A 72,089-nucleotide genomic window follows, 5' to 3' on the forward strand; every position below is an offset into this window, starting at 1 on the left:
CTCTGCCTACCCCTAGTTTCGGCCCTGGTGACCCCTATTTGAAAGCTGGAGACAAAAGGAGAAGGTAAATAATGCAAAAACTATAAAAAAGAAAAAATGAAGGAGTTCAACTTAAAACTAAACTATGAAAAAAAAGGAAAGCAGTTGAAAAAAGTCTTTATTTACGCTTGACAATCAACAACTGAACTGAAAAAAGTCTCTGGCAGGTGAACAACCCCTTTAAGTAACATAGTACAATGCCACTCCTACAATTCCAAGGACAGCAGAGCTGGAGAAGGAATTTGAGGACTGCGGAAAAACAGGAACTTCTCAGTTTCGAGTGATAAAAACAAATAGCACTTCATGCATATCACCTGTTAAATATTAACATAAGAAAAGGCATTACCCTTCTGAACCCTCTAGGCCTCAGTTTATAAAGGTGTGCAGGTAAAAAACACTGTACTGCCCAGGCATTATCCTGACAAAAATATAAACTTTTTCTCTAGCGATCACTCCAGGGACCAGGGAGGGAGGTCACAAGCCGCACCAAAGGCTTCACACAGGGAGTGGGTCTGGGCCCAATGGGTTTTTTTCCCAGTGTCCCGCTGACCCAGTCTGATCCTGCTTCCAAAATTTATGCGAGCTGACTGCAATAGAGTAGCATATAGTCACAATAGGATTCTTTTATCCTTTCAGCAATGATCCAGTATTTCAAACCTGTAACAGGGATCACCATCTTGGAAAGTGTCTACGACACTCACGTGTTAGTGGGCTCTGAGCAGCTGCTGAGAAGCTAAGCTTAGATGTCATCAGAAATTATCAAGCAGAAAATGAGGTTAGCCTGTAATATAAGATGATAAGCTACAGGACTGATTATTAAATTTGGATGTTATTTGCATTGGTTTCTGTGTTGCCATGTAGTAATTAATAGAGATGTCGCGAACTGTTCGCCGGCGAACTTGTTCGCGCGAACATCGGGTGTTCGCGCTCGCCGGAAGTTCGCGAACGTCGCGCGACGTTCGCCATTTTGGGTTCGCCATTGTTGGCGCTTTTTTTTGCCCTCTCACCCCAGACCAGCAGGTACATGGCAGCCAATCAGGAAGCTCTCCCCTGGACCACTCCCCTTCCCTATAAAAACCGAAGCCCTGCAGCGTTTTTTCACTCTGCCTGTGTGTGCTGAAGAGATAGTGTAGGGAGAGAGCTGCTGCCTGTTAGTGATTTCAGGGACAGTTGAAAGTTTGCTGGCTAGTAATCGTTTTGATACTGCTCTGTTATTGGAGGGACAGAAGTCTGCAGGGGTTTGAGGGACATTTAAGCTTAGGTAGCTTTGCTGGCTAGTAATCTACCTTCTACTGCAGTGCTCTGTATGTAGCTGCAGTGGGCAGCTGTCCTGCTTCTGATCTCATCTGCTGACTGCTGCAATAACAGTAGTCCTTGTAAGGACTGCTTTTATTTATTTTTTTGTTGTTTTACTACTACTACTACTACTACTACTATAAGAGCCCAGTGCTATTAGTCTAGCAGTGTTGGGGAGTGGGACTGGTGTGCTAATCTGCTGCTCCTAGTAGTTCAGCAGCACCAACTTTAATTTTTTTTTTTAATATTCATTTTTTTTTTATTTTACTTTTTTTTATTTTACTACCGCTGTAGTAGTGTATAAGTTGACCTTTTAGGCATTATTTGCCCTGTAGGCATTATTTGCACACTGTTTTCTTCAACCCGCCATCGAGCTGTGTGACCTTGTTCACATTCTGTCTAAATATCCATAATATTACCGTCTCCAGAAAAAACACCGGAGTCACTTTTTTCAAGCAGCCATAATATATTTTACGTAATCCGTATCCACCGCTGTAGTAGTGTATACGTTGGCCTTGTAGGCATTATTTGCACACTGTTTTCTTCAACCCGCCATCGAGCTGTGTGACCTTGTTCCCATTCTGTCTAAATATCCATAATATTACCGTCTCCAGAAAAAACACCGGAGTCACTTTTTCAAGCAGCATTCATATATTTTACGTAATCCGTATCCACCGCTGTAGTAGTGTATACGTTGGCCTTGTAGGCATTATTTGCACAGTGTTTTCTTCAACCCGCCATCGAGCTGTGTGAGCTTGTTCACATTTTGTCTAAATATTGATAATATTATCGTCTCTAGAAAAACCACTTGAGTTACTTTTTTTCAAGCAGCATTCATATATTTTACGTAATCCGTATCCACCGCTGTAGTAGTGTATACGTTGACCTTGTAGGCATTATTTGCACACTGTTTTCTTCAACCCGCCATCGAGCTGTGTGACCTTGTTCACATTTTGTCTAAATATTGATAATATTATCGTCTCTAGAAAAACCACTTGAGTTACTTTTTTTCAAGCAGCATTCATATATTTTACGTAATCCGTATCCACCGCTGTAGTAGTGTATACGTTGACCTTGTAGGCATTATTTGCACACTGTTTTCTTCAACCCGCCATCGAGCTGTGTGACCTTGTTCCCATTCTGTCTAAATATCCATAATATTACCGTCTCCAGAAAAAACACCGGAGTCACTTTTTTCAAGCAGCATTCATATATTTTACGTAATCCGTATCCACCGCTGTAGTAGTGTATACGTTGGCCTTGTAGGCATTATTTGCACACTGTTTTCTTCAACCCGCCATCGAGCTGTGTGACCTTGTTCCCATTCTGTCTAAATATCCATAATATTACCGTCTCCAGAAAAAACACCGGAGTCACTTTTTTCAAGCAGCATTCATATATTTTACGTAATCCGTATCCACCGCTGTAGTAGTGTATACGTTGGCCTTGTAGGCATTATTTGCACAGTGTTTTCTTCAACCCGCCATCTAGCTGTGTGTATTATCGTTTCCAGAAAAACCAACTGAGTTTTTGTTGTTGTTGTTGTTTTTTTAAAAATAATGCCAGGCAAAGGCAGGCCGCCACGCAGAGGCCGTGCTAGGGGCCGTGCTGCTATGCAATCCTGTGGCCCTAGCAAATTGCCCAGTTTTAAAAAGCCAATGACCCTGAACTCCCAAAATGCTGAAGAGGTAGTTGACTGGCTTACACAGCACACCCCATCCTCTACCGTTTCTAACTTTACCACAACATCCTCCTCATCCTCCACTGCTATGGCCACCCCACGTAACACTTCCTCCACCACCGGTGCCCCTTCTTCACTGGGGTCAGAGGAGTTATTTTCCAATGAGTTTCTTGAACTGAGTAATGCGCAACCATTATTGCCAGAAGAAGATGAAGGAGATGAGGACCTTACACCAGATTTAATTCTGGCAGAGAACACGATAGAGATGGACATAATGAGTGATGAGGAGGAGGTCCCCGCTGCTGCTTCCTTCTGTGATGTGTCAGAAGAAATTGATGCATCTGAGGAGAATGATGATGAGGAGATTGATGTTTTGTGGGTGCCTAGTAGAAGAGAGCAAGAGGAGGGTAGTTCAGATGGAGAGACGGAGAGTCAGAGAGGCAGTAGGAGAATAAGACTTAGAAGAAGCAGGGAGGACAGCCCGCAGGGATCAGCAGGGCAACAACATGTATCGGCACCTGTGTTCAGCCGGCCAACGCACCCGCCATTGCCGCCAATACCGCCAACTCCGCCAACTTCTACTGTTACCGCCAGATCGCACACTTCCAAAAAGTCAGCAGTGTGGGATTTTTTTAATGTGTGTGCCTCTGACAAAAGCATTGTAATTTGCAATGAGTGCAGTCAGAAACTGAGCCTTGGTAAGCCCAACAGCCACATAGGTACAACTTCTATGCGAAGGCACATGAGCGGCAAGCACAAAGCACTTTGGGAGCAACACCTCAAAGGCAACAGGCAAACTAAAAGCCACACTCCTTCTGGTCCAGCATCTTACTGCTCTACCTCTGCTCTCCTTGACCCGTCTGAACCACCCTCCACTCCGCCTTCCACCTTGACCACCTGTTCCCATTCCCAGTCATCTGACTCAACGTATATGGCAAAAAATGACTATTTTCAGCATTTATATGGCATATTTTTTCTGGCAACTGTGCTTCAGTGGCTGCGACCAAAAAAACTGGGCAAACAATGCCTACAAGGTCAACGTATGGCAAAAAATGACTATTTTCAGCATTTATATGGCATATTTTTTCTGGCAACTGTGCTTCAGTGGCTGCGACCAAAAAAATGCATATTTTCTGCATTTATATGGCATAATTTTTCTGGCCTCTGTGCTTCAGTGGCTGCAACCAAAAAAATTTATATTTTCAGCATTTATATGGCATAATTTTTCTGTCAACTGTGCTTCAGTGGCTGCGACCAAAAAAATGCATGTTTTCTGCATTTATATGGCATAATTTTTCTGGCCTCTGTGCTTCAGTGGCTGCAACCAAAAAAGTTTATATTTTCAGCATTTATATGGCATAATTTTTCTGTCAACTGTGCTTCAGTGGCTGCGACCAAAAAAATGCATATTTTCTGCATTTATATGGCATAATTTTTCTGGCCTCTGTGCTTCAGTGGCTGCAACCAAAAAAATTTATATTTTCAGCATTTATATGGCATAATTTTTCTGGCAACTGTGCTTCAGTGGCTGCGTCCAAAAAAACTGGGCAAACAATGTCTACAAGGTCAACGTATGGCGAAAAATGACTATTTTCAGCATTTATATGGCATATTTTTTCTGGCAACTGTGCTTCAGTGGCTGCGTCCAAAAAAACTGGGCAAACAATGCCTACAAGGTCAACGTATGGCAGTTGTTTAAAGAGAACAGTAGATTACTAGCCAGCAAAGCTACCTAAGCTAAAATGTCCCTCAAATCCCTGCAGACTTCTGTCCCTCCAATACAGAGCAGTATCAAGCAGATTACTAGCCAGCAAACTTACTATCATCTGTCCCTGAAATCACTAACAGCTCTCCCCCTACACTATCTCTTCCAAGCACACACAGGCAGATTTTTCAGATACATTTTTGCCCTTGATCCCCCTCTGGCATGCCACTGTCCAGGTCGTTGCACCCTTTAAACAACTTTAAAATCATTTTTCTGGCCAGAAATGTCTTTTCTAGATGTTAAAGTTCGCCTTCCCATTGAAGTCTATGGGGTTCGCGAACCGTTCGCGAACCGCTCGCGTTTTTGCGCAAGTTCGCGAATATGTTCGCGAACTTTTTTTCCGACGTTCGCTACATCCCTAGTAATTAACTGTATTAATTACTAATCAGCCTTATATTGTGATATTCTATGTGTACTGTATATTGTGTGTGGGTCCCTAAGCTCAGTAAGTGAGAGCAGGACAGAGCATGTGCAGTGAATAAGCAGAAAAGAAGATGGGGAGCTACTGGGGCATCTTCAGAGACACAGATCTTTACTGCTAAAGGGCTGGGGTTGCCTTGGGCTGGTACAGAAGCCCAAAACATAATGTACACCATTTCTAGCCTTCTTTAGTTAAGCTTTAGCTCTCCATTAAGCTTATTTGTGTTACTGAGTAAATAATATTATAGATTCTGCCCCAGAATCGTTGAACTTTTGGGCACCGCCACCAGATATACATCATTATACAGCTTGTCCACATTGTTTGAACCAATCCTTACAAGGTTGAGGTTTATACCAGAACATAAGGACCTTATATAAAGGAAGTTTTATTTGTAATGTTAACATTAAGGTCCTGATTTTATGCTGTAATGTAGGGTAATGGGTCATGTGAATCAATGTGCATCAAGCAACAATCTGTATAAGTTTGAAATTAGGCCCCTTGAGTATGGATATTTTATACAAATTGCCTCAAAATGGTTGAGGTCATGAAGGAGTTGTTGATATAGAAGGAGGTAAGAGGGTTTCTGTTGAGACATGTCCTTATTTAGCATATTTTTGAAATTTCTTTTGGTGTATCTGGTCTAGTAGTACATGGTTTTTCAGAAAATGGATACTGTGTCCCTGTTTTTATATACTTCTTTAGTGGATGTCTACATTGTAGGTTTTTATATGTCTCATTTCTGGTGTTTGAACTGGTGTTTCTAATTTTTCTCCTGGAGTTAACCCATTGTGTTGAGTCATTTTCTTTCTAGCTGTTTAGACTCGGTTATGGTATAGAATTTTTTAATACTGCTGGTACCTGACAATATCTTATATAACTGAGTAGCATCCACATTTGTCAGGATTTCATGCAGTTCATTCTTTGTTGTTTGTCCTGGGCACAAACTGTTGTTCATACACAAAACCTGTGAGTACAAGTGCTGTCCATAAAACAAACAACAGATACTTGCTAAATTTCTAAACTGACAGCCTTGCCCTACTACAGTATATGTTAATGGAACTCTTCACATGTAGAGGGCAGTGTTGGCTGAAAGCATTGCTGTCTATTTATCGGGAAGGAACCAGAAGTGTCACCTATCAAATGGACGGCTGCAGCCCAAAACCCATCCACCATATAAATCTCAATCATTATTCATGCAGTGGACAGATGGACAGACTGGTACAATAGGTACCACTGTAGTGGTCTCCAACATCTTTCACTATGAGAGGATACTTAAATAAGATCGCCATCTTAAAATATATATTAATCTGTCAGGATGGGTCCATTAATATCTTGCAAGGCTAGATACTAAGGAACCAACTTCCAGTTGGAGACCTTTGATGAGGGCCAGTTATATTATTGAATACTAATTAGTTTTAGCACACCAATAATATTGTATAAGCCAATTGCCCTTTGTCAATGATACAGGTATGGGACCTGTTATCCGGAAACCCGTTATAAAGAAAGCTCCGAATTAGGGGGTTTATCCAAATAATCCAAATTTTAAAAAATGATTTCCTTTTTCAATGTAATAATAAAACAGTAGCTTGTACTTGATCCCAACTAAGATATAATTGATCCTTATTGGAAGCAAAAGTATTTTATAGTAGACTAAAGGTATGAAGATCCAAATTACGGAAAGATCCATTATCCAGAAGAACAGAAGAGCATTTCGGATAACAGTTCCCATACCTGTAGTACATTTCTAGTATTCAACGCAGCACCGCTGAAGAATTAAGTTAAAAAGCTTTTATTAGGAACATATGACTTTTGATCTGCGACAACTGCAACGTTTCTGGCATGCTCCCGGCCCTTTACCAAGCAGGAGCAGACTAGAAACGTCGCAATTGTCCCGGATCAATTGCCATATGTTCTCAATAAAAGCTTTTTAACTTTATTCTTCAGCGGTGCTGTGTTGAATACTAGAATTCTATAATCCAGTTATTGAGTGGACCACAAGTCATGGGCATCGGATTTTGGGAAAAAACTGTGGAGCTGGTAAGTGCTGACTGAACTACTGTATATTGTAATAATAATACATTTTGCATTTGTGTGCCTACATTAATGAATATGCATTCTATATTCTAGTACTTATGAACAGATTAAAGACATTATTAATAGCTTGCTGTATTATGGTACCTACAGGTAAAAATTGTATAAAATGAATTAGTTGCTTACTATTTTCTGGTATAAATGCAAATTTATTAAAGATCTTGTGGCAGACAGTCTAAATCCTTAACATGACAGAAGGCAGATGGATCAGTGGATTATGTCTGCTATTTCAGTGTGACGTCCAACCTGTGTATTGTGCCCTGTCTCTTGTTTGTAGGGTTAATTTACCACGTGCATTTGGGTGTAACCTTTGTTAGAGCACAGGAATGTTGTTAAACCTGTTTAGCCAGTTGCTATTTGACTCTACGTTCCTGTACGCCCGAAACCAACGCCTACTAATGTCAGCCTATACCCTAAAAACAGCACTTGAATATGCATGAGTGTTTTTTTTTTCTATACTATAAATGAGGGCGTGTCGACACTCCTTTTATCAAAGTTATTATTATGGGTTGCCATACATATTGCAGATGTATTAGCCTTTTTAATTTCATGAAGCTCAGTGAAAAACAGTGATTAATTTATTTTTACACAATTGAGGAAAACCCTACAATCTCACATGTGATTAGACATGGAGCTCTGGGCTGAAAAATAAAATACATTCAGAGGCAGAAGCAATGGTTCTTGGCCACCTCATCCTAAAGCCCACAGTCAACATTTTACAGCAGTACACACAGTCCTGCACATTGTATTTTTTTGCCTTCTTTAGGGGCATATTTCGGCATGTATTCTCTGGCAGTTCTAGACTTTCATGGGCTCGCTCTTATCTAAGTCAAATTTTCTTTTATTCTTAGTTATTACATGTGTTGTGTTATGTAAAGTTTATATTCTATTGTGAAGCCAACTAGGGATCAGCAAGTGTTAACCAGTTTTCACTCCTCTACTGTGCAGCATTATGGAATCTCATCACTGTGATGTGCAATTTCCTCAGTATTCACTAGGGGGCACCTCTTCCAACAGAAAAAGAAGAAAGACACCTGTGCGTTGCTGGTTTGACAATTATCACAGTGTACAGTCAGGAGACTGCTTCTAGTCTGTTCACCTGCCAATGAGCAAACACAGGAAGGAGCTGCCTATGTGTGACAAGCCCACAATCTACCTACAGTGCTTCAGTCATAGTCGGGACTACGTTACCCACAAGCCACTGATTTTCCGTAGGAGGAGTCAATATACTGGTTGTACGAGATCAAAGGTTGTTGAACAGGGAGGTTTAGAGTAAAAACAGGCTGATGCTGTTTATCGTACATTAGCCTGGGTTATACATTACACCAGCTAAAACCTGAAACTGTGGCAGTTTTCCATTTGTAATCACCCCTTACACAACAATCTAGCTCCTTAATTATTTACTAGCATCCATTACATTGCCGAAAACTTCAACCAGAAGTTACTTTATAGGAACATCATGAAAATCATTTTTTAATGCTGATAAATAGCTTATTTTTAAAAGTGTTTCATAAACGTGATGTATACAAATTGTTGGACTGATTGGAAGATATTTCGGGGCAGATTTATCAAGGGTCGAAGTGAAAAAATTCAAAATTCGAAGTAATTTTTTTGATACTTCGACCATCGAATAGGATACTACGACTTCGATTTCTAATTCTATTCGAAGTAAAATGGTTTGAATATTCGACCATTCGATAATCGAAGTACTGTCTCTTTAAAAAAAACTTTGACTTCAATACTTTGTCAAATTAAACCTACCGAAGTGCTATGTTAGCCTAGATAATTTTTCTACGTTTTTGGAAGTCGAAGTCAAATCTTTTGATCAATTGCTGAAATCCTTCGAATCGTTCGAACCAAAGGATTTAATCATCAATCGTACGATTTTACTTTGACCGCAAATGGCCAAATTCGATGTAAAAAAACTTTGACTTCGATTGAAGTATTCCAATTCAATGGTCGAATTTTAAAGCTTTTTCTACTTCGAAATTCGACCCTTGATAAATCTGTCCCTTAGTGTTATATGCCACTTCCCTCACCAGCACACTACAACCCCTCTTTCGATACTGACACCTGAAATTAAATCTTTTTTTTACATGTAGCATAACATTGTCTTGTAATTTTGCCATAAAAGTATTTGCCCAATGCTTTTACATTACCTATCTGATTCCCCATGCTTCTATGAGGTTGCTGCCATATTTGTGCAGCAATAATCTGTTAGCATTAGAATCTCTAACTCACAGGTTGGTAAGGGACAGTCAGGTTGGCAAAACAGTCAGGCTTAGGAACTTCAAGTGACAATTACTTACAAAAGCAGCTCTATCAGTGAAAAACAGTCAACATGACCTATAGGTAACTTTTATTGTACTTTAATATTTTAAAGATTAATTTTTTAGTGTCAGTATCACTTTAACTTATTACTGTTCCTCAAAGGTTTTTAATTCACTGGTGGTCAGTGCAGTTTGCCCCTGTCACGCTTCTCTGCATTGTCATTGCTTGAAATATAAGTTACCTGAGTTTTTAGTTTTTACAAAAGTAAAGTAAATTGCTTAAGTTTTTCCATACCTTTATATGTAACTTATGTAATTTGCGCAAAATTTGTGATGCATTCGAGCCGCCCTTCGGATAAAGATCTCACCAGTTTCCCCTCTCCCTCCCTAATGGTGGATCTGGCACTCAACATTATGCAGGATCCAGCACCGGGCCAAGCCAGCCAGGCGCCCTAGGCAACCTGGCCGGCCGCAGCGCCTTGTGTGTACTGACGTGCGTGTGCATTAGGTGGACAGGCACGGGAGCGTAAATAGACGAGCGCGCACTCCCTCACAGCCCGGAACAGCATCTTGAGATCGGAGCGGGGCAAACAGACTTTGCGCCCTAGGCACGTGCCTACTCTGCCTACCTCTAGTTCCGGCCCTGCCAGGATCTTTTAAAATGCATTAAAATCAATACATTTATTAAAGCAACCCCTATACAAAATGTAATGGTCATATACAGTGCTCCTAGCAAAAGAGATTGTTTTGATTTTAATTGGGATACTGTCAAGTTTCATTAGAACATCTTTGTTAGCAGCACTGTATGATCTTACAGACAGATAATAAAGAAGGGCTCATGTACAAGAGCATAAAATTGAAGAAGGAGAGCCCCGTTGATGACTTTGCAATGGGGAGGAGGAGGTATGTGGTAGTGAGGTGTGTGGTAGTGATATGTGGGTCTTAGGGCCGGAACTAGGGGTAGGCAGGGTAGGTGACTGCCTAGGGCGCAATCATGTGGGGGGCGCACATTTTAAGGGTATTTTTCTTTTTAAACACTGGTTTGCGTGGCCTTTAATAGTTTTCAATTTTATAAACTGCTTGTTTCAACCCCCACCTCCCCCTTGGCAGCTTCTAGCAGAGGTAAACAAATGATTAGGGGCAATATGATGGATTTTTGGCTGCTGCTGCTGCTAGCACAGGTACATATTTGGGGGCAATATGATGGATTTTTGGCTGCTGCTGGCATAGGTACAAAGGGGGGCACTATGTAGGGTTGCCACCTTTTCTGGATAAAAATACCGGCTTTTCTATATATTTATCTTTTTCCCCTATTAATAATATTGGGATCAACAATAATTTTTACCGGCCAGGTGGCAACCCTAGCACTATGATAGGTGCTGGCACAGGTACATGGGGCAACATGATCTGCTGGCACAGGTACAGGGTACAATATGAATGGTAAGGTGGGAAATGGTAATGCAGGACCACCGGGTGGGGGGCACTAATTCAAGCTCTTGCCTAGGGTGCCAAAATACCTTGGCCCGGCCCTGGTGGGTAGCCTTTTAACCAACCAGATCGCAACCTAACCTGCCTGCTCCAAACTGAACCCTAACCGACCTGCAGTGATCTTCTAAAGTTGTGCTAAATCGACTCACACATCACTAGTGTATTAGATGAAAAAGCAGGGCAGATGGAAGACAAATAAATCTGCTGCCCTTAGGGTGATTGGAGGAAAGCTGAGACATGACGTCCAGGATAATTTAAGGCCTTGGTGGGCCCTGGGCAAAGATCAATTTGGTGCACTGATTCATCCTGCAGTGACTCCCCCCACATGAGGCTTTGTAAAATATGGCAGCCATAAAAAGACAGGCTTTGGAAAAATGATATCTTAAGAAAAATAGAATTTCAGCTTCATGGTACTGATTAAGAAAACTGTATAAATAAATCAATATATAAATCAATTGAAAATTCTGTAATCAAGTTTATCTTAACGATTCATCTCTCTTAGCATCTGTCTCTCTTCATGTAGGAGTTGGGTGTCAGATTTTGATTTTTTTTAAAAGGTTTTCTTTATTGAGTTTTAACTTTTAGTAAGAGTAAAGAAGAAATGAAGAATAGAAAGAGAAGATAGAAAGACATTGATGAGCATTCCCCTGGTATCAGTACAGATATCATAATGGATAACATACACTTTATGAGTTATTAAGACCTTTTTTACACTGCCATGTCCGTTTGTGGGTCAGCCAGTCACCTGTCCCATATTTTCCCAAATTTGCCCGGGCCTTGTAATTGATTGACAGATTTAATATATCTTTTGGGGGCTCCCTTTCCTTGCAGACGCATTACAGCTCACTTAAATAACTCATTCCAGCACAAACAAAATCTAACAAAATAACTGTCATTGGCACAAACCCTGCATGTAGAGAGACAGGATTTCTGGTGATTTCAAGAGTGAGCTTTACTTCCAGGCAAAAGGACCCCTGTAAGGACTCCCAAGTCCTACATGACAAGCGTTGAGGGAAGGAGAGTGAATAGTGAATAGTAATTAGTAGATTTTTAATTGATTATATTTATAATATTTCTTATTTCAGTATTATGATCCATAGTGAAATTTTCATGTTCTCAATAGTTCCCCTTTAAATACAACAGTAATCAAAGCTGATTAGATTGACATAGTTAACACAGTGGCACAATGTGCCCTAGGCAGATGCCCATTTATTAAAGCAGCCCTGATGACGTCACATGGAGGCGTGCCCATGGATGGTGTCGCATGGTGAAGACCCTAGGATGACATCTAGGGGTGGAGTCGAGAATGAATGGGAAAGCTGGGACCTGCCAGGAAAAAGTAAGAGGAGATGCATAACTAAAATGGCAGGCAAGAGGGAGGAGGATAAATTGGGCAGGCGGGGCCTGTCAGCACAAAATAAGATCCCGTAACTGTTACAGCAGTGGGGGAGGTGCGATAATAAATATATTTTAGCAATACGTAATTTAGTTTTAATGTGTGTGGGAGGACACGGTACAACAATAGCAGTATTCATCTTTAACACGTGGAGAGCAGGTGCCCACGCCTGGCAAGGTGAAGCGGCTCGTTTGTTACGGCGTTCCTTTATACTAGTACCCACCATGGTACGTGTACAGACACAGCCGCACAGTCTGTTTGTTTATTAGAACAAGGCTCCAGCTGGCTCCCCACGGACACAATGGCGCTACCTGCCGGTTTGGCTTTGCAATTGTCAATTCTCGCAATAAAAACTACAGTCCCCAGCATGCACCACGACGGTGGCTGGGAGGTGGAGAGGATTGTGTGTTTGGACTGCCTGGAACAGCTGACAGCCTGTGTAAGGTGAATGGGCTCCATTACTCTTGGGAGAAGGGGGCCACAAGCAAATGGTTAAACGCTGGATTCGAGCAGGTGATGGGGAAGCCGCCTTGTGAGGAGGGATGGAGAGAGGATGATGGAGATCGAGCTGCTTTGACACAGGCTAGTAGAGCTCTGTGTAATACATGCAAACAACCTGTGTATATATACAAGCTGCATTCCCTGACATAGGAACTCTAACGCTATGAGAAATGAGCAGCCCAAAGGAAAGTGTGGCCAACCATACCTCTGGTGTGAATGGGAGAGGTGAGTGGGCTGCTTCAGTGGGTGTGTTATTTGTGGGCACAGGGGGGCTGACACACACCACAGTGCTAATGCCAATGCAAGCAGAAGGGAGCCACCTATATAAAACACTAAGCTTGTCCCTGACTATGGCTAGTGCTGTATTTTATACTCTTCTATTTCCATACATTTGCCAGACATTCAGCCTACATAATGCACTGGGCACCTCGAACATTCACCATTTCGTGAGTCTCACTGATATAATAGATCCCCAAATATTAGCTGAAAACTCAACATAATGTCTAACAGTTTACAATGATTCAGTAGACTGCTATATATTAACCAACAAAACTGACCCTAGTTAACCTGTCCCAAGGATATACTGTATTAGATCTTCATATGAAACCCAGACCTGTGTGAGCCTGTCCTCCACTGTATTAATTTAGCATATGCCTATGCCTTGGCCAGAAACTTAGCACACTGGAAGATTTTCCCAAATATCATGCACTCGTTAGATCCCATGTATAAGACAGAAACCAAGAGCCGAGGAGGCCTGTCTCTAATAAGAAACCCTTAACTTTGTGAGTCTGCACCGGATTATATACTGGTTAGTGTTAGAAATCCATCCCTATCTGCACTTGTCCGTGATGATGTTCCTGATAAGATTCTCATACATTAGCCAGAAACCAAGCACTTTGGGAGCCTTTCCCTTATGATGTACATAATCCATTTTCCACATATTAGCCAGATTCACAGCATTGTGGCAGTCTGTCAAGTTAGCAGATTGCTTTTGTGATTGCCTTCCAGAAGCCCACACTTAATAATAGTAATAATAGGCAAGTAGTAGATTCCCTGAAATAACAACAAAACCTGAGATGTAAGTAATACCCGTCCATTAGTCTGAAACCCATTGCTGCTGTTTCTGTCCCTGAAATATTTATAATCTCATTCCCATGTGTTGACCAGAATAATATTTCATTATATATGTGTATTTATGTCATATATAATCAGTTAGAAACCCTGCAGTGTGTGAGACCACTCTATATTATGCCCAGTCATTCAATTTCTATACCTGAACCAGAAAACCAACACAGGGAGAGCCGGGGCATCTTGGTGTTAGTTGATTCCCATGTATTGGCAGGAACTTGGCAGTTTGTAAACCTGTCCCAAATCGCATGGTTTTGTAGATTCCCCATAAGTAACCAAAAGCCTAGTTTTGTGCAAACCTGCCCAAGATTTTGTGCAGTCAGTAGATCCCATGTACACTGACCTGAAAATCAAATTGACAAAAACAGGTTCCCAAAAGCATGGATGCAGTTGCACATAGCAACCAATCAGCAATTACGTTTGATCACTCAGCTACCAATTAGAAAATTAAAACAAATATCTGATTTATTTGTATGGGCAATTACATAGTATTGGTGCAATACTAAATCACCCCCACTGAATGTGCTTGTTTCGGATCTGGTACGTTCAGTTGAGCACCCATATATTCACTATACTGTATATTACAGCCCTCGGAATTGGCAGTCTGTGTAGATCCTCATATGTTAACCAGAAACCTGATGCTATGGTAGACTGCCTCCACCAATCCACCAATTGAGTAGATCTCCCCTGCATTAAGCAGATACCTAGCAATGTGTGAATCTGTTCTTGATAATGTGCTCTCATTAGCCCCCCCCCATACATTAACCAGAAATCCAACACTGTGAGAGTCTGTATCTGACAAAGTGGTTCCAGTAGATCCCCTTACATTAGCAAGAAAGAGAGTACTGTAGGAGCCTGACTCCCGTAATGTACTGTCAAGGGACTCGCTTGCATTACATACAAACTCTGCATTGTTTGACTTCCTAATTATGTTGAGTCAGGACATCACCTTACATTAGGGCAAAGCCCATCACTGGCTGAGGCAGTCTTTGATATAAGTGATTAGTATAATCCTACATTAGGTAGAAACAAATACTCCCTGAGCCTTTCTCTGATACTATCGTAAAATCAAAATTTAATATAAGCTTCATCACACTGAAATAATAAACTTTCTCAATATAACCAATTAAAAATTCTGTACTGTTTCTGAAATTATCTCTGTTATCTGACTATCTCTCTCTCAGCATCTGTTCACTCTTCAGTCTTCATGCTGGAGTTGGGTGTCAGATTTTCATTGACAGATTTTCATTGCGTGTAGGGAAACAAGATTTCTGGTCATTTCAAAAGAGTGAGCCCTAATCTTCTAGGCAAAACAAGCCCCCCAAAGGCTGTAAGTGGAGGAGGGTGGAGAGTAACTTGATTATTTCAGAAATGGTCAGAATTTTTAATTAATTATATTTAAAAAATGTCTTATTTTAGAATTATAAAGTTTAAATTACATTTTCATTTTCCCCTTTAAGAAAGAAAATGAATCCAGCAGTACTGTTATAAGAATTGCAGCCAAAATTGTATTTATGTTGTCTTTTGTACTTGGGACAAAAAAACCTACAACAACAAAACAAAGAGCAAAATAACAACCCACAACAAAAATGTCTCTGCAAAGCCTTAGCCCTGCTTAAGGCTAAAAACAACACTGTCATGCTGGTCTGGGGATATGTATGACCTCGTAATGGTTTTATCATACAAGTTGTAAGCAATCCCTTAGACTGAAACTGTGACAGGTAGAGGGAGACAACTGTCATTAGAGTGTCACATACAAGCATCGTGTTTCTATATAGCAAACAAAGGTTTAAGCAAATTCTTAACCCTGTATGGGACAGAGCTTCCATCAGACAACAGCACTCTTGTTTATACACACATTTGTGTATCCATTGCGGTACAACTGAGTGCAAAACTAATACTATATCTAGATTTTTACTGTACGGCTGGTGTAAATGTATGGAGGAAAGCCACATTTCTTGTGCAAATTTGGTTGTGTAAAAGCCCAGACGGATTTAATAGGATACAAATGATTTCTTGTGCCGGTAATGCCTTTTAATCCACTAACAGATCTTGAAAGCAGTTTTTATTCTGGTTTGACCACGTATATTCAACAGCATTTATTTTCTATGTACAAAAGGTTTTACACAGACCCAAAGCAACCTTCACGCTTGTTTACATTTGTAAATAAATATAAATAATTTTTTTACCTGTATTTTTAAAAGCACTCAAACCAGCATAGTAAATATAACTTCTTGCCTAAACCAAAATGTCCTCTGCTGATAATTATAACAGAAGTCTAATATATGTTTTGTTTTTCTTTTGGCAGTTCCCTCCCACAGATATTTCTGACTGCTGAAGTACCTGCTCCTTTCACACAACGGAAGCCAGGAAAGTCACCTATCATAAAAGCATTCCTTCCAAGGGAGTATTTAAGCTTTCTGAAGGTCAATACACTGAAGAGTTTAGGCCTGGAAATAACTTGATCTGTACTATTTTTTTTAATGTGACATTTGAAACAAAACATTTTTTGTTACTTTAATGGAGGCAAAGGTTCTATTTGGAGAAGGCATAGGTAGGGACTAGTGATGGGGAAAATTGCCAGACAGGTTAAGATCCGTTCTATGGATGGGTGGACCTGGACGTTTTTAGAATCCTTCTCAACCATCTTTAATTACTCCTACAATACAGTACCTAAAATAACCATAATGTGACATTTTGTAGTACTACTTGTTCTTCTAAATTATAATGATGGATGGACTTCCGAAAAATGAGGCCTTTCTATGGCAGAGCTCAAAAGACAATAAAGAAAATGGGGTGTGGAGTGATGTGCAGAGTTATGGGGTCTCCAATCCATTATGGATGGCAGTTTTCGATTATGAAGCAACAGCAGAAGAGGAATTAACCTTACGGAGGGGAGACTTGGTTGAGATACTCTCAAAGGACTCTACTGTTTCTGGTGATGAGGGTTGGTGGACAGGAAAAATTAAAGACAAGGTGGGCATATTTCCAAGTAATTATGTGGTGAGTGACGATAAATACACTACCCTAACAGGAGCCCCAAAGCAATGCCCTCTCCCACTAGAAATCGAGTTTGAAGAGCTGAACCTGGATGAAATCATTGGGGTGGGAGGATTTGGGAAGGTCTATAAGGGATTATGGAGAGATGAAGAGGTTGCAGTTAAAGCTGTCCGTCATGACCCAGATGAAGATATCAACGTGACTGCTGAGAATGTGCGACAGGAAGCCAAGCTCTTCTGTATGTTGTGCCACCCCAACATCATAGCCCTGACAGGGGTGTGCCTAAAACCGCCTCATCTTTGTCTGGTTATGGAGTATGCCAGAGGTGGACCATTACACAGAGCCCTGGCTGGGAAGAAGGTTCCAGCTCATGTATTGGTAAACTGGGCAGTGCAGATAGCCAAAGGCATGACCTATCTCCACAATGAAGCCATTGTTCCTATTATACACAGGGATCTAAAATCCAGCAACAGTAAGTGTTAAACTGAGAACTTGTGTAACTATATATGTATGTGTATAGATGTTTTGTGTGTGTGTGTGTGTGTGTGTGTGTGTGTGTGTGTATATATATATATATATATATATATATATATATATATATATATATATATATATATATATATATATATACATATATACATATATATATATATATATATATATATATATATATATATGTGTATATGTATATGTGTATATATATATATATATATATATACACGCTCTCTCTCTCTCAGGCTAGCCTAGGCAAGTTTACTATAGCTACTAGATTCATGTCATTGCATAATAACCTTGTGTGTTTGTACAGCTCTTGTCTGAACTATTTATGCGATGTGTACATATAATAGAGTTACAGTGTAGGTGTGTGCAAAGGGGAAGTTAGCTCTTCCACTGGTTTTACATTTACAAATGGAATAGTGTGGCTTTAGGTGGGCCAATTCGGCTGCCATCCACACTGTACTTGTTTTTTATTCAGAACTTGCATACCTTACACATGCATTTTTTTACACATGTATCCTATGATTAAGGGGCACATTTATCAAGAGTCGGTTCAAATGATTTTTAGCGATCGATCAAAGGATTTTTATTTGATCAAAAAAATGTTAGAAAAGTGATGGGGAAGGTCTTCATAGGCTAACATTGAACCTCGGTAGGTTTAAAGTGGCGAAGTATGTAGTCTAAGTATTTTTTAAAGAGACAGTACTTTGACTATCGAATGGTCCAATAGTCGAACGATTTTTACTTTGAATCGTTCGAATCATTCGATTCGATCGAATTTAATCGAATTTGACCCATTCAATGGTCGAAGTACCCAAAAAAATACTTCGAAATTCGAATGTTTTTTCATTCGAATCATTTACTCGAGCTTAGTAAATCTGCCCCCTAGTGTTTGTAAAACATGAAATGTGTAAGGGTGCTTCTATGTGTACAAAATAAACTTCTTACATTTTTACATGACTGTTGGGAAGATTGATCTTTGAATGCCTGCCCTACTACCATACGGTTCTGATCACCTACACGTGTGGCTGCAGTGCGTAATAGCCATCTGTTAAATCAGTTAATACCTTTAGGGGCCTATGTAAAAAGTTGAGTGAAACATTACCGGTGATGTTGTTCATAGCAACCAATCTGATCTTTGATTTTGTTGAAATCTAATTGCTGATTGGTTGCTCTGGGCAATATCACCGGTGATGTTTCACTCCACTTTTTACAAAGCATGATAAATAGGCCACTTATAGAGTTCAGCCAGTGTATGGCCACCTTTAGAGTAAGGTCAACGAATCGCTGCGTGTGGTTAGCGCCGGCGATTTTTCATTTTAGCCAGCGCAAGAGTGAGGAAAGGAGTTCAGGGAGATTGGTCGCCGCAAAGACAAGGCGATTAGTTGCCAGGCGACTAAATCTCCCCGAAACGCCCAGTGTGACCTTACCCTAAATCTCCCGAAACGCCCAATGTGACCTTACCCTTAGGCTGTACTAACGTTCATCTGAGACGTGAAACCTAGTTGCTTTGGTACAATTCTATGGCAGTGCAATCTGAGCAGTATTGTAAGGCATGAGCTATTACAATAGATGTCTCCAGCACTGAACGCAACGTTAATGTAACTCTCCCAGCTGCTCGTTCCTCTTACTTTGCAATTAAGTATTTTTCTGACTATCTCCTCTAATTATCTGCAGTGCAAATCATCTAATGAGTATTGCACACAGGGTGTGATAGCAGCTCCTTGTATTCTATAGCCCAGATGTTAGCAGATGACCACAGTTGGAATGTGTGGGAGGTCATTAGCAAACAGTAAGTGAACCACCCTCATGATCCATCCGGATCTGTGCCTGCTGGCATTATGCTTGTGTGACCAAATTTCACACCCCTCATTGTTTGGCCCACAGTGGCAGTAACGGAACTAGGTGAGGCAGGCCCCAGTGCGGGCCATGAAGCCGCCCCCCCCCCCCCGTCAGTGCAAACTTACTTTGCGGCTGCAGCCGACTCCAGCCGGCAGCAGCGCACGATCTGCCAGGGGGGCCCTGCGGGGGTGCGGGCCCTGGCCCAGTTGCACCTTCTGCTCCCCCGGTAGATACGCCACTGCACAGTGGAACAGTCTGATCACAGACTGTGTGTGTGGAATGCTTATGAGTGTATCACATACATAGATGGGGTTTCTTCTTGACAAGAAAATATCATTACTTTTTTTTAAAACTTCCTCTTCCCTTCCATATTTTATAACTTCACCGCTGTCATTTTTTTATCTTTTGCTATCACCTGAGCTATTTTAACGTTTGGCTTTCCCCATGCCTTTCTTGTTTAATTTTCATACTATTTATCCTATCTTTATCTACCTTCCCTTTATCTCTTTTCAGTCATCTACTGTTATGTTCTCCCTATTACCTTTTCCAGGCCTGGACTGGGAGTCAAAATAGGCCCTGCCATTCCAAGTACACAGAGGCCCAAACAGCCCCCCCACCAGACCAAACAGCCCCCTACCAGCCCACTATATGGTATCTTTCTATTGAACTATACAGCAGCCCCTCTGGCATTTGCCAGAACCCACAGATTGCCAGTCCGGGCCTGACCTTTTCACTTATTGACATTTATTATTGACCTTTCTTCTTCTTTCTAAATGGCTTAAACATAGAACAGGTGATGGTAGATATACATATTAGAGAGTTTGACTTGGAATGTATTTACCTGCTAAAATGATTAATTATTATGTGTTAAGCCTTAGGCTAATGTCACATAAGGCGTTTTCTCTGCTGACGGGGCAAATGGTGGTCTGCTTTCATCTGCGATTTTCCGCCTGAAAATGCACACGTGCATTTAAGGCAAAAATCCATTCAGTGTGAGCACTGACAGGCACATGCTGGGTCTCTGTGTAGAGAACATGAGACAGATGCAAATAGATTGGCATTTTCTCAGCTGGTGGGAAAACACCTTGTGTGCCATTAGCTTTATACTTAAACTGGCCATAGACGCAAAGGTAAAGTAGTACCAAACGAAGATTTGCACGATCTGACAATATCAATGGGTGACTGTAACAAGTGGTGGAACTTCTGGGGATGCAATGGCACCAGGGTCCGCACCCCTTCAGGCCCGCCGGCAGTTCGCACGGGTCCGAATCTGCCGAAAAAATCTTCTCCAGAGGGGTTTACAGAACTGTCATTACTGTTTGTTAGATATGTCTTTCGTACAATTGCTGTCTGTCAATTAATTCCAGAAAATTTTTTTGGTCGTTTTTTGTAATAGAGAGGAAAACCTGCACGTCTATGGCCAGGTGTGCTTATGAACAGATAATGCCACACTATTTAGGTTGGTTAATGCAGTGCAGTATTGTATGTATTTCACTACAGTAAGTTTGAGCATCCAAAATCTTTTTTTTTTTTTTTTTTTTTTTTTTGCAATATCCATTTATTAAAAAATGCAGTAAATTGAAAGCAAGAGTCAAAAAAAGTGGCATAAATTGCACAGGTTGCAGGGGATGCAACTGCCCCCAAGTTTGCCCCCCCCCATGGGCACCAATGGTATCATGGTGGTCTGGCAAACATCAGTAGGGGATGGTGCCGATGGAAGGTAGTTCTAGGATGAAGGCCTCCTAATGGCATCTTATTCCGATACTGCCAAAAAATTGCTTTCAATGGCAAACGCATTTACAAATAAATGATGAATAACATATATATGAAATATGCAGAAACGGTATTTGGGTGGACATCCACTTGAACTTGTATATGTTAAAATGCAACTCAAGGCAGGGCTAAACATGATCTCATGTTAATAGTTTTAGAGCATACAATTGTTTTAACTAATTCTAAACCTAATGGCTGTATATTAAAACAAAGCCACTTTTGTGCCAATCAGTTTCCACAAAGTCTAATCATATGCTGGGAGTGCATCATAAAGGGGCCAGATTCTAGAAGTTCAAATATATGTTGAATATTTTATAGGTAATAGGCTAGACCTTATGGGTTATTTTCCTATCTTCAGGGCACAAGTACAATAGCACTAAGGAGCACAAGAGCACACACTCACGCTGATAATCACGTGCCGGTCAGTGTGCGCACACATGCATAGTGCTGGAGCAAGTTTTCTCTGCCAGCATATCAAAGAAACGGTGTCTTTAGCTTTATTCACTGTAATTTCATGGCTGGGCTGGGACAGCTGGGTGGTATATTTACTGTGGTTAAACAGTTGCATCCACTCATGGTTAAAGCTTACTGCTTTCCTCTAAATTATGCAGGGCTTGTGTCTGAAGTGATCCTAGTGAGGGGATGGAAGTTATGCTTCGGCACATTAGCTTGGGAGTAAGGTATTGAGTACATACTGCCTTTCCTCCGCTGCATTTGTCATCCTCTGGTAGGCTTAAAGTGGATGATAAATGTGTCCTATTTATGTTCAGTGGAGCATTTACAAGGATCTTGATTAGTAATGAAGAGAAAAACTTTCTGCAAATTACTGTTTTACCTCCCTCAACATCCCCATTGAAACCAAAACTTTTTCACCCACTTGAGGCCAGCCAGTGAATGGAATAACACACTGGAGTTAAATCAGTAGTGTGTACAAGTTCTAAGAAGGGTTTCTGGGCAAATGTTGCAGTTTATCCTTATGCTGAAAATAAATGTTGCTTGTATATTTGTAAAAGTGTTAAAGGGACAGTAACACCAAAAAGTGTTGTAAAGGAAAGCTAATATAATGTATTTGTGCCCCACACTGGCAAAACTGGTGTGTTTGCTTCAACTATAGTTGACATAAACAAGCTATTCAAGCACAGGACACATAGTAGATACCAGAAACGTTCTGAAGAATCCCATTGAATACTACAGAGCTTATCTGTTATCCGCTGTGTATCCTGTGCCCCTTCTCCTTTTTCAGTTCTGAGTGGCTGCCCTTGTAGCTACACAGCAGCTTGTTTATATAAACTATAGTTTTGTTTCTAAAGCAAACACACTAGTTTTACCAGTACATTACATTTACATTAAATCAAACAGTACAGTACATTATATATACATTACTTTAGAACACTTTTAATTTTTTGGTGTTACTGTTCCTTTACTCTACTAACCCCACATGCACAGAATTTATTTATTTATTGCATAGAATCAATTGTATTTGCTTCTTTGAAAAAAAGGTTTATTCAGTCAACATTTCTGTTCTGGACTAACTTGAGCAGGTTATCTCCAATGATAACGAAATTGTTCATCTGAAAGACAACATTTCATCTCTATTGCAGAGGTTAGCAATATGATTTTAAAATTCCTTTACTGAATCTGGAAACATTTGCCTCAAAATCAGACCAAGTTGCTGGTTAGTTTGTATGAGTTACTGCATCAAGACAAATTTGCACAGAGAAAGTAAATATGGCTGCTAAGCAGGTTCTATGTAGATGTTGGTTAGATGTCCACTTGTCCCTAGCTACAAATCCTCAAGCATTATCAACATTGGCAATGTTTTGAATGTTTTCGCAACTTGGCACTTGATTTGTGAAAATGGTTCGATAAATACATATATAAATATACACCTTTAGAGCAAAATTGTAGTGTAGATAGCAGTTTTATGCAATAACTCATAACAACCAATTGCACATTAGCATTGGTTATTTACATCTGTATTGGCAAAACTTGCAACTTTGTTAGTTAGCATGAATTGGGCTTACCGGGGTATCTCTGTTTCTGTTGTTTACGAGGTACACAATGTTTGGGGAAAGTCAGGTTCCATTAGAACAGAAAGCATGATAGATAAATGCTAATATTTTACATTGTGTAGGTCCTTGGGCTTTCCAGCAACCACATGGACAGTCTCTATTGTTATGCCTCTGTATGTTTGACCCATGCTTGTAGGCTTGTGCCTAAATGCCTTAGGAACCCAGCTGGACTACTGAATCAGTTTCTTTAAACTGCTACTAATACAGAAAAACTGTAACAAGTATTGTTCTGTAAAAGTCTGTTATGTTATTATACTTAAATTAACTTATTGGCCCAGTACCAGAAAAACACCAGATTTCTTGTCTGGCTAAAATGTTATGATGTTTGCTTAACTTTACCAAGCTTTTAGATTTGGCTTCTCTCATAGAGGATACTATTATGTTTTATGAGTTTTATGTAATAGGAGAGGTTATTTTAATCCCTGGTATGGCATAGGTGTAATATGCCACTTCCCAAGGGCTCCAACTCTGACTTTTGAGATAAAGTTCCTAAATACAGTTGTCCTACTGTGCGTGAATCTTCAATGCACTGTGCATGCTTGTTTGTTTTTTTCTTTTTTTTGCTGCCCTTGCATTAATTATGTGTTATTATTTGGGGAGGTGGCATATACACTAGCAGTAGCAAATTTTCTGTTATTGCAGGCACAGCCTTGCTGTGAGTGTCCTCCATTGTTTACAGTTTCTGCATTATGTATACTTCTCCCTAGAGCACAGTACCTTTGAATGAGAACTGCAGAGTGGTGATAAGACATTTTGTAAAACTGCTAATATCTCAGAAATCGTAAAAATCGTTTTACATGAGCTGTTGGTTGTACTTGTGGGACACTATTTGGCTAAGGATCATGCACAATTTAGTGATTTTCCTGGTATGATACAAATCAGATGTTTGAAATGACAAACTTCAAGTTACCTCTCATTATGAGGAGAGAGTTCCCTATCCTGTATAACACTGACTGATCTATAGAAACTAAACCCTTGGTTTGTGTTTGTGCCTTGTAAAGCATTTATGGTGCAATATAAATACATGCAATGCAATATACAATACAATGAATACAGCTAATACACATGGAGACACACATACAATGACAGAAAAAAACACACCCTTCTAAATGTATACATTTCCTCTGATCCACTGCAGTGCAGTATGACGTGCATATATTGATGTTGTATTTGATATTTAGTCATGTAACAAAGATCAGCGCAGGAACGAGGGGGAGGGAGAAACATGTGGCTAGGGTGTAACAGTGGTGGTGGGCACATACCTCTACTTCAACCTACCCCTAGTCCGGCCATATGTCCTCCCACCTCCTGCTCCTTACACTCACCCATTTCCCCCCAGACTGGCACTGCACACGTGCGTGGGGGGCAAGTTGGCCAACCAGGTTGCCTCGGGTGCCTGTCTGGTTTGGCCTGGCACTGACAGACAAATATGTGAAATTATGCAAATATTCTTTAAAATTCTCTGTGTATGTATTATATAACCCTAAAATCTCCTTCACCTCTAACGCCTTCTTTCTGTGTTCCTTTGAAATGGAAAATGTGGATGCAATTATTAGCATTAGGCCATATTATTGATTTAAATGGAAATGTTGAATTGTCCCTGACTTTGCCATCTTCTCATCTCACAGTCTTAATACTAGAGAAAGCAGAGAATGATGACTTGTTTAACAAGACACTGAAAATCACAGATTTTGGGCTGGCCAGGGAGTGGCAGAAGACAACGAAGATGAGCGCAGCTGGTACCTATGCTTGGATGGCCCCAGAAGTTATCCGCTTATCTCTCTTTTCTAAGAGCAGTGATGTGTGGAGGTAATTGTCACTTTGTATGGCTGCAAAGAGTTCATCTCTCGTAGCAAGATGCTCAGATGTCAGTTATGTGCTTTTGACATTATCAAGGGCTTTACAAAAAGCAGTTTTTATTTCAAGAATATTTTCACTGGGTAAAGTACTTTTTCCCTACTACTAGTCTCTTAATATACTACCAGCCAATTGTCTTTCCCCCTGTTTTACATTTCTCTACTTTATCTCATTCCCTTTCCCAGTCTATCTACAGCAGTGATCCCCAACCAGTAGCTCACGAGCAACAAGTTGCTCTCCAACCCCTTGGATGTTGCTCCCAGTGACCTCAAAGCAGGTGCTTATTTTTGAATTCCAGGCTTGGAGGCAAGATTTGGTTGCATAAAAAACAGGTGTACTGTCAAACAGAGCCCCCTGTAGGCTGCCAGTCCACATAGGGGCCACCAAATAGCCAATTACAACCCTTATTTGGCACCCCAGGAAGGTTGCTCCCCAATTCTTTTTATTTTTGAATGTGGCTCACGGGTAAAAAAGGTTGGGGACCCCTGATCTACAGTATTACACAATGGCAGTGTTCCTTTTCTGAACCGTGTACCAGTTTACCTCTTACTACTCCTTTATTCATCTGTGTCACTTTTCTGCTGCTGTTCCTTTGTGCTAGTCTTTTCCTGCTTTTCCTCTGTATCAGTCTCCATGTATGCACAGTGCTAGCCCATTCACTATATATACACTTTAATCTGCATTGTATCTCTTATCTTGCACTAGCCTGTAGTCCATTACTGTGATTGTCCTTTAAGGGATACTGTTATGGGAAAAAAAATTTTTTTCAAAATGAATCAGTTAATAATGCTGCTCCAGCAGAATTCTGCACTGAAATCCATTTCTCAAAAGAGCAAACAGATTTTTTTATATTCAATTTTGAAATATGACATGGGGCTAGACATATTGTCAATTTTCCAGCTGCCCCAAGTCATGCGACTTGTGCTCTGATAAACTTCAATCACTCTTTTTACTGCTGTACTGCAAGTTGGACTGATATCACCCCCCCAGCAGCCAAACAAAAGAACAATGGTAAGGTAACCAGATAACAGCTCCCTAACACAAGATAACAGCTGCCTGGTAGATCTAAGAACAACACTCAATAGTAAAAACCCATGTCCCACTGAGACACATTCAGTTACATTGAGAAGGAAAAACAGCAGCCTGCCAGAAAGCATTTCTCTCCTAAAGTGCAGGCACAAGTCACATGACCAGGGGCAGCTGGGAAATTGACAAAATGTCTAGCCCCATGTCAGATTTCAAAATTGAATATAAAAAAATCTGTTTGCTCTTTTGAGAAATGGATTTCAGTGCAGAATTCTGCTGGAGTAACACTATTAATTGATGCGTTTTGAAAAAAACATGTTTTCCGATGACCGGATACCTTTTTAGCTTATTTCTTCTCTGTGTCCTTTAAGTCAAATTGTTTTCATGTGACCCCCCCCCCTTAAATAGAATGGTGGCGTTTTAGGTGTTTGTGAGCAGTAGTAAAGTTATCTATATATGTTTCAGTTTTGGGGTTCTGCTCTGGGAGCTTCTAACAGGAGAGGTGCCATATCGGGAGATAGATGCTCTTGCTGTAGCATATGGTGTGGCCATGAACAAGCTTACCTTACCTATCCCATCGACTTGTCCTGAGCCTTTTGTACGGATCCTTGAAGGTAATCTTTAAAACTAAATGCAATACCTCTGTTTCAGAGCTCATACTAGGCTGAAGTGTGGAGCAAGAAGCTATTGATCTATTTTGTTTAGCCATGAACAGTAAATACTATAGTGCTTCATGTTATGGGAAACTTGTTAATGTGGCAAAATATTATTTTTGCTCTAGCATGTTGGGATCCGGACCCTCACAGCAGACCTACATTTTCTTGTATTCTGGAACAACTGACAACTATAGAACAGTCAGCCATGTTTCAAATGCCCTTGGAGTCCTTCCATTCTCTTCAGGAAGACTGGAGGCTGGAAATCCAGCAGATGTTTGATGAATTGAGGACCAAAGAAAAGGTAAATAGAGAAAAGGTTAATGCAGTCATTTGGTGGGAAGAGCCCATAAAGTATGTTGCCATAGCATTCACCAATTACATTTTTATTTGTGTTATGTAACATATGTTATTTTTGTGCCTATTGGAGAAATGTATTCTCCATTTTTAGTTTAAATTAACTTTTAGTATGTTATAGAATAGCCAATTCTTAGTAACTTTGCAATTGGTTTTTATTTTTTTATAGTTCTTGAGTTATTTGCCGCCTTCTTTTAACTATTTTGCTTTCCAATGGGGGGTTACTTACACTGGGTGCCAAAAAACTATTGCTCTTTGAGGCTCCAATTTTATTGGGTTTTTAATACTTTTTATTACTTATCTTTCCATTCTGCTCTCTCCTATTCATATTCCAGTCTATCATTCAAACTGCTGCCTTGTTACTAGTGTAATGTGTACCCTAGCAGCCAGATAGCTGATAAGATTTCAAGATGAATAGCTGCTGAACAAAAAGCTAAATAATGCAAAAACCGCAAATAATAAAAATGGAGACAAAATTGCAAATTGTCTCAGAATAGCACATCTACATCATGCTGAAAGTGAGTTTAAAGATGAACACAACCTTTAAAGGGATACTGTCATGGGAAAAAAATTTTTTTTCAAAATGAATCAGTTAATAGTGCTGCTCCAGCAGAATTCTGCTCTGAAATCCATTTCTCAAAAGAGCAAACAGATTTTTTTATATTCAATTTTGAAATCTGACATGGGGCTAGACATTTTGTCAATTTCCCAGCTGCCCCAAGTCATGTGACTTGTGCTCTGATAAATTTCAATCACTCTTTACTGCTGTACTGCAAGTTGGAGTGATATCTCCCCCCTCCCTTTTCCCCCCCAGCAGCCAAACAAAAGAACAATGGGAAGGTAACCAGATAACAGCTCCCTAACACAAGATAACAGCTGACTGGTAGATCTAAGAACAACACTCAATAGTAAAAACCCATGTCCCACTGAGACACATTCAGTTACATTGAGAAGGAAAAACAGCAGCCTGCCAGAAAGTATTTCTCTCCTGAAGTGCAGGCACAAGTCACATGACATGGGGCAGCTGGGTAATTGACAAAATGTCTAGCCCCATGTCAGATTTCAAAATTGAATATAAAAAAATCTGTTTGCTCTTTTGAGAAATGGATTTCAGTGCAGAATTCTGCTGGAGCAGCACTATTAACTGATTCATTTTGAAAATTTTTTTTTCCCCATGACAGTATCCCTTTAAGTACATCAATTTCTCAATGTAAATAATAGCACGGTGATAAAGCTCTTATGTCTGGAAACTATGCTCTTTATTGCAAGTATTTTATCATAAAAAGAGGACTAAATGACTATCATTACTATTCAGGGAAATTCAGTGGTTGTGACCACAGTGGCTTTTGTTTCTCCCTAGTACCCTATCAGCTTGTTGCTACTTTTACCATGAGAGTTCTTTAACCTGCGACTATCCAACTATTGCTGCACCACAACTTCTGTCATCCCTTGACAGACAATGGCTACCTGCACTACTTGGCAAAAGAACCCTAAATACCTTCTGTTACCGAATTTCCGAAATACACTTCTGTGTATGTGGATGTTTGAATATCTGACGATGAACATATTATCTGATGTGGAATGGCTTCTTGGTGGTTTTGGGGACCTTCAATGTTTCTACTAAGTACTGGAGATTCTCTGTTGAAATGACATCTTGAGCCATTCAAAAAAAAAATTAAATAAAAAAACTCTGACCCCTCCAAATCGAGTAGTCAGATTATTGGCCAGCCTGTCAGATTCTTAGGACTGTCCCCCCGACTGATGTCAGACAGGCATCAGGCGTGTTTGAAGAACCCGTCAGGTCCTCTCACTGTCACAGTATAATCAAACTAAAATCTGGATAAGCCCGGTTTGGCCCAGCTCTCGGTGGTCAAATTGGGCAGAGATCCACTCATTGGTGACCTTGCCAAATAAGCAGATGTATCAGCAGCTTTTTTTTGGCCGTGTGTTTTGCGTCATGGTCTTCAAAACTTTTCCATAATCTTCAGCTGAAGCAGAGTCTTGTGCAGTATTTCTTATCCAGTTTCTTATCCAAAATGCTCAGTATATGTTGAGTCATAGCAGTACCAAAGCATGATGCTTCCATCAACATATCTTACTTTTTTTGCAGTTATATTAATGTGTAACTAAATGTTTCATGCCTTAAATCAGTGATCCCCAACCAGTAGCTCGTAAGCAACATGTTGCTCAAGTGGCCTCAAAACAGATGATTATTTTTGAATTCCAGGCATGGAGACAAGTTTTGGCTGCATAAAAACCAGATGTACTGTCAAACAGAGCCTCAATGTAAGTCGACAATCCACATAGGGGCTACCAAATGGCCAATAACAGCACTTATAGGGTAGCCCAGGAACATTTTTCATGCTGGTGTTGCTCCCCAACTCCTTTCACTTCTGAATGTTGCTCACATGTTCTAAAGGTTGGGGATCCCTGCCTTAAATAAACACTGAATTTACATCACAATGCACTAGAAGCCACTAATAATGTATAGCTTTCAGTATACATACATATACACCTTTGTCCATTTCACAGTTAAGACTAGGCTTGACCATGAAAGGCCATATCTTCCTATTCACATCAGATATTTTACTGCTAGGTTTACTGATATTAGAGGTAAACTAGGAAACATATTTTAAAGATTTCACTTTTTTTTAATCCCATCCGAATTACAGACAGGCCATCTCCAACTGAGTTCATTTTAAGCAAATCTAAGTTTTAAAAATGATATTCTTTTTTATCCTTGTGATAATAAAACAGTAGCTTGTACTGCATGAATTCATATTGGTAGCAAAACAATCCGATTATATCCTGTTAAAGTTTAAATGTTTTTAGTTGATAAAGTATGGTAATTAAAATTGGAGTAATAACACTTTTCTGGAAAACCCAAGGTCAGATGTATTCCAGATATTATGCCCCATACTTGTATACGTTAACCCTATATGTCTTTTTTGTAAAAACTGGAATATTTCATTTTTATGTTGCGTTAACTTACATTTTAATTTGTTCTGCCCATTAATTATCCCTGTGTACATGTGCATGGGATGTAGGCTAATATCTAGAGTATAAGAGACATTATAACCCATTGTATACTATGCAATGTAATATATATATGTGCAGCTTCCCTTTTCTGCTAATCACAATTAATCTAGTGTTTCTCTAATAAGTGATAAACTCCTTGTGCAAAACAACAGAGAGAAAAAGGAAGGCTAGCTACTAATTAGGGTTAGGCCACACGAGGAGATTCGGGGAGATTTTGTCGCTTGGCGACTAATCGCCTCATCTTTTGCGCGACTATCTTCCCGAACTGCCTCGGTGTGGAGATAGTTGCGCAAAAGACGAGGCGATTAGTCGCCAGGCGACAAAATCTCCCCAAATCTCCTCGTGTGGCCTTACCCTTAGGGTGATTATCCTCAAGCTTGTAGCCAACATTCATTGGGTAGCTAACTTCCAGTTAGGTAGTAATGCAACAACAGAAAAACTTTTCAGTATCTTCCTTTCAAAGAATCTCATGGCTCTGAGCCATTTTATCATACTCATCAGCTATTTCCGCACAAGATTTATGCACATTTTGCCTTCATCTGTGTCTTGCGTATATATTTACCTTTATTTAGTCTCTAGCGAGTAGCTGCATTAACTTTATTTTCACATTGGTGTTTTGTGTAAGAGGTTTGTTACTTGCTGGTTTATCTCTAAAAAATATTTGGTTATATGTGTACAATGTTTTTTTTTTTTTTTGTTTTTTTTTTACTTTGCACTTCCCCTAGATCGTATGTTAATCCTGATTAAGACAATGTGACCCTAAAATACTTTTTTTTCCTTATAATTGTTGATTTCTTCTTTTTTGGAACTGACTGTGTATTTACCTGCCGTTGTACAGGAGCTGCGCAGCCGAGAGGAGGAGCTTGTGAGAGCAGCTGAGGAACAGAGGATTTTGGAGGATCTGCTGAAGAGGAGAGAGCAAGAGTTGGCTGAGAGGGAAATTGACATTGTTGAGCGAGAGCTGAACATAATTATGTATCAGATGTACCAAGAAAAGCCAAAGGTGAAAAAACGCAAGGGCAATTTCAAGAAAAGCCGCCTAAAACTTAAGGATGGCAACCGGATCAGCTTGCCTTCAGGTAGGGGGCCAGAGGCAGAATATGGTAATGAATGACTAGAGTGCAGGAAGAAGAATGTAGACCAAGCTACTGTTGCATTTTATCAGTGAAAGTATTTGCTCAAAGACAAATCCTGACCAGACATGAGATCTGAACAGTACCGGCCAGTTCTAGATTAATCATTGTGTCTATGTTGGTAGAACAACACAAATGTCTTGTGTAGTGAGCTTGGGCACATATCTGTTTTAATTAGAATGTCATTAAGGTCTCTTTAAGCTTTTATTTCTTTTTCTGCCCTCAGGTTTCGAACATAAGATTACAGTCCAGGCATCTCCAATGTTGGACAAATGTAAGGGGCAGGGGACAAGCAGCTATAGCCCACCTGGGAGTCCACTAATAATTCCGAGGCTGAGAGCCATTAGATGTGAGTTGCACTCTAAATACGATATCAGAATAAAGGCTTAACACCTTATCATCATCTTTTTTTTTTTTTTTTTTTTTTTTAAAGGTTGTTATTTTGCATTTTATAACAAACAAACAATAGAACGCGCATGGTTCCGTCATTATTGTAGTCATCACAGTACAGCATATGCATTTAACATTTTTTGAATCCCGTACGTTTGTATACATTTCAGTTCAGTTATGGTTCTGTATCTGTAACCCATAGACAGCTTGACCAGTGTGTATGTATAGCTATGCTCCTACTAGCTTGTCATCCCTGACATTAAGGCTCCTCTGTGGCTTCCAGCCAGTCTCGCCACACCAGGTCATATTTCTGGGGACAACCTCTTGCAGCATAAGTGAGTTGTATTAGGGGGAGTGTTGCTTTTAGCAAGTTTAGCCAGCCATTGAGTGTGGGGGATAGGGGTGACATCCAAATCAGGAGGATACATTTCCTGGCATAGAATATAATATATGCTGATTCTGATGGCTCTGTCCCACAGTCTCCCTACTCAGCATAGTCCTACCTCACACTGCCTGTCCAATCAGACCATAGAAGTCATTCAGAGGACACAGCACATGCTGGTACACCCTCATCAGACAGCCCCAAACGTGGTTCCAATGACTGGAAAAATTGAGTTGAGTTAATTTGCAACATGTTGTTACAGCAGTAGTTGTGCAATCTACTAATTGCCATTTTCTCAAAAAGCAGAATGGGACAACTGTATTTGGGAAATTATCTTGTGTGAAAGTTCATGAAAACAAATCCTGTGTGCCTTTATCAATTAAATGTATGTCATTCTCCAACAGTAACACCTGTTGATGGCAGTAAGACATGGGGGCGCAGTTCTGTACTAAAGAAAGAAGAGGTAACAACATCAAATAAGAAGAAAGGCAGGACTTGGGGACCTAGCTCGACACAGCAGAAAGAACGAGTAGGGGGAGAAGAAAGGTAAATTACAGTCCATTTGCTGTATTTTACAGTCCATTGAGCATTCATGTCAAATGTTGCCTTTGTAAAATGGCAAGACTTACTTAATTTCCAGTGACAGCTCAGAGTAGCATCATGACTTGCTTGCCCATAAGGCCACCTCAGTATATGTTCACAATGCTCCTCAGAACCAACTCTTAAGAATTTACTGGACTTATCTGCTGCTTATGGCCTACTCATGATAAATTGCAGGGTTTCTGTTGCCACACAAGGCAAAGATAACAAGGGGTGCCCTCCATGCCAATAAAACTAGACACGGCAGCATGTCTCCTCAACACCCCCTGTACTGGTTCAGTTTGTATCCCCAGGAATTCTTCATAATAGGATGGCCTGTCTCCTAAGCATGTCCCTATGATAGACTAACCTGTGTCTCCCAGCATCACTCTCTAAAAGGTCAGGTTAGGACTGTAAAGGTCCCTTTCTAATGTATTGATGTGTCTTCCAGTACCCTGTGTACTTGATCAGCATTTCTTCTTAGGCCAGCATCTTCTTGTAATGGGACAGGGCAGCCATAACTTATAAGCAACCTCCTCCAAAAACACATACCTAAAGTTGTACAGTGCCATTTTAGCCAAAATCAACAACAATGGGCAAATTATTTTCTATCGTTACCTCCTGCTCAGTGACAGTTCTGTGTAATTGCAGGAACATCAAAACTAATAACAGGGTTTGAAAACACACACAACAAAGCTTTTAGTCAATAAAAGTAATTTCTGTGTACTACTGTCACTCATTTCAACACCTTCCTCTGCAGGCTGAAGACTCTTGGAGAAGGCAATAAGCAGTGGTCAAGCAGTGCTCCCAACCTGGGCAAATCTCCTAAGCATACTCCCATCAGTGTGGGGTTTGCAAGCCTCACTGAAATGGGTAAGAGTCCTTTGAATGGTGTAAGGCAAATGGGTTAAATTTTTAATTTATTAAGTGAGATTGGATAGTTGTAGTGCATTAGGGGCAAAATAAATGTGGGGATTAGCTGCTTTATTTTCTTGTAACATGTATAACAATATAAGGTACAATCTTTATAGATACAGTATATGCACATTTATTACACCATTAAAATTCCACTTTGCTGTTTAATTTATTGTTTTTGGCTGTGTTTCTAGAGGAATATGCTGATTCTGATGGCTCCGTCCCACAGTCTCCCTACTCACAGTCCTACCTCACACTGCCTGTCCAATCAGACCATAGAAGTCATCCAGAGGACACAGCGCATGCTGGTGCACCCTCATCAGACAGCCCCAAACGTGGTTCGCAGTCCCGTCGGAAAAGTGAACTTGTGTTACTGGGGTGTGCGTCTCTCTTAGCTGCTGTTGCTTTGGGCAGTGACTTATCAGAGCTGGTGCCTCAGGAAGAGAAAAGAAAGGGTATATTCCAATGGGCAGGGAGAGGTCCCAGGCGACGTGCTAGTTCTCCAAGTCGCTCTATGTCCTATGGTGAAGACTCTGTCATTCCATCCAGCTCAGTTACACTCATTTCCTTGTCTTCCATCTCAGACTGCAATTCCACAAGGTCTCTGATTCGATCAGATAGTGATGACATCGGACTGGACCATGATAACGTGTCTAGTGGGAGGGGGGTAAAAGAGGACCGAGGACAGCAACCAAATGTTGGCAGCAACCCTCTGGTAGATTATAAGGTTGAAAGTTTTAAGAGAGATCCAAAGCAGTCTCTGACTCCCACCCATGTGACAGTAGGAAGAAATAACACAACTGAAACCAGAGGACACAGGAGAACCCCTTCCGATGGAGCCATAAGGCAAGTGACACAGGGTCATAAACGCTCTCCATCTGACGGAAGCACCCCTTATCAATGTGAACCAGGTGAGTAGCATTATCCACTGACCAAAAAAAGGGAAATATGTTGGTGGTCTGTACAATAAAGTAGAAGAAACTTGTGTGTTCGGCTTCCTTACAGTTGCTCTGTGCTTGCAACTCTGATAAGTCAGCAAAAACAAAAAGGAAGGTTTTTGCACTCAATCTGCTGTAGTTCTTCTTCCTTTTTTGTTTTTTTTGGTTATCCACCGACCACACAATAACATTACTTTGTGTCTTGTCCTTTTATTTCTTTTTACAGCATTTAAAGAACACTTGACATAGTAGTTTAGAATTCCATTCTCTCAAAACTGGAGAAGCTATCAAAGTGCAGGAGTTTTATACCTTTATAAACCCGCAATTGCAACTTATAAAAAGCTTTGCCAATAAACATTTTATTCATGGTTTATAAGACATGCAAGTGCCATTACCTATTATGGAGCTTACTATTGTGCTGGCTTCACTCAGATGTTTTGAACCTAAATAAAGAATTGCCCACATCTTTTATACACATATATACTGTATATAGGTTTGCATGCAGCAGTTAAAAAAACAGTCCTTTTGGTTCAGATGTTGTATTGTGCCATCATGCACCAACTAGGGGTTGCTTCTGATAAATGTCAAGGCTTCTTACAGACTTCTCTCTTTGCATGTATAAATACAGTCATCATTCTTGGTTCAATAGTTTAGCATATGACACAAACTTATTGTTTAGTGAAATACACTTTCTTAGGTTTTTTCTGTATCTTTGCAATTATTCCTATTCATACCTCTGTATACTGACAGATCTCTCTTTATTTTTTCATGTTCCAAAGAACCATCACCTTTCCCTCGCCTCCCTGATCCCCATTTTGTGTTCCCTCCTCCAGTCCGACGTAAGGACACAGGAGTAGAAAGGCCAACATCTCTAGAATTTGCTCCCAGGCCTCGTCCGTCTTCAAACCGACCTCGAATGGATCCCTGGAAGTTTGTTTCTCTTTCACAAACTCATAGCTCGTCCCCCTCTAGTGGTGGGGGTGATGCATGCTCCAGTGGATCAGCAGAGGGAGCTCAAGTGGCTGATGTAGAGGAGACACTGCTTGATATGGAGGTGGAAGGACAAAGACTAGACAGCACAGTACCTTTGTGCGGACTGGGTTTAAGACCAACAACTGACCCTTTTTTAAATATGGGAACAGACGTGTCTTAATGAAAGAATTAAGTATTTCGCTTCTGCAGCATAAAGTTGAAAGTGGGGTGCTTTTATGAATGTGTTTTGTGGTTGTAACACAACTATAAAAAAAATATCTTAAGTAATTATAAGGGGTAAACCCACTTTACTGCTGTAATGAAAAAAATCCTGAAGCAAAACAAGGAGAGTGCTGGGATGTAGACTTGTTATACCTCACAGTGTCAGCTTTGGGGAGTATGTAAAAGCTTTTTTCTCCTGTGGCAACTAGAATTTAAAGGACCACGTGAAAGCCCTTCTAACACAAGTTTATTAAGGTACAGTGATCTGGTCTTTTAGATAGCAGCAAGCAACCAATAAGAGAGCGAGAAATGAGTGTTTCTGTAACTAACAGGGGCGATGTAAAATAATACAGGGGTATCCCTGAAACTGGGTTAGTTGCAGACTGTAATGCAGTCAGAATTACAGGGGTGAGTACAAATATATTACTAAATATATTCCACACTGCAGCCTACCTCATCCTGGTAGTGCTATATGAAGGAACCATGAACAGGCAGCTATACAAGTAAAGCAAGACTGCATGACTGCTATAGTCTTATTTATTTTACTTCTTTGCACATGGAAGGGTAATGCTTTCAGCAACTGGGTTTGGTGTCCAAGCAGATCTCTGGTCTTTTTCAGTTGAAACTCAGTCTCTGTTGGGTTAGATATAGCCATTTATCTGAGCCTGTCTTATACTACTGCTGTCAAGTGCCCATCTTCTGTTAAACTGAAAGAGGGTGGGATTGGTAACTGGAAAATGTGTCTCTTGTGTATTTAAATTAAACCAATAAACATGGGATGGGACAGAAACCTGAGCAAGAAGTAATCATTAATGTGTAAATCTACTGTGAATTGTAATTATTCAGTGTTCTCTAGACAATCCTATGAGTTATACCAGTTATGTGCCTGTGGATAAATTTGTAAAGTGAAAAAACATACAACACATGTGGCTTGCACAGTGGGTGTATTTTATGTGTATGGACTAAAGCAGTAAATCTGTATAACCTGGCCATCGATGAGTACAGCAAATTGCTCATGATCCACTGTGGGAAAAGACCAAACAGGCTTTAGAAACAAAGAAAAACTGCAGCAACTTTTAGGTGCCAAAATTTGAATTTATTCCAAAAGCTTGTTTGGGTTAAATTATGAAGATTAGCAATTTTTTATCAGCATGAAACCTCTAATTGTTTTCATTCACAGGCAGAGCCTAGTCAGTTAATATTGGCACCCCAGGCAATGATACTTGGTCCTATACCCCACCCCCTGCTTATTACTTTACTGTACCTCAAGGACATAAGAACTGGATATTGTATTTATTAATATTAGAATAAAAGAAGTATTTAAAAGGGATGTTAACCATTACTATAGCACTTACCAAAATATATATTTTTCCTGTATACATTTAAAAAGGCCTGACTTATTTGCATATCATTACTCTTGGGGGTCGATTTATTAACGTTCGTATATATTTTTTTTTTGTTTCCCCGAATCATACTTTTTAGCACTAAAAAATAGACTATTAAAATACTTACTCTGAACTTCGAAAATGCTGATATTTATTTGGGGGCAGATTTATCAAAGGTCGAGGTGAATTTTCAAATGAAAAAAAATTAGAATTACAAGCTACTTTTTGTGTACTTCGACTAGGGAATAGTCCAAATTCTATTCGAATTTGAAAAAAAATTGGAAAATTTGAATATCGAAACTTATCATGTACTGTCTCTTTAAAATTTCAACCATTCGCCATCTAAAACCTGCCAAATTGCTGTTTTAGCCTATGGGGGACTTCCTAGAAACTATTTGAAGTCAATTGATGGACTTTGAAAAATCTAATTTTTTTTTGGGAAAAACTTTGAATCAAATTCGATTTATTGCACTGTTCTTTCGATTTGTACGATTCTAATTCGGCCGAATCTGGACCTATTCGACCAAAAAAAAAAGTAGACTTCACTTCGGTTGGTCTTTTTGAATTCGAATTTCGAAGTTTTTTTCAATTCGAAATTCGACCCTTGATAAATATGCCCCTTAGTGTTAACCCTTTAAGTGCCAACAGAATTGTGCATTTCATTTGCATTCAGCACCAGATGTTTTGTGCTCTCTCATTTTAGGGACATTTCCAGAGGGGTGGGGTTTAGTTTACCTAGGAAAACTATACATTGTTTTTTTGTTTTGTTTTTTGGGAGAAGCTGAGCTTTCTATATCAGTTGTATATTTCCACTTCTGGAACTCGATTTAGAGCTCTAAATACCGAAAAAATAAATTAAAATTTTTCAGGATAAAAGATTTATACAGTAAAAAAAATTTATGCACAAAAATTCATCTGATTTGGAAAGCCTCAAGTGTCTTGAACGTGCCAATTCCAGATATGTATAGTTTTATGCAGATGAAATTCATTGGCTCACAGGAATTGCGATAGCAGGACAAGCCCTTGCAATTTTATTAATGCAGTAGTGGCACTACTGCAGTAATAAAATTGCAAGGGCTTGCCCTGCTATCGCAATTCCTGTGTGCCAGTGAATTTCTTCATACCTGGTATGTGAGGTGGCCGATTCCTCTATCGCTCGGCACCAGGATAAGATATCTGGGTTTGTGAGGTGTGCGGCTTCTCCAACATTGCTTAGTTTTATGGAGATCTCTGAAGTTATGGAATTTTCAAAGCACTACCCAGAGTATGGCATATTTTACATTCCAAAGCCAAAAAAAGTAAAATGGACTACCTTGTCTTTTCACTCCTAACAAACATCAAAGTTTTTACTTAGCGGTTTCTATAAAAATGTATGAAATGTCTCTAATGTATCTCCTATACAGCATTAGGTGCCAAGAAAAAACTTCCTAAATTTGAATGCCAGGGGTCCACTGAACAGTTTGATGCCCATTGTGCATAGCATTGCCATATTATCTGGTGTTTAGAGACCCCAAAATGAAGTTATTGCATACAACTTGTCCCGGAACTCACTTCAGCTACTGAATAATTATCACATTTACTGCATTTGGTGCAAATTAAAAACACAAAATATATATTTTGACCCCCCAAAACCATATATTTTTGGAAAGTATACATTCTGACGAATCCAAAATGGGTAAATACATTTTTCTACAGCAAACTACCAAACTGCAAAGCTGTGCTGAATTTTTATGAAATTTCTGAAACTTGTCACAAAGCTTGCATTTTACCCCATTATATGCCCAACATTTTGCAACGTACCAACAAAAAACACATGCCGAATATGTATAGATTTACCAAACTATGTGGCGCACTGAGGCACCCAAATGGATACATAGAGGTCACAATTTCCATGGGCAAAAACAAGTAACAAAGAACAGTGCGGAATGCAATAAAATCACTAAAATCCAATAAAACTACTTAAATCAACACTTTGCCTAGTGTAATCAGCAGTCAGAGTTCTGACTGGTTATTTTGGGTTGTCCAAAACGGTTTTAAGGACTGAAACAAGGGAACAACATGTACGCAGAACTGAAAATGCAATAAAATATCTAAAAATGTAATAAAACGGCTAAAATGCATCAAAATCACGGTGGTAATCGAATACGCCATTTACAATGGAAATAAATAATTTTTTTCAGGCAAAAAAAACAGACATTGAGATAAAAAAAAGCTAGAAAAGTTTGCATATATGTGTGTATACTTGGCAAACTGCATTTTATGTGTGGGTGTGCGCATGTGCAAGTATGTGTGAGTGGGCAATCGTGCCTCAGGGGCCAGTGGATGCGCCTTCTGCTCGTTGCCTAGGGGATGAGGAACAAGCTGGGATGGAGTAGGCGGTTTAAAAGTCAATCCTCCTCTCCCCAACCCGGAAGTGCTGCAGATTGTAGAATCTACTTTCTGTGGCACTTAGGTTATTTTATCCCCAGAACGCACAAAAAAACTCGAATACAAAAAGTTGCCGTATAAAAGCTGGCAAGGTCATGTAGAAGTCAATGGGGCTGTCCTTATCAAATTGTAAAACCATTCCTTTTTTTTCACTTGTAATCACGCAAGAATTCTCAAGCATTTTGAGGTTTTCATTGTCTTATGTGTTACATGTTTTTATTCGCATTGTGCTTTTTATGTTTGGATTCTTTTAATAAACAAGGAGACCATGTTTAGTCAAGGTTGAAAAAAACCTCTATAACTACACAAATCTGAACAGTGATAAATAAGGCCTTTAGTGGCTGCCAATTAATGATAATAAATAAGAAGAATCAGAACTTTAAGACGCTGGATTATTTATCAGCGTTGTAGAGACCAGGCAAGTATTTTAAATGTGTTATTTTGAAATATATATATACTGAAAAAAATGTTTATCTTGGTACATGCTGCTCTATTGGTGGTACTTTACTAAATGTCAACTAATACCTTCTTTATTATTCTTGGCTCACCTGAGATCATATTGTCTGGGCTCAGTGAGTCAAGGTGTCAATAGATCTATAAAATCTGGACACAGAACTAGGACCCAAGGAAATGAATGAATCCACCTATTTATACAGGGTACGTTTGTAAAAGAATTGAGAGGGGAAGTACACAAACAAAATTTTCCATTTTTATTTACAAAACAAAAGTCCAGTATTCATTTGGTGGTTTGATAAATCAGTCTTATTTGGCCAACACAGCATTGTTTCACCTAGCCAGAACATTTAATTTCATTTACGTAGGAATAGTAGTCAGACATTCTACACTGTATTAATTTGCACCAGAAATCTATGATACACACTTCTGCCTCTGTAAGGCTTACACTTAATTGCCAGAAACTGCTGGCTCTGCAGCAAAGCTGTTAATGAGCAAATATGTTACTAAACTCATTTGAATCGTGCATGAACCTCTTGGGATGCTTCTCTGGTGAATGCCTGCATTTCTATTGATTTTCTTATCAGCCAGTGAGGATTTTTTTTTAGCTATGCCACAATCAGGGCTCAAATTGATCATGTTGTATAATACAAAAATAGCTTTGTAATGAGATTTTGCTAACATGCCATCTTAACATCCTTGCCTATAAATCTGTTTTAAATCCAACAGACATCACAAATGTCCCACGAAGACATTGTTGCCATTTTTGTTACCATTGAGAAAGGATAAAAAATGGAACCTGGAAACTAAAGACAGCAGGTACAAAGATGAGTTTTCTCTCTGTTAAAGGGGGGCTGAACCAAGTCTGTGTTTATATCCGTTCTGTGTAAAAGATAAGAGATTTTAGTATATTTTAGTATTATATATATGTCAATTTAAATTCATATAAAGATTGCAAAAAATAGAATTATTCCCTGGCTCTGCACTCTGATAAATTTAGGGGCATAATTTGCACTTCTACCATTGGGCAGCTATTTATAGGAACGAATGGAAGACATAAAAGCAAACGCATTGGCAGCCTTTCATTTCTTCTGTAAAAAGTAAGGATGATTTTGGTCAAGAATAACCATCTGAGGCTTGACAAAGGGCCCAGAAACGCCAAAAAACTTTTACCACGAATTAGAAAATAATTTGTGGAATGCCAATTTTGGACCTATAGCCTGGGTTTGTGCTATTACCTCAAACCCAAGGGTGATTTGCTCTGGTGGTAGCACTCTACTCTAAAGGTGAACGACCACCTGAGAGACATGAATATCCATGTATAATATAGCTATTATATGCTTGCACAGAGAAGAACTGCCAAGTCTATTGAATATCATTGTGGTCATTAACTGTTGCAGAAATCTTAAAGTAGCATCCTTATATTATCATATTAATTATATATATATATATATATATATATAGGTAGTCAATGTGATCAAAAAGAGAAATATGGATTTAAGACAGATTTTTTTTTTTTTTTAGAAAGACACTTTGACGGTTTGACATCTGGCTAGTGGTATTCTCCTGATTCTATTCAGTATCCTCATACACTGGTGGACACTGAAACAGGCTGGCGTGGCTGGCCATGGCTTTACATTTCAGCGGGTCATTCGATTCCTTAGATGGGATCCTAAGTCTGATAAAGGGCTAGAGGTTGTGAGAGGAAAGGAGCTTGTTATCCAATAACTTCTTTTAATCCTTTCCTCTCTCGTTGGCTGGATTTCTGCACCTTCATCTCTGTCAGCTGGATGTACCGAAGAACATTGGTATCTAAAACGGAGAAGTGAGAGGTTCAGTCTAGCAGAATACAGGAACACAATGAAACACAAGAGCCAGGACTTTAAACAAGAGATTGGAAAAAATATATATATGTTAATATTTTATTATGATTTCTTAAGAAATAATGTCACAAGTAATGATTTGACATAAAGCCATCCTTTTCCCCCATTCCCTATTCCTTTTGTGACAAAGGCTCCTATTTATTTTGGGGTTATATCATTTCTATTTCTGCATTCCTTTTGATTTGATGCCGAGTGTTAGAAGACCAAACTGTATTTTATTAGAACAGTAAAAGTCAGTAACCATCCCTAAAGGTGGCCATACACATAGAGATCCACTCGTTTGGCGAAATCTCTCTCCGATATGCCCACACTGAGGTGTGCGAAATCGGGCTGATCCGATCATGGGCCCTAGGGCCCAACAATCTGATCATAATGAAGCCAACATGGGCGGTCGGATCGCGGACTGCATCAACGGTTTTCGGCAAGATATCGATCGCACGGGCCGATAAGATGCCGACTCAGTTTGTCTGCAGCTTTTATTTGGCCCATGTAAGGCCAGCATAACAGTCACTTCTAATCTGGAAAAACCATAACCCTAATACTATATAATACATATATAAGATATATATATATACATATCATATACTCTTAGAATAAAATGACTTTTGAGTATGAGACTGTTTGACATTGGCATGCTAAAACAATTTGCAATTGATTCATCATTGTTTTTTTTTGTTCTGCAGATTCAATACAACTGCATTCCCTTTGGTAGGCTCACTTACCCTAGCAAAACTAGTCTATAGAAAAAAAATCATGACTTAACAAAATGCATATTCCTCCTCATTCTGTTTGTATATGTCACTCAGCATAACTACTGTATATCAGTGAAGGAAAACACATCCACATATCACACTGTGCTGACCATAGGGCAACATGCAGTACCAGCTCCCATGCTATATCATACTCCTATTATCATATCAGAAATCAGGGCCTCTGTGTATATATGAGGAAATTAAAAGTAAGTTAAATGGTTGTTTTGCTGCTATTACACACCCTCCCTTTACATGTATTGGGGAAGCCTATGCAGACATCCTTACAGCATCAGTTGTTATTATAAAAATTATGCCTGAAACCAGATATTAGTAGTAAAGAAAGATATTTTTTCTATAAAAGGTGGCAACCCTGTCCCTGTGCAGTAAATTACCTGAGGGCTCCCTCCTTCTGGCTTCCTTCAAGTAGAGCAGGGCATTGCCATAGTCCCCTAGGTGGTAGAAGGCGATGCCAGCTCTGTAGGTGGCCTTGAAGTTGCTGTTCTGTCTCTCCAGCACCTTCAGGCAATATTCTTTCACCCGCTCATAATTCACCAGCTCTGACTGCAGTAAACAGGCTGTGGGCAGATGGAGAAAGAGGTGGGATGAAGATTTAGGTGCGGTTCTATGTAATTATCACCTGCTGCTGTCTGGGATTCAATTTAAAATAATATGAGCTTATTACAGACACACAGGCTGTTTCACGGGTGCAAGCAGTATAAAGAGAATTTCCTCAGGTCTGCTAGAAAACTGTCAGCAATTTAGGGAATGTGTGTTATGGTGTCTTAACCATGTTAATGGCAGTACCATCAGATTTATCCCCTTTTATTGGGGTTGCCTATAAAATAATATTTGAAAATGATTTGCACTTTTCCCTGAACTTTTGTGCTACACAAGAATTACTGTACCAACTATTTCTATGGAAATCACTGTAACTGTGCAACTGGTTTTAAAGCATCTCTAGGTATTATCTATATAGGTAATAGGTAATGATAAAATAATTCTTTTGCACCCACTGGAAAAATCTCTCGGTTAAAAAAGAGCTCTGCCACTTATGGATTCCACCTGGGCTATGTATTATAAGGTGCAAAGTTTACTAGAGTTCCTATAGCAACCAATCAGCAGTAAGTTACCTATTTATAAGGTTACCTGTTTATAAGCAAACATATAATTGGTTGCTATGGGTTACTGTATGTGTATGTGTATATATATATACCAGGCATGAATACTTTTATACAGGTCATGGAACTCCAAAGTGACTTGTAATATTCTCATATTTTACTTTATAAATTATAATACACAAGTTCCAGTGAGTGACGTGACACAAATGACATCACTGAGCCCTGACAACCGATGACATAGTTAAGCACCATTTATGAGGATATCATTTACAGGATATTCATGGTACTTATGTATATATAGAAATTAACGTAGCCCCTGTTGTAAAATATAAAGATATTATAGGCCATGGAGGAGTTCCACATCTATGTCAGACATGAGGCCAAAGGCTGAGTGCTTTTATACAGGTAATAAAACTCCAAGGTGACTTTTAACATCTTCTAATTTTACAAAAGGATACACATTATAATATACATGTTTTAGTAAATCATTTGACAGAAATGACTTCACTAAGCCCCATTTATAAGAATATAATTTACTGAATATTCATGACTCTTGTGATGTTTGTGACCAAATAACCCATACAGTGGAGTTTTTGGATATAGACAAATACAAGAGGTCCTCTGCACGCAACCCATTATCAATATATTAAAGACGTTTTGTGCCTTAAACTACTAAAAATACCTTAGCCTTTAAACAAAACAGGGATTGATTTTCCATATATTGCAATCTATGTGACTTGGCCAACAGGAGTGGAGTTTTTGGACTTTGCTTCTGGTTTACCAGGTGTTAACAAGGCCAATTAGGCCCCTCCCATACTTTATGCAATTCTATTCTATAAAGTTCCCTCTACTAGTCATAGTGTAGGACTTCACGAGCGATTTTGTCATGATCCGACACGCGCTGCGACAAAAATAAGGTAAGAGATAGAATTGTTGCATGGTGTCACAGCGTTGATCGCGTCGGATCAGCGCTGCAACATCTTGCGACAATTCTATTACTTACCTTATTTTTGTCGCATGCGACACGTTGGATTGCTACAAAATCGCTCGTGGAGTCCTACCCTTAGGGATGAACATTTTTTTGAGACACAATGTATTTCTGTTGATTTGGGGGCCTCTGGCTGTAATGTGTCTTTCATTGTAACTGTTGTGTGTAGATTAGATGGGCTGAATACAATTCATTGTGCATGCTCTGTATCTTAAAGTTCACGTGCTTCCATCTGGAAATTCACTTCATTCTAGGAGATGTAGCCCAGCAAAAAGCAGAGTGTAATCTGCAGAATTTATTTCCCTGCAACTGAAAATTCTGATGACAAGTTCTGTAATGTCTACTGCCATTTTGAGGCACAGTCAGCTAATGCTCTTAGTGCTGGTACCATAAGTACAGGCAAGTTAGATTTTCAGTGACTAGGGGTAGGCAGAATAGGCAGCTGGATAGGCAGGATAGGCAGCTACAAAGGGAGAGCAGTAACAGTCCATGGTAGGAGTATGCGGAATGAGGGTGGTGGTAGTTGGGGTGGCTACTGCAGCAGGTGGGAGAGGGCTGAGTGCTAGCCAGAAGAAGAGGTATTTGCCTTGGGCACAGGTACCTTTTGACACAATACTGCAGTGACATGATGTGCGAACTGTCCTGTGCCCCATGATTAATAGGTCGGTGGCATAAGAGCCTTTCTTCCCAAATTATTTCACAATACTTTTCTGTTATTACACACTACTTACAGGATATATGTAATGCTGGGCATTGTCAATAAATACATTTTCTACATATTATACCACAGACCTGGATTAAAATCTAATTACTGATTACAGACCTAGTTTTTTAATATACTGTAGGCCACTTTTGGTTGTATGACTTGCATGAAGACAGATAATATGGAGTGCATATCACAGATAGAATTATGGCAAGTGGATGCCCTACTGCAGAGTAACACTGGAACAGAATAGGGAGTCAGCCCATCCCACTGCAGGGTGATAAAGAAACAAACGTAACTGGGATACAGCAATTTGTCTGTCCTGCTAGATGGTGAAAGATGTTTGGGAGCTCTGGGCACATATTGTATTCTCATACCTATAAATTAGATTGTGCAGGTGTCAATATCACCACTATGGCACCCATCTGTCTCTCCTTGCTTTACACTACTTTGGAGTTTAAAGGGTTAATATGCATGCCTGTGACTCCCCCACTCCCACTGTATCACTTTCTGCTCTTTTCACATCAGTAAGCAAAGTGACCATGCACAGCATCCCCTCCCCTCCTTCCCTCCATCCCCACCTACCAGTCAGGTTGTCATAACACTCAATCTCTGTGGCCTCCACCCGGACTCTCTGAGCATCTGTCAACCTTGCTGCTTCTCTGCCGTTTGCTTTCCCATCCTCCCCTTCTTCATGGACGCCCTTCAGCACTAGCAGAGCCCGGTGGTACTTGCCAATAGCATCTCGGAATTTCTTGTCTTTGTAATAGCGATTTCCTTCTACCTTGAACTCTACAGCCTTTTGGATTCTGCCATCCATCTCTGGCTCTGGGCTGGGAGCAAGCCTTAAGCCCCCAATGCCAGTCTTTTGGTCTCCCATTGCCCTTACTGCCGGCCCATGCTGGGGGTATCCCAAGGCCTGGTCTCTCTGGATATATCTGCTGCTTTGCATAAGGGAAGAGCCACAGAGATGTGAGGATGCTGAGGATGCTGGAAAGGGAGGGAGGGTGGAGGAGGAGGTAGAGGAGGAGGAGGAGGAGGAGAGAGCTGCTGCTGTCAGTGCAATTCTCACTGCATTCTGGGTACCACAAGGCTGAAATCACCCTCTTTTAACTCTTCACAGGAACACTGTACTACCCAATGCTGACTTTCAGCCACCTATAATAACAAATGCTTGCAGAATCTATTGAGAGGATTGTCAAGGTGGCTTACTGTGTGATAAATTAGTACTTATTGTGCTGTAAAAGGGTCACTGAACATAAATGTAAAAAGAAAACAAAACATTTCAGACAGGCTCATCATTACTATTATCATTATTATTATTATTATTATTATTAACACATATTCTGCAATGCTGTGCAATAAATATTTTGTATACCTTTACTCAAATTAATGAGCAAACCTGATTAGATACTGTATGTGTTGCACAATTTGTGTCTCCTTATTAGGAAAACCCCCGGATTCCAAATGTTCCTGATAACAGATCCCATATCTGTACTATGCATGGTAGTTAAGAACAGGGATCCTCAGGTAATTTGGGAAAGCTTTGCAAGAAACAACATAATTTAAGGATGAACAGTCTGTGACTCTTTTTCTTATACACGCAAGTGTTTATTCCTGCATTCCCCTGCGATGGAACTTTTCACCACAGGGAAACACAGGAAGAAACTCAGCCCTGCATTTCCTGTTAATTTAAACTTACTGTGACGCAGGTAAGAGCTGAACACAGGTGAAAGGCAACTTGATGAATTGCACCTGTATTGTGCACTTGCCTGTGTCACAGTAAGTAAAGTCAGACAGAAAATACAATGCTGCAATGTTGCTCGTGTTCCCCTGTGCTGGTAAAAGATTCAATCCATGGGTACACACAAGCAAACACGTGTATGAGTCATTAAACCAGTGGGCCGGTCAAGTTCGGGTCCAAACGCACAAGAAATTCGGGCCGTGTACGGGTTCAGGCTGAGCTCTTCCTGCCACCTAAGTATGTGCCGCTTCTGCTTCCAGTGGTGCCTATTTATAGACAAGCACCTGCCCTCCCCGCCCCTGCCATTATGTCAGAGATGGGGGGGGGCGGGGCAGGCACGGGTATAAAAAAAGGAAGCAGAGTGGTGGGTTAGGGTCGGATGTGGGTGCAGAGTTGAGGGTTATGGTCATGGGCATCGGACCTAAACACGGCCCTACTTTGTGCCCGTTGACGTCACACGTCGGCACGCTGATGTCACGCTCCATATTCAGTGGAAGTGACATCAGCGCCCCGTGCGTGATTTCACTTCCACGTTCTTCCACGGACCCCCTACCCCTCACCTCCGTCATCAGATGCCCTATGGAAATCCATGGCGGAGGATGGGGAGGGTTCAAAAAAATTAAAAATAGGCACCCCGCGAACCGCCCCCAAAATCGTGCCACACTAGGCACAGGCCCTCAGGGGTCTATATATAGTACAGCCCTGTCAGTGGGGGTTGACAATTTGTTGACCTGCCCATCACTACAGTAGCTCACTAGGCAATTCTGTCTGCAAAGGTGACACACCAATGCTGTACCACATTGAGGAGATAGGAGAATTTAGAAGATTTTCTACTGTGCCATTAGCTTTAAGCTGTTGCTGCACTACAACTATTATGGCAGTCATAAATGCTGGTAATTCTACAATAACTGGAAGGCAGGAGGCATTATGCAATTAGATATTGCAGTTGCACTTGTTCACAGTTAGCGGTTTATATTGGAATGTATTTATTGCATAATATGAGCTATCTTCTGCATTTACTTTTCATCAGTGGAATGACTAGTTATTGGACCCCTAAACTTTGTAAACAAGATATTTTCCATAAACATATATTGCAACTGCTTATCAGTCCTACTGGGCCTCCTAAAATTCCTGGGCCCAGCAGTTGCAGGGCTTATTCCCTCTATAGTTGTGCTTTACAGTAAAATGATTTATAGGGTTGTATCGTAATAGCTGTGGTAAAAAAAACAGGATTTTTGTTACTCACCGTTAAATCTGTTTCTCTGTAGTCAAAAAGGGGACACAGGGAACGATTGGGTCCCATTGCCCTTGTGGAATGGGCACGGATTCCCTCTGGTGGAGTCTTGCCTTTGGATAGGTAGGCTTGCTTGATTGTTTCTTTGATCCACCTAGCGATGGTCATCTTTGACGCCGCCTGTCCCCTTCGTAGTCCTGATGGAATCACAAACAGAGATTGGGATCTGCGGAAGGGTTTTGAACGTTCTATGTACCATCGAAGTGCTCTGACCCCATCCAGACTATGCAACGTTCTTTGTCATTCTTAAGGTTTGGACATATGGAAGGCACTATAATATCCTGATTTACGTGAAAGGATGACACCACTTTAGGTAGGAATGATGGAACTGTACGCAGTGCAGCCTTGTCGTTATGAAAAACTAACAGCGAAGGTTCACAGGATAGTGCACTCAACTCTGACACCCTTCTGGTTGATGAAATCGCCAGTAAGAAAACCACCTTCCAAGTGAGCCAGGTGTCCAAGACTGAACTTAGTGGTTCAAACAGAGCCCTTAACTCGAGGATATTTATTGGCATTTTGGACTCCTTTGGAGACCACTGGCCCTGAGCTGAAAGATTGTCCCATGTTGCTCCCCAGCCTTGAAGACTGGCATCTGTTGCTATCACAATCCAATCCGGAGTAGCCCAGGATTGTCCTTTGGCTAGGTTGTTTGGTTGTAACCACCACTTCAGTGCTTCCTTTGTCGGACTCTTCAGAAAGAGTGGTTGAGATAATGACCCCCCCCTTTCCATGTCGCTAGTATGTCGGCCTGAAGAGGCCTTAGATGTATCTGTGCAAATGGTACTGCCTCTATGGCCGACACCATCAGTCCCAGCACCTGCATTGCGGATCATTGGACTCTGGTTGAAGAGCAGTGATTGCACTTCTTGATCTTATTCATCTTGTCCAGAGGAAGGCTGACTAACTGTGTGACAGTGTCGAACTCTAGTCCTAGAAAAGTCATCTGATGGCTGGGAAGTGGGTTGGATTTTTCCCAGTTTATGGTCCAGCCGAAGGTCTGGAGGAGTTTGATCGCCCGATTCAGGTCTTCCTTGGCTTTCTCTACTAACCTGGCCTTTATTAGCAAGTCGTCCAGGTAGGGTGTCACAGAGATCTCCTGTAATCGTAGGGTTGCTGCTGTCACCGCCGTCAGTTTGGTGAATACCCTGGGTGCCAATGAAAGTCCGAAGGGTAACGCGACAAATTGGTAGTGGTGATTTGTGAAGGCAAACCACAGGAAGCGGTGATGAGGGGGCCATATTGGTACATGAAGATAAGCGTCTTTGATATCTAGAGACATCATAAGTTGCCCCTGTTCCATTCCTCGGATCACGGACCATAGGGTCTCCATTTTGAATCGAACTGACCGTATAAACTTGTTTAGTTTTTTAAGATCGAGTACCGGTCTGAAGGACCCGTCCTTCTTCAGAACAATGAACAGATTGGAGTAAAACCCTGAGAATCTGTCTGTCCGTGAGGGACAATTACTCGATTTGTCTCCATCTTGGATACGCACTCCAAAAATGCCTTTGCCTTGTATGGGCTGGAGGGGACTCTGGACATGATACATTTTCTAGGCGGAACGTTTGTGAAGTCCAGGTGGTAGCCTTTGGAAATTATTTTGTCAACCCAGGCATCAGAAGAATACTCGCGGAACCGAATACACCGGAGGGCGTGCCCTGTCAAGTTGAAGCGGATTTGTCTGCTGACGACTTGGGATTGGATTTGTTATTTGGGGTATGGCCCTTGTCGTTGATTTTGGAGCGGAAATGTGAGCGTTGAGGTGAACTGCTTCGTCGTGGAAATCGTCCAGTAAAAAACTTTCATCGTCTTGTGAAAGTAGAAGCTCTTACCTTATTTTGTGGAAGGAAGGTACTCTTTCCCCCCTGTTGCCTGGGAGATAATTTTCTCCAGCTCCTCACCAAATAATCGCTGACCTTTGAAGGGCAGGGAAGTTAACGTTTTCTTTGAACTATTATCTGCTGACCAGTTCTTAAGCCATAGCGTTCTGCGTTCTGCTACAGACAGATCTGAGGTTTTTGCAGTGATCTGAGATGTATCTAACGTGGTATCACAGTGGTAGGAAGACGCCTCCACTATTGCTTGTACTGAAGAGAGTCATTCCACTCTGGGTACTCCTTCCTGGATATCCCTGAGGAGAGACTCCGACCAGGCTTGGATGGCTCTGGATACCCATGCTGATGCTAGGCAAGGGCGTAGAGTTGAACCAGAGGAAGAATAGATAGCCCTTAGAAATCCTTCCAGTCTCCGGTCTGAAGGGTGCAGCATCATTGACAGGCAATGTAGTAGATTTGGAAAGTCTCTGGTGCATCTACTGCTGGTGGGTTTGACCACTTGTCGACCAATTCCTTAGGGAAAGGGTAAGACTTTGCAAATTTTCTTGTAGCCTGAAACTTCCGTTCAGGAGAGTCCCATTCGTCTTGTAAAATGCCAAGGAGTTGTTCGTGCTGTGGAAAACAAACTGAGGACTTGCGTTGTCTTTAAAATAAACCTGTAGTTTCTCCCTGTTGTTTGGGTGATTGAGAAATATTTCAAACCTCAAGTACCCCCTTGATAATGCCATCGACATCATGCTGAATGTCTCTGTCCTTGATAGCATCATGGTTGTCCTCTTCCTCTTCTGAAGAGTCATCCGAGGGAGGAAGCTTGCCCTCAGATTGTGAAGAGGGCTGATCAAGGGACGAACGGTCTGAGGGGATAAGAGTAGAGTCACCCTTTAAGTCTTCATTGGGTTTGGTGTGGGCTAATGGCTAATTTTAGCTAGAGCCTTCCCTAGATGGTCTGCTATGGCAGGGAGTCCCTGTAGTGAGGCTAAAGACTGAGATTGTTGAATCGCCCATAAAGGTTCTGGGGGTTCAGATGATAGACGTGATGCTATTTCCTGAGAGGTGCCCTCCTGTGCCATGCTCCCTGCAGCTGCTGCTGGTGTGCTGTGGTCAACCCCTGCATGAGACCTAACCTACCCCTTAGAGCAGGTATTGCAGAGAGGCTCCTGTTGCCCCCCTGGAATTTTGGCATTGCATTTGTTGCAAGCAAAATAGGTAATTTCCGCTGTGGAGGGGACTCTCCTTCTCCGGTCCCCGCTCCTAGTGGTATGTTACCTGAGGACGCCGCTGACCCCATAGGATAAGGAGAAGAGTAACTGATGCCCAGGTACCAGAGTATCAGAGACGGCAGACAGTTAGACAGTTAAAGGGAGGGACGAAGAGAGAAGCGCGGGAGTAATGCCCCCCCCAAAGGAGACACTTCTCCTGAGAGGGGGGGGCAGTTTGGGCTCCTATGGCTGTCGCCAGTACAGTGGGACATAAGGAAGTTGTAGAGTGTAACACTGTGCACTTACCCGCCATCTACACCGGCCAGACCTTCTGCCCTCGATAGTTGGTGCAGGTATGTGTCTGGGTGGTCGGATATAGCCAAAAGGCTAGAGAATTGACCCTGGTGGACTAAAGCATTAGGGGCTAACCAGCCAACCACAGGTATCCCTGTTTGAGGTATCACCCCTGATGTCAGCAAAATGCTAACCGAAGAAATCCCTCACGACTGTGGGGTGTCCATCCTCCTGGTAGCAGGACACTAAAAAACTGATGGTAAGATGCAGTGTGCGTGGTTAAGCAACACCTGGCACGCCACTTTTCAATTATTACCAAGTGTCCTGCCTCCTGGAGGATGGAGCTTAACCCCATTGTTCCCTGAGTCCCCCCTTAGACGACAGAGAAACACATCTATGAAGTACACAAGGGCTGGACAAATACTCATGCTTATGTTCATGGAGGGGCCCCCAGATAAAGAATGTGGATGGGCCCATCCATTTCTGATGGCGGCCCTGAGTGCCAGGGTTCAATCAAAACATAGCACTAGCCACTGAGAAGCCCTCTGTTTAATAAGCTGCTCCTAACAGGCTGCAGCTGGGGGAGGGTGGGGTTTATTTATACTGAAGCTGCTCAGTGAACTGGCAATTTATTTTGATTGTTTGTAGAAACCTAGCATAGAATATCACTTTATTTATAGATTTTGCCCTGTTTAGTGCAAGAAATAACAAAAAAAACAATAGGTGAAAATTATGTTCAGCACAATCTTATTCGCTAACTTCAGGTTGAAAAAGTGGGTATGAAAAGTAGAAATCCTAACTGTCTGAATAGAAAGACAAATGCTAAACAATAATAATAAAATAAATATATATTAATATTCTCACAGTGTGAGTTCTGCATACCAGTTGGACACTTACAACAAACAGAAAGTTAACATATCAGCAGAACATAATTCAAACATCCCCCCAAAACACCAGATAATTGATTTATTATTTTTATCTGCAAAATACTACGTGACTTTAAAGAAGAAAATGACTTCTCCTTCCAATGCAATGGGTTAGTAATAACTGCAGCACAATAATATTTTAACAAGACATGCCATGGGATAATAAAAAAGAAAGTCAGCTACCGCACTGCATTCATGTAAAGGATATATATACAAACATACATATAAAAAATACAGTACATATGTATTATACAATTTTCAAAGGTACAGCTATAGAACAATGGCCACTTCTGCTATTGCCAAAAGTAGAGGAATCATGGAAATAAGAGCAAATGATCTGGGGCTCCTGTATAAAGCGTTTATTGTTCTGAAGCCATACATTCTGGTGTTTCTTATTGCAGACATCAGCAAAATGAAGGCCCGTGGCAGAACTCAGGCAACTGGATTGTTGTCACCAATATGACAATTTCTAAACCCAGGCACATATGTCTCATATAAGTATTTCCTCAAAATTTAGGGCGTTGTTCACCAATGAGAGATATATCATTCAGCCCTTGCACATAGAATAAAGCAACCTTTGTCTCTCAGGTATAATGAATATTCAGTTAACTCATTATTGGCTCAAAATGAACTGCTTTTTGAATAACCTCTCGCTCTCAATGGGAAATAAATAGCCTCATGCAAGGAGATAAACCTTCCTGTACTGTAAAATAATACAGCTTAAGGCTATGTATTTCCAAAGGAGAAAGTATGCAGCTATTTAGCTTAGCTGGATTCATCACATCAGCCCTAATGATCCCTCAGAGACTGTGTCACTTTGCTGTGCCTTTCCAGGCAGTAAAACTAACTGAAAGAATAATTCTTAACATGTAATGGCAGAAGGTTACTCCTTACACTCCTTAGATAGTAGTATCCACCACTCCATTAAAACCAGAAACTCCCTTAGTATTATTTAGAAGGTATTCCATCAACCCACAGTATTGGAATATCCTGACTACTGATGTTTTAAAGATATATTTGACTTGTCTCTCTGAGCCCATGGTACCCAGGCAGCGATTGAGATCCTAAAACCTCCATCATTTATAAGAGTTACCATTATTTAAGCAATGGCACAGTGACACCCTATTTTAACTACAGGAGGTCGAAATCTATTTTCTAATAATATTCTTATATTTTAACTTATTGTGGCTATAGCAGTAGAACTGTTTTGGGCAAGTAGGATGCTTTCTTCAAAATACAGGATTTCCTAAATTACATAATATAGTTGTTCTTTATTTATTTTAACCTGTACACCTGGGGGTATATTTATCATGCTGTATAAAAAAAGTGGAATGTAAAGTTACTGGTGATGTTGATGATGGCAACCCATCAGATATTTACTTTTGTTTTCTAAATGTTGAAATCTAATTGCTGATTGGTTGCAATGGGCAACATCACCGGAAATGCTTCACTCCACTTTTTACACAGCATGATACATAGGCCCCTTGCAATAAAGAAAGACTCTTTTATAATTCCTGCCAGTGTTCTGGTGCCAGGGTAAGACCCAAATGATAACTTTGGCTACTTTCTAGGATTCCTGGTTTCATAATATCTACAGACAAATGACTTACTGAGACATTGATTTTCTGCAGACAGATCAGTGTGTTACAAAGATAATGGAAGGGAGCCTGAGAGTGACAAATCCTCCTGGTATGAGCATTCATGTGGAACAGTGTAGAAACAAGTCAGGAACCCAGGACACAGCAGCCAATGAAAGGTACAGTCTGTGACAAAGCAGGATTATGTCTGACAAGGGGTGAGATTGTATCTTCCTTGCAGAGATAGTAAAAACAAATAGAAGAGTACAGGTACCTGGACACATATATGTACAGGTAAGCCCTTAAGACTACGAGGCCCTCAAAGCAATTCTAACCCAACCAAGGCTTTTACATTTCTATTGCATGTGTAATGTCCTTTCTGGGGGAAGCAGTGTTTCTTTTTGCAAAATAACGGCTAGTGTGGCACTTTCCATAGCACATGTATAGTAGTGAGTCTAAAGCAATTGAACTTTTCTGAGTAATCTTGAAGCTTCCTCGAGAAAAACAATGCAGAAAGTCCAGCTGTGTTAGACATACTGTTTTGTCATAACTAGATATGTTTATCATGACCTGGATGAATGAAAACCTTCTTTGACGGTTAGAGTGCTCGCTTTTTCTTTGCTATTACAAACTAACTTGCACCCAGGTTTTTTTTAAAATAATGAATGCAACCTATAGACAGCAATCTTTCTATATACTGTATATATAGTCTTGTTGCTTTGGAATAAACACAGATATTTTAGGAGAGGAGGGTCTCTTATAAAAGCTGCCCTACCTATTTGAGGTGTGGCAATGCTTTCCATCCTGTGTGATCTCTGCAGAACAAGAGAAACTGGTAATTCTGGTAAATGAAAAGTACTTTTCATGTTGGGTTAAAGAATCCCACCCCTTACCCTCATGAGAAGCAATGACATGACTCTGAAGAAAAAATTGTATACGTTTGTCTTTTATTAATTATGATTATCAGAGGCATTTTTTGCCTTTAGAATTGTACAGAAGGTCGTGTGCAAAGGGAAACACAAAGTTTAACTAAAATAGACAGGAGAGCTGTTAAAAAGGATATAGAAATTATATTGGAGGAGCTGCAGCTATTGTAGTCCAACAAATCCCTGACAAACCCCCTTTCATTTTAGCTCCCAAAGTGCTACTGGTTATGCACTGTGTGCTTTGAATTTTCATGAGTCACAAAATGGCCTAGCAACCTGATTTGTTGTTTGTTGGTGCCATTTTTGTTCTGCATGTGCACTCATTTACCTTTTCATTCATATGCACTAGACTTTACTTGCTTTTTGGTGCCATCTAGTGATTTTTTCTCAGTTGTACAGCTGATGCAAAGACAAGGCACTTTGCCAATGATCAGCCTGTACTCAGAGCTACAAATAGAAAGAGGTTGTATATAATGTGAGTAACGATGGACAACAGAGATATTAATCATTCTGGGGGCCCTTAAAATTAATTTTTTAAAGTCTTAGGGAGGCAAATAGACTGTAAGGTATTTTGTATGTACAATGCACCAGAGGAAAATCGTTCTTCTAAACTTCTGATGAAGGCCTTGTACAATCATACATTGGTATCTGTACAAAAGCTGCTATAGTCAAGAAGAATGTTTTTTTAAAAGTAGTTGCATGGCTAGCACATGCATTAAGACTGAGATGGACTAACATCTTTAAAATCTACAAATCACGCTGTTATATTATGTGTGTATAGCTCTACGCATGGGCTTATATTTACACTGCACAGAAGAAACAATATTTCTGTTCCCTGTTCATCCCATGTACTGCACCCTGTTACTCATGCTTTGCTCCATCCCTCACCAGATGGCTGCAATTGTCCCCTTTTATTTTATTTAGCACACCATACCTTAAAGTTGCATTTACATTTTTCTTTATTTTCTATAGAAGGTTTTTTTTAAAAGTAGTTGCATGGCTAGCATATGCATTAAGACTGAAATAGACTAACATCTTTAAAATCTACAAATCACCCTGTGTATAGCTCTACACATGGACATATATTTACACTGCAAAGAAGAAACAATATTTCTGTTCAGTACTTTCTCTTGAGCAAAAAGCATAACTGCTTACTGTTTCATCTGGGATACAGATCAATAAAGCAATATATGTGATCAGGAAGGAATAACCCATAGCTGATAAAGATTATATATTGATTCTAGAAGGTGTATTGTGTTCTCCAAACATCTCCATAATGGATGGAGTGAAGGAGAGAAGGGATCAGTGTGGCCAAGGGAGGTGTTGCATTTAGTTAATTATATCGGCAAACTATTTTCTAAATTGGCTGCAAAGGGCTTTATTTAATATTGGCAGATATGGGGGATACCATAAATAGCAGGCTAGCAAAATGGAGTAGCAGTTAATTTAATTGCATAAAAGTCTTGCAGCCAGATAAAAATCATCAGAACCACCAGCAGGTAATATAAAAATAGCTATACTCTATATAACATGTAGTTAAGGGGAACACACAAAGAAAACAGAAATACCCCCATAATGGCTATGTTGAACATTATTAGACATTATAATACAAAGCTCAGTGACCATCATTTGTTTTGCAAGTAGCCCTTGTGGCAGAGGTATTTCTTTATACAAAAAAAGATCTGCTCTATATACTGTTTTATTCTTTATGTGCGCACATCGTGTTTAGGTTTCGAGTTGGAAGAATACAGTTGGTTCATTTTATACTATATTTTGGCACACTGCACGGAATATTTGGCGAGTAGTATTCACTATGAGGTGGGGATATGTTTTGGGTGATCATGTGTCCATGTGATTCCTTCCTAAGTGAAAGTATCTACTTTTTGCACCTTACAACCTGCTTACAATATCAGATGGCAGCAAAGGCACAAATCCCTAGAGGATGTCTATTTACGAAAGAACAGAAATAAATAATCATGCCAGTATTCCTAAAATATATACTTTATTATTTATGTATTCTGCTTTTTTCCATTTTCAAACACATTCAATCAAGATTTTGTCAAAAATTACAATGTACTTTTGGAAAGTAAATTGAATACAATTGAACTAAATCATGTAAGGCTGCATTCACTGACATACACAAATTATTTACAAGGTTAACTGGGCACAATAAAAAGCAGAGTACTAAAATACTACCTTTCAAACACATCTAAATTCACATTTTTTTTTTGTTTTGATTTTTTTTTTCAAATACATATTGTTACTTGTTTTCTTACCAAACACACACACACCTACATACACACAAAAAAATAAAAATGCAATGTAAGAGGGATCAAAGTTATGGCCCAGCCCAGAGAAATTAAACACAGTCAGCTCACTCAGAATCTGGCTCTGTGTTCATGGGCCCAAACCTATGGAAGCATATATAAAACATATTGGAGCACACTCAGTTATTGGGGTTTTCACATGGGGTTCTTTTGCCCTCTCTTGGTAAAAATCTTTTTTTTCTGGCTGGTTGATGGCTTGACTGTATTGTTAATAGTCTTTGAACCTCAGGATCAGATGCTTCGTTTTAAATCAGAAGGGCCAGCAGTTAGGCTTTAACAATTTTAATACAGCAAAAACCTTCCAAATTTCTTTCAATTACCGGTAAGTGATCTTCTGAAAGGGATGTATGTAGGAGATGTATTAAATGTGTATTATCTATTATTACTTATTTGTCTGCTTTTGTGTATTATCTTTGTACAGACCCTTCTGGCTGTGCCCTGCACCACCATATTTATTTTATAATTATTATTGTCCTGCAGAGCTTATATCATCTTTACTATTTCTAAGACTCCCCTGCACATAAGCAGCAGTCTCTCCCCATGTGCTGCTTAGGAATTTCGAGCTTGAGACAGAATACAAGCCGCGCAAGTGCAGAGCTAATTGTGATAATAATGCAAGAGCAAAGCAGAGGCAGCTCACCAGGAAGCAGTGAGAACAGGACTGAGCCAGGCAGAAGTGGCTGTACAGAGCACAAAAGAACCTGAAATAAATGTAAAAACAATTTTTTAGAAGCTTGTGCCAGAGAGCACCGAGGAGAAATAATTTGGGAATAAGTTTAGAATAACACAACATTACATTTGGTCTCACCGACAATACAATTGCAAAAGTGCTGTTCTGGAAGCAGATACAATTCCAGTTAATTGATTCTGGATATCTGTTGATCAAAACGGGGATAATATTATATTACTCTTACAAGGGCACAACATACAGATACCTTTACACCCTTTCAACTGCTCCACAATACGTCATCCATGTATTCTAATATGTGCCCAGACTTCCTCTGACAAAACTCAAACTCACTTTCCTTTACAAACTCAAAAAAATGATCTTTATAACCAAGAATTTCCCAGAAAACAACAGAAGCCTGTATGCAAACTAATCCTGTGTTATCCAGCTATTGGCATCATTTCTATGTCCTGTTCTGGCCTAAAACAGGGTTCCACCCCATAGAAATACATGGATAGATTAATGGATTTATGGTGCATCCTCGCTATATTTACATTCCTAGAACCAGTTCCTAGAACCAGTTTGTATTAGAGAAGCACTGCCATTCTATCAACACTGCACACCATGCTTAATGCTACATTAGTTGTGTGTTCTATATAATGTTCCCAAGCAATTGAAGGCCACTGTAAAGGTGTCAAATAGATTTAATAAATTAACAGAATTAACAGTGTTGGAATATAGAGAGGTGATGAGCCACTAAATTATATTTCAATCATTAACTTGAATTTGTTGTGGCCTTTTTTGCCTGAACTGAGATTACAATTTATATTTTTATTTTGGTGATGGTGAACTGTGATGAATTGTGGCAGTAAATATTGGATTTTTAAGTTGCACTTGGAAACATTGTCTTTATATTAATGTGGTCACTTGTTAACCCCTTTTGCGTGCCTGAGTATGCTGCTTCCTATTGGGCTTTTTATGTTTACAATTAGACACGGACACTTCTTTCACAAAAATTTAGCTTCATATGAAACTGTTCTCTGAAGCCACAAGAGATGTCAACACTAATGAGCTGTGATAGTGTTAGATTTCCAGTCCTGAAGGCATGTTAACAATTGATTAGGTTTGTGGGAAAACTGCCAGTGTTCATAACTGAATGCTTAGTGTCCTCATGCAGCGGGCAAGGTGTTTTGAGTTAGTCATGGATGGTCCAGAGCTCACCCCTAATTTTTGGGGACGGGAATATTTATGCCAAGTTGATTTGTTTTCCAAAGAAACAGCACGAAGCGCTGCTCTTGCCATTAGGTTCTGGCAGCTTGTCAGTTGTGCATCACTGAAATGAGAAAAGCATGAGGGAAACCCAGGTTGGAAAATGTAAGAGAAATTTCATGTAAGTCAGGTTTCATGCTGCAATACAATATTATTAAAATGATCAAATGACATTTACAAAGGTTTCTCAGACCTGTAGGAGAACCACTGCTGTACTCCATGCCACGTCTCATCTATTGTAAGAAATCCAGACTCCAGAGATACCCTCTGTGCCAAGCTAAGTGCTCCAGTGGCCAACAGAGCTGGCTCAATCATTGCTCCATCAGCCTCTAGGAGAGTTAATTCCATAAAGTACATAGCAAGGTACAGAATCTGCAAAGGGACCGCAGAGAGATAGGGAATTATAAATAAATAAAACCAAGAAATTATTAACTTTTATGCTCATTGGTGTGATTTTGTGTTTAATTTACTAGTGTTATAGGACTTCTGCACCAACCCACAGGCCCAGCATACATGTGGCACATTCATTGCTGACTGGTTCCTTCAACCTCTGATGTCAGCAGCTCAGTTACAAAAAGCATTTAGGCAGATTACACTTATATGTACACAATAGCTGTGAAACTATACGTATGTAAGTGCATTGGATGACTTAATTAGTCTGAGTATTGCCTGTGCCTTTTCTCCTTTTATTTCAGCTTGAATGTTGCCCCCATGGCTACCGAGCAGCTTGTTAATATAAACTATAATAGTCTTTCCGAAGCAAACACACAAAATAGTAAATTCATAAAAAAGTTGTCATAAAGCTGTAAGAAATGTTGCTACTTCTACAGTAGCGTGCATTTTCCAGGTTGGGGAAGCATACCTTCATGGGGCATTTCCCAACAGCGGAAAGAATCCGGAGGAAGTGCAGAGGATGAATATAATGGAGTTCGAATTTCAAGCGGCTGAGGATCTTCCTTTCCATTTTCAGCAGTTCTTTCTTGCTGAAGGCATCTTCCATCATAAAGCAGAGCTCTGCTGGCTATGGAGAAGAGAATGAACAAAACATGGCTGTTTTCTTATATACACTGTATTTTAACTTACATGGGGACACAATCCAGTTGACTGGGGAGCAGAGGGGATAACAAAGCAGTGGTGGAGTAGGTGCCCCTTAGATCCTGCACCTATGGGGCTTGGAGACATGAGAACCATGTAAAGATCTAGAGATCACCTTGTGATAAAGCAGCCCAGGGGAGCAAGAAAATGGTATCTCTGCAGACCTAAGTCCAGAAGGACAGATTGTTTACCTAAGCCACCATTGTAGACCAGAGAGGAGCATCTGCCAGTAATGAGAGTACCAGTAAGTGCAGCTGCAAGTGGTCATTAATATTAGGTATAGGGTTGCCACTAGTGATGTGCAGGTCAGGAAAAAAACTCAACCTGCACCCAATACATTAACCCGCACCCAACCCTAACCGCCAATAGTTTGCCATAGTTAGATCCATGCTAAACCCGTACCTGCGTCTTATAACTGTGTACGTTGCTTCAGGAATCTTCAAGAGCAGTGGAGGAGTGTACTTCCCAAGTCTGACCCGCATCCAAACCTACCCCTCCCCATATCACACCAATCTGCCCCTGATATCACTGCTCCACCCAAAGTAATAGGCCTGCTGACTTGTCTGAGCCATGCCTTAAGGCTGTGCTGATTATCTCAAAGAAAAGGAAATTTAGTCAAAAATACTGGATGTTAATAAAACTACTGAAAAGAAAAAAAGAACACAACTGGAAATTATATTTCTGTATTTTGGCACTTTCTGGATAACCACTTTCCCATACCTGCAGTGTTCCATCACCAATAGAATAATTTCTAGATTCACATTGCTGAAGGGAGAAGACAATATTGATAATTTGGAGAAGGGGCTTAACTGATTATTGTGGTTATTGCTACCTGAGTCAGCTCTGCACCATACCATACCCATGTTTAGCATTTATCCTTTCTTTGCCGTCAGAAATGCCATTATACACAATATATTACCCACCAGCAGTATAGGTGGTCATAACTGAATACCCCTCTTTGTCTGCTAAAAATTGTATGGACATAATAACCAGATACAATGCATGCCAACTCCATTCATAAAGCATCCTACCACTCACAGCTAGTGCTAATTCTCAGCCCATTGCACACATCCATGAGCATCAAGGCTACACATAGGGGCACATTTACAAAGCTCGAGTGAAGGATTCGAATTAAAAAAACTTCGAATTTCGAAGTGTTTTTTTGGCTACTTCGACCTTCGACTACGACTTCGACTACGAATCGAACGATTCGAACTAAAAATCATTCGACTATTCGACCATTCGATAATCGAAGTACTGTCTCTAAGAAAAACTTCGACCCCCTAGTTCGGCAGCTAAAAGCTACCAAACTCAATGTTAGCCTATGGGGAAGGTCCCCATAGGCTTGCCTGCGTTTTTTTGATCGAAGGATATTCCTTCGATCGTTGGATTAAAATCCTTCGAATCGTTCGATTCGAAGGATTTAATCGTTCGATCGAACGAATAATCCTTCGATCGTTCGATCGCAGGATTTGCGCTAAATCGTTCGACTTCGATATTCGAAGTCGAACGATTTTAGTTCCTGGTCGAATATCGAGGGTTAATTAACCCTCGATATTCGACCCTTAGTAAATCTGCCCCATAAAGTTGGTCACCATACTGCTAGTGATTCCAAACATTCGAGGCACTAACTTGCTCACCTCCGGTATTAAACTCTCTTCTATTTTGCTGGCAAGGAAGAGGCAGCTGGCAGCCAGGAGTTGAAGCAGAGCAGTGTGGATCTTGTGAACTTTCATGTAGGAATTCATAAGGTATACAGCAAGGTAGAGTGTCTCCTCTTCCAGACCCAGGTACTCCTGCACAATTACCAAAGTATGCATAAACACTAGAGAGATCATATCCCTTACAGACCATACAGTCAGGAGTAACTTAATGAAATGTACAACAGTCACAGAAATGTTTTCAGGAACAAATTGCTAATCCCTATACTAAACACTACATAGTTTTATGGATAGAAAGGGTTTTAAAGTTTCTAGATTTAGACAGGATAACACAGGATATTTAAAATACATACATGAACTTGAACCAGCCAGTCCACCAGAACAGTCCTCATCTCAGCGGTCACTGATTTAGGGATGTCACAAGCTCTAAATGTTTGGCATGACTGATTCACCTAGAAAGACATGTACACAACATATAGGAGGGCATAACACATTGAGCATATCCATCTTAGCTAAAAGTCAACCACTCACCAGCATTCCAGTGAAAATATCAAGAGCATATTCTTGCTCAGTATGCATGTCTAGTGCCTCCATTGCTTGAACAAGCTCCTCTACCCACTGCTCCGAGAAAGAGCTTCCTTTACTAGCGTTAATGTTTAGTTGTACGTGATGGACAGGAACCTCAGAAACACGTGCTTAGGGGAAAAAAAACATTATTATAATCTACAGACTTGTCAAATATAATAGGAACTCAACTGTGAATGTAAATTTGGCCCCATGGTGCTTTTGGTAAAAGAACAGAGACACAGGCGATAACAGAGAGCACACAGATAATAAATCATTTCCAATCTAGGCTTATGAACAGCACATATGGGCAAAGACGTATTTAGTTCTTAGGCTAAAGACTCAGCTTTATGTGTCCATGGATTAGTAGGAATGTAGAAGCATATGATACCAAAAAAGATAGATGATTAGTAAGGCAGGAGTTATGAATGGTACAGACCCTTAATAACAAAAATAAATCATAGGAAAGAAGAGAATGACCTGCTCTCTATACGATTGAATGCAGATAAAAAAAATCGTTGAAAATCATGATGGAAAATTTACTGGCCACTTCGGAATAGAAAACTTATTTTGAAAAAGATGCAAACATTTGGAAGAACATCAGATATTAAATAAGTTTCCAAACAGGGGGTAATTAAAAAGGGAGTTGAGATGTGACAATTAAATGCTTAAATAAAGCAAGAAGTATACAAAAGGCTAGATTATCATTATACATTTAGAACAGAATGTCTAAGCAGAGTACCTGTTATAGTAGTTACTGTGTTCCCAAACTCTCATGTTTGCATGTCACATTTTGGAAAACATTATAGCTCAAAAGTTTATTTTGTAAAAAGAGCACACTACTTAATTCCATTTATTTAGCAATCATAAATTCAAACCTGAGAGTTAAAGATACCTGTGAAAAGAAAGTGGATGGTTATTGCTTGCTGCTATTAGAAAATAAGCTCTTTTAAAGGAACTATATGCAGTGTTCTGGACTACTTCCAGTAAACATATCCACTTCTACTTCTAGGAACTACTTCCAGTAAAAACAGATCATGAAGTTTAGCTGTAAGAGGTCAGCATTCGGTAATATAAGGTACACACTCATAACTAGCTTGGAATTGACTTCTATTAACTACTTCCAGTAAACACATCCACTTCTACTTCCTACTTCTAGGAACTACTTCCAGTAAACACATCCACTTCTACTTCCTACTTCTAGGAACTACTTCCAGTAAACACATCCACTTCTACTTCTAGGAACTACTTCCAGTAAAATCAGATCATGAAGTTTAGCTGTAAGAGGTCAGCATTCGGTAATATAAGGTACACACTCATAACTAGCTTGGAATTGACTTCTATTAACTACTTCCAGTAAACACATCCACTTCTACTTCCTACTTCTAGGAACTACTTCCATTAAACACATCCACTTCTACTTCCTACTTCTAGGAACTACTTCCAGTAAACACATCCACTTCTACTTCTAGGAACTACTTCCAGTAAAATCAGATCATGAAGTTTAGCTGTAAGAGGTCAGCATTCGGTAATATAAGGTACACTCATAACTAGCTTGGAATTGGCTGATATTGCATGTCCCTGTACAGCTTACTGTCCTTAAAGAGGTGGTTTACCTTTAAGTTAACTTTTAGTGTTATAAAATGGTGAATTCTAATCAACTTATTAATCCATCATCATTATTTTTCTTCTAACGTTTTCTAATTATTTGCTGTCTTCATTCTCCAGTTTTCAATGGGGGTCACTGAACTCATCTAAAAAACAAATGCTCTCTAAGGCTATACTTTTTTTGTTATTGCTACTTTTTATTACTCAACTTTCTTTTCAGTTCTTCCCCTATTGAAATCAATGCATGGTTGCTAGGGTAATTTCCACCCTAGCAACCAGATTGCTGAAACTGCAAAATGTACAGCTGCTGAATAAAAAGCTAAATAACTCAAAAACCACAAATAATAAAAAATGAAAACCAATTGCAAATTGTCTCAAAATATCTATCTCTGCATCATACTAAAAGTTAATGCAAAGGTGAATAACCCCTTTAATCATGTTTTGACGTCTTACCTCTTTTTGCTAAAAAGGAGGCTCCTATTGAGGAAAGCTTGTCTGCCACAGAAACCTTTGAACCTATTGCCAGAATCTTTTTCTGTGGAAAGAAATGACTTTAATTATATAGTGCAAATGAATAACACGTGGATATTGGAAAAGCTCCTTGTCATAAGCCCCATTGTTTCTAAAGTTTTAGTGTGAGTACTGGGAGAAGTTATAGCTGTAACGCTTATCACTTTATTTTCTCGTCCATTTTTAGAATTTAGGATTTTTTTTTCAAAAATGTAATTTTTTTTCATAATGAGGAATAATATCAGGAATATTAAGACAGAATGTAAAGACAGAGAGGGACCAGAGGTAGCCTCTGCGCTTGGCCAGGGTAAGACTTAGAGTTGCTTCACCTTTCTCTGATCTCCTGTGCAGGGAATTCTGTTGTTGTCCTTGGCCTTGAATGGTTCCCGCTTCCCTTCCATCTGAAATGTCACAAAAGCCAGCAGGAAAAAACAAAAAACATTTTGGTTAAATTGTGCCTTGAGTCAGTGTAGGATATTCACCTTTCAGTTAACTTTTTGTATGTTATACATTCAGACTATTTCCAAATTGCAAATGGGGGTCGCTGACCCCATCTTAAAAAACAAATGCTCTGCAAAGCTACAAATGTATTGTTATTGCTACTTTTTATTACTCATGTTTCTATCGAGACCCTCCCCTATTCATAGCCCAGTCTCTTATTCAAATCAATGCATTGTTGCTAGGGTAATGTAGACCCTAGCAACCAGATGGCTGAAATTGCTAACTGGAGAGCGGCTGAATAAAAGGCTACATAACTCACACATAATGTCATGTGTCAAATGTGGCATTTCATATTCCTAGCCACAAAGTAAAAGGGCACTTGGGTATAAATATACTGTAAGGACCCCTTGAGGCGATAGCATCCTGTTAAATACCTGAATTTAAAACATATTATTAATTAGTATAAAAAAAAATAAAAAAATACATTTCAAATTTTAATCTTGTGTCTACACAAGAGCTGTCCAACTTGAGGGCTGGATGGGGCCCTCCAAAGGGTTTTTATGGGCCCCAATCTGCTCAAAGGCATACAGAGAAGTCATAGGTATTTCAATGTGTATTACATTTTTAATATGTTAAATTGAATCTCAGACAAGAATAGGAGCATACTAAAGTTGCCTTAAATAATAAAAAAAAAAGACACAACCTCTTTTATTTTTGAAGCCGTGATGTTTCACATATATAGAGTGTCATCACAGATATAGCAACTGATCGCATCCCTTCCCAGATGTAGCATCCATGTGCCAATGATCAACCAAAATCAAACGCCTCGCATGTTCGCTTAGGCCCGATTAGTGCCCACTTCCAGCAAAGTGGGGTGCTGCCCCCCATCATTATCTGCCTATAACGTTCTAGATGTCAACCAAGAAATCTACAGAGCATCTATAATGGTGCGATTATATCACAGCCCATTAATAGGACTTACTGGCTGGAACCATTGTAATAGATACCTAAAACTCATACCGGCTGTGCTCAGAACACTGTGGTTTGACACCTTCTTTCCCTCGTTCCTTTGATATTTCTGGTTTATGGAATTTCAATGCATTAACTGAGTTGACTTTGCCCCATGGGGAACAGGAGATGAGCATACACTCACAGTGAAAGCAGAAACATTTGCCCATGATCAGTTTCATTTGTGTTTAGCATTGGTGTCTACTCTATTGGTGATAGAGACTCCGGGTTCATTCACACTAAAGACTTCTGGCCACTTGTAATTTGCTCCAACACTTGCTTCCATTGGAAATCAAAAATGAGTCCAAAAGCTTTAAACCTGGAATAGAGGATTGACCCACAATATTTCTTGGGTAATAAGTCAATGTTATCCAGATCATTTGCTAGTCAGCTGTGAGTGCTGTTCATTTATTAAGGCTCCAGTCTTTATCTCTGTTCAGCAGTAACAACAGATAAATCTATTTCGTTTTGCAACCGCAGGGGTAGAAACTGCTCTGGCGCCCAAGGACTCGATCATTCATTTTTATTTATTCAGTCACCAGAGAGAGCTGAGAAGTTATATACCATATACAGACCTACATCTCATCAATAATACTTTGCTCTCTGAGTCTTGTCAATTTGTTTTATAAAGAACGCTCAGCTCCCCAGGTACAGCTGGTATATAATTAGGAGATGTGGGCTCATTAATAAACGTAAGCCTTTTTTTTCATTAGTACCCCAAATGAGTTCTTTCCTTCCTGCACTATGGATTATCCCTTTGTCCCAACACATGATGGTTTATGATACAGCCCTTGCACTTGTACTGGTGTATAAAGAAGAGAAATCAGTTGCTTACCTCAGACATGAGAGCAGTGTGTGAATGCAGATAGATTCAATCAGGTGTTCTTGGCAAAGGATTGTGGGTAACTTCAGCTCAACAAATCCTAAAACCAGCAGCGGAGCAGCTTCCTTCTTGAGTGTCAAACTGACTCCCCGTAGCCCAGCAATCACTAGCGCTAATGTTTGTTTCCATATAGTTTTGTTGCTGCAATACTAAATCAGCATTTGCCATTGGTATGCCTCTTGGGATGGGTTATGTAATAAACAGTGCAGAGTTTGCTGCTAGCCTGTTCATCCGTAGCAACTGATGACTGGTTGCAAAATTTGCACTTTTTAATGACATGACCTTCTTTATTTACATGTGCTGATATGCCCTTTCTTTAGTTTGCCAGGTTGTTCTGAAGTGCATGTCGGGATATAATAGATCCCCCCTCTTAAAGGGAACTATGGGCTTTAAAGTTATTGTTCTTTTAAATATAGGCCATGGTTGTACAAACTGACCTGATAAACTTCACTTCTGATGATTCTTAGCATGTCATGATCTCTATTTACCCTTCTTTACTATCGGCATTCAGTCTCCTTCATACTTGCATGTATCCATACTTTTGCCAGTCCTGCTTTTACCATTGTCTTACTTCCCCTTACACCCTCACCTCTCTGCATCCATCATACTGCTCTCCATTCTGCTACTTTGTGCTCCTTGCATCACTAAGGCTCCTTTTAGCAAAATGCAGCATTTGTTCTAGACCCAGACGAGGGCACCCTCAATAATGTACATGTCCCACACTCACAGCTACACAGAGCCTGATTATAAGCACTTGCAGCTTCCCTGGCCTACAGTCATTGGCATGGATGTAGCACAATATCATTTTTCTGGTATTTACCATTCATCATGGTCACGACGGATGCAGAGTCAGAGGCTGATTGAGGCCAGTCAGTACATGTCGTGCCAAAGTTGTGCCAAACACTAAGGGAGTTATTTATTAAAATCCGAAAAGATCTCATTATTTTCTGAAATATACTCCGACCAAATCTGCAAAGTTTATTTCCCCTTATTTATCAATAAGTTTTCCCAAAAAATCCAGTGCGGGAAAGACCTAGAAAAAAATCATGAAAATCATACGAAAATTTAAAGTGTACAAATTTTTGGGATTTTCTACCCGAAAAACTCAACATCTTCACAAGATCTTTGAACTATTGCACGAAACCCAGCGCAGAATATCTTCGGGACGTCTCCCATTGACTTATTTGCAACCTCGGCATTTCCGAAATGTCGGATTTCGGATTAGGACTTTTTCCATCCTCGGAGTATAATAAATCCCCCCAAATTTTTTTTTACATTTTTTGAGTTTTTGGCATTCAATTTTAAAAAATAACCCCCTAGAATTTCAAGAGTTGACAAGGATGTTAACTAAACCCACACCATAAGGTGGATAATCATGCAGTACTGTATTTCTTTACCCTTTACTACTTTTCCTTTACTCTGAATGGTAACATATAATAAGGACTCAAGTGCCCCAAGTGGATCATTCTCATTGTAATGACATAGACTTAGTTGACGTCTCTGATACACACTACTAGGAATAGGATTGGTGCAAAGAACAACAGATACTGCAGTAACAAGTGGACTTTAGATTGCCTATGAACATATAGTAAGTAATACATAGCATGGAACTCAAATTAGCCACCACTTGGGGCAGACACAGTTGTATGCCTTTTAGTATGATGTAGAGAGAGAGAGATATTCTGAGATAATTTGCAACTAATCTTCAATTTTTATTTGTGCGTGTGTGGTTTTTGAAAAATTATTTAGCTTTTTGTTCAGCAGCTGTCCAGTGTGGCATTTCAGCAGCTATTTGGTTGCTAGGGTACAAATTACCCTAGCAACAGGCAGTGCTTGGAATGAGAAACTGGCAGATGAATAGAGAGGCCTGAATAGAAAGTAACAATAATAATAATAATACAAGTGTAGCCTCACAGAGCAATGGTTCTTTTGGCTGCCATTAGAAAGCTGGAAAGAGCCAGAGGAAGAAGGCAAAAAAAAATAAAAAACTATAATAAATGAAGATCAGTTTAAAAGTTGCTAAGAATTGGCCATTTTATAGCATACTAAAAGTTAAAAGAGAACCACCCATTTGATAAGTGTTCTGTGCTGAGTGCAGTGGTTTTCTGTGTCAGGCTTCTGTTTCAGTATTTCAGTTGCTACAGTATCTGGGTACTAGGATAACAGACTGTAGCAACCAGGCAGTGATGGAATAGAAGATTCTGGCATACATTGCACTTAGCACTACAACAGACACATTTCTGGTTTCCACCTTGACTCAAGGCAGGAGTGCCCCTCACAGTGGTCTTGTAGTGTACACACTTATGCTTTACTATTTAAAGGATCAGTAACACCAAAGAAGGAAAGTTTTTTTTTATTTTGCATTTTGATAAGATGTACTGTTATCCTCGTGTAAATTTACTGCACCTCTCAACATCTGTGCATCAACGTTTCAGGGCGGGGGTTCACATACCTCCCAACCGTCCCGTTTTTAGCAGGACAGTCCTGCTTTTGACAGCTCAATATGCACTGATATGTCCCCAGTTTCTCTTTGATCTGCTGCACTGAATTGGCAGAAAAAGATACAAAGTTTTTAACTTAATTGGCTATTAGCAGAGCGCCCAAAATACCTACTTAACATACTTTTGTAACGGTTTTTAGATAAGAACTAACACAACCTAAAGGGCAATTCATTAGCAAAAATGTCATAACATAAAAAACAAAAATGGGCGTGGTCAAAATGAACAGCAATATGCACAGCAAATCTATAGTTCCTCTTTCTGTTTCAAAAATGTTGGGATGCATGGGTTCAACCCTATCTTCATCAGGATGCTGACAAACCCCCTGAAACATTGATGCACAGGTGGTCACAATAAAAGGGGAAAACCTTTTCCTGCACTAAATATGGTGTTTGTGCGACTCTTAGAATTCTACTTATACTGTTACCCTCATGACCACTGCCTTTTCCTTTAGATCTCTGCACAGAGCCCATGGGTGGCTACATCTTAGATTAGCTGCTTAGATCTTGCATCTAGTTTCATAATATTTTACTCTTAAAGTGGCCATACATGGGCAGATTAAAGCTGCCGATATTGGTCCTTTAGACAAATTCTGCCCGTGTGTGGGGGCTCCTGACAGGTCCTTACTGATCGATATCAGGCCAGATATCGGTCAAGTTTGGTTTTTCAACAATCCAGGACCGCATCGGCTAGCTGACCACAGTTGGTCCTGTGACCGTCCGACGCCAATTTGTAGCATTGTACAGGTCCCTGGGCCGAACGTTCTGATTCAACCGATATCGCCCAGCCGTTAGAGGGCATATCAGGTTAAGATTCGCTCGTTTGGCGACCTTGCCAAATGAGCGGATCTTATAGTGTATGGCCACCTTTACACATAAATGCCTGGGCATCCTCTCTGATTGGTAGTTGATTGTTGCTTGAGGGAATCTTTGTTAGTGGAGTTGACTGGATGATAATCTTGTATGTAAGAGTTGAGGCCATGCAATCTTGTCTTATGTATTGACTTAGGGCTCTTACTGACGAGCGGTTGAAGCTGCGCTCCCCTTCATTCCGTTTTTCTGCATTCAGCCGCAGGGGTGCGCAGGAATAGACACATTTAGCTTTTTTAAATGGGGCTGTACTCACACAGGTGCGTGTAGGCGCTGAACGCAGGAAAAATGCAGCATGTTGCATCTCAACCTGCATTCGGCGCCTACACGCGCCTGTGTGAGTACAGCCCCATTTAAAAAAGCTAAATGTGTCTATTCCTGCGCACCCCTGTGGCTGAATGCAGAAAAACGGAATGAAGGGGAGCGCAGCTTCAACCGCTCATCAGTAAGAGCCCTTATGCTGGCCAGAGACGTACAGATTATAGCCTAAAGTCAGACAAATGTCTGTGCCAATCTTCCAACCTGCAACTAATCATTCAGATTAAAATAAAGTAGTAAAAAGAACAAATCAGATAATGTTCTGGCCATTAATTGACAGACAGCAATCATATGAAAGTTATGTCCGACAAATAGTAGTAACGGTCTCCCATTGATATCGTCAAAGATTTTATCGGTAGATGATATAAATCTTTTAACCTGTCTGATCAACTGAATGACCAATCGCCACGGCATGAAAAATGTTGAGACAAACCACACACGGTGGAAAATCATACAAATCTTGGTTTCATACAATAGTATCTTTGCATCTATGAGCAGCTTTACTTATAGCTCACTACACAATCAAGTCTGGTGTCACATGGGGTTATTCCCAGCCTGTGTTTATCCTCAGGCCAAGAATCAGACCTTCTGTGGCATTAGCCTTAGCAACTAAACCATTAGTCATTAAAGGAGTGGCTCACCTTTAAGTTAACTTTTAGTATACTATAGACTGGCTTATTTTAAGCAACTTTTCAATTGTCCTTCATTTTTTCTAGTGTTTGCCTTCTTTTTCTGAATCTTATTTCCAGCTTTAAAATGGATGCGCCACTGACCCCATGTAAAAATCAAATGCTATTACTCATCTTTCTATTCAGGCCCTCTCCTATTCATATCCCTGTCTCTTATTCAAATCAATGTATGATTGCTAGGGAAATTTGGATGCCAGCAAATTAAAATTATAAACTTGAGAGCTGCTGAATAAAATGCTTAATAACTCAAAACCCACAAATATTAAAAAAATGAAGATCAATTGCAAATTGTCTCAGAATATCACCAATTATATTAGCGATATTCTCATTTTATCATACTAAAAGTTAATTTAAAGTTGAACAACACTTTTAACGAACAGGGGTGTAACTATAGAGAAAGCAGATCCTGTTTCCGCTGGGGGCCCTGGAAGTATAGGGGGCCCAAAGAGGC

The 72,089-nt window shown here is 40.0% G+C and overlaps 3 protein-coding genes across 5 annotated transcripts; 1 reads left to right on the plus strand and 2 right to left on the minus strand.

Moving 5' to 3' along the window:
• The first annotated feature begins 12,399 nt into the window (after nt 1–12,399).
• On the plus strand, nt 12,400–36,514 carry map3k10.L (mitogen-activated protein kinase kinase kinase 10 L homeolog). Of its 2 annotated transcripts, none has more exons than XM_018228738.2 (11): nt 12,400–13,173; nt 16,385–17,548; nt 24,890–25,070; nt 26,610–26,758; nt 26,926–27,101; nt 31,032–31,272; nt 31,553–31,675; nt 32,503–32,644; nt 33,438–33,550; nt 33,787–34,503; nt 35,310–36,514. In XM_018228738.2, exons 2-11 carry the CDS (start codon nt 16,804–16,806, stop codon nt 35,681–35,683), a joined length of 2,961 nt encoding a protein of 986 aa, XP_018084227.1. In that variant the 5' UTR covers nt 12,400–13,173; nt 16,385–16,803; the 3' UTR covers nt 35,684–36,514.
• A 3,709-nt stretch (nt 36,515–40,223) lies between these two features.
• ttc9b.L (tetratricopeptide repeat domain 9B L homeolog) lies at nt 40,224–46,460 on the minus strand. The gene is made up of 3 exons (XM_018230225.2): nt 46,019–46,460; nt 43,017–43,199; nt 40,224–41,801 (listed from the first exon to the last, which is right to left on the minus strand). Exons 1-3 carry the CDS (start codon nt 46,383–46,385, stop codon nt 41,707–41,709), a joined length of 645 nt encoding a protein of 214 aa, XP_018085714.1. The 5' UTR covers nt 46,386–46,460; the 3' UTR covers nt 40,224–41,706.
• A 10,780-nt stretch (nt 46,461–57,240) lies between these two features.
• ccnp.L (cyclin P L homeolog) lies at nt 57,241–68,214 on the minus strand. Of its 2 annotated transcripts, none has more exons than XM_018230226.2 (9): nt 67,217–68,214; nt 65,262–65,333; nt 64,876–64,957; nt 62,782–62,945; nt 62,604–62,702; nt 62,230–62,385; nt 60,357–60,515; nt 59,688–59,866; nt 57,241–59,558 (listed from the first exon to the last, which is right to left on the minus strand). In XM_018230226.2, the coding sequence occupies exons 1-9, from the start codon at nt 67,223–67,225 to the stop codon at nt 59,372–59,374; spliced, it is 1,107 nt and encodes a 368-aa protein (XP_018085715.1). In that variant the 5' UTR covers nt 67,226–68,214; the 3' UTR covers nt 57,241–59,371. The 2 variants fall into 2 exon arrangements, with proteins under 2 accessions (XP_018085715.1, XP_041428864.1); XM_041572930.1 differs by lacking the exon at nt 67,217–68,214 and adding an exon at nt 66,394–66,439.
• Between the last annotated feature and the right edge of the window lie 3,875 nt (nt 68,215–72,089).

The sequence above is a fragment of the Xenopus laevis genome, chromosome 8L, assembly GCF_017654675.1.
Source record: "Xenopus laevis strain J_2021 chromosome 8L, Xenopus_laevis_v10.1, whole genome shotgun sequence".
Lineage (NCBI taxonomy): Eukaryota > Metazoa > Chordata > Amphibia > Anura > Pipidae > Xenopus > Xenopus laevis.

Bases quoted from the DNA above. Each gene is read 5' to 3' on its own strand.
- map3k10.L (XM_018228738.2), top strand. From the start codon at position 16,804: ATGATGGATGGACTTCCGAAAAATGAGGCCTTTCTATGGCAGAGCTCA. The intron at 26,759-26,925 runs GTAATCTTTAAA...TTTTTGCTCTAG, and splicing joins TTTTGTACGGATCCTTGAAG to CATGTTGGGATCCGGACCCT. The intron at 34,504-35,309 runs GTGAGTAGCATT...CATGTTCCAAAG, and splicing joins CCCTTATCAATGTGAACCAG to AACCATCACCTTTCCCTCGC.
- ttc9b.L (XM_018230225.2), bottom strand. From the start codon at position 46,385: ATGCAAAGCAGCAGATATATCCAGAGAGACCAGGCCTTGGGATACCCC. The intron at 43,200-46,018 runs GTAGGTGGGGAT...ATCTGCCCACAG, and splicing joins GTGTTATGACAACCTGACTG to CCTGTTTACTGCAGTCAGAG. The intron at 41,802-43,016 runs GTAATTTACTGC...TCTCCGTTTTAG, and splicing joins CAGAAGGAGGGAGCCCTCAG to ATACCAATGTTCTTCGGTAC.
- ccnp.L (XM_018230226.2), bottom strand. The intron at 62,386-62,603 runs GTATGTATTTTA...GTAATTGTGCAG, and splicing joins ACTGGCTGGTTCAAGTTCAT to GAGTACCTGGGTCTGGAAGA. The intron at 59,559-59,687 runs GTCTGAGAAACC...TTCTCATTTCAG, and splicing joins CAGCAGTGGTTCTCCTACAG to TGATGCACAACTGACAAGCT.